This window comes from Telopea speciosissima, chromosome 9 (assembly GCF_018873765.1).
Source record: "Telopea speciosissima isolate NSW1024214 ecotype Mountain lineage chromosome 9, Tspe_v1, whole genome shotgun sequence".
Lineage (NCBI taxonomy): Eukaryota > Viridiplantae > Streptophyta > Magnoliopsida > Proteales > Proteaceae > Telopea > Telopea speciosissima.
In genome coordinates, this window is record NC_057924.1 from 44421542 (window position 1) to 44493630 (window position 72089).

The following is a 72089-nucleotide window of genomic DNA, read 5'->3' on the forward strand; positions in this document are numbered from 1 at the left end:
GGAGAGAGAGAAAGAATGTGTCTTCTCAAATGGTTATGATTTATTAGGGGATGGGGGTCATACAATTAAATGAAATAGAGTCGTCACCTAAGATTAGGGCCTAGGACCCATTGGTGTAGCCCTGTGAAGGGCTACGGGACTTCGTTTGGTCTAGTCAAAGATTCGGGGTAAGTGGTCAGGTTACGAGAGTGGGAAGGTGTTAGGCACCCACCTCGCCCGACAAAACCGGTCTTCCTACTAGATGTTGGTTTTTGAATATTCTTCCTTCATAAATGTTCTATTCTCACATGTACAGCTAAAATGATGCACAAACTGCTTAATTAAATTAACTACTGTACACTACATAGTCATAATTTAAAAGTCTACATTGTTACAGAATTAAAATACGATAAAAGAGTTAAATACCTGTATGCGTTTAAATCAATTCAGTTATACAGGACGAAATGCGTCCCCCAAATCAGGTGGAGGCAAAAGACTGAATTTGTCCCTCGTCAGACAGAGTAACGGCGTTAGAAAGTAGTTACCTGGTTATCAGGCAAAATAACGGCGTCGAAAAAATATTTGGGGAGTACTTACCCAGATGTCGGGCAGCATAACGGCGTACGAGTGTCGGGTGCTGAGACCTCGGATAGAACGACGGCATCGAAGAGCTTCAGAAGCTAGGCTTCTTCAAATATTGGGCAGAGTAATGGCGCACGGGCGTCGGATACCAGGACCTTGGACAGAATAACGGCGTCAGAAAGCGCTTCAAAAATAGGGGATTAGGAAATTGAACAGGGTGACTAGCTCATGGGAGGCTTCGGGATTTTGGATAGAACCAGGTTAGGGAAGGCGGGTCCAGAGGACCCGGACTCCAGACTGAGGGACTAGGCTCGAAGGCTCCAAATCGGACAGGGGCAGGGCCCCGAAACTAGGAAAAAAGAAAAAAACTGAAAAAATGTAGCTCTAGGGTCCCCCCTCTCCTCCACTTGAGACTTTGTTGAAATGAGAGGTGGGGGGCTATTTATAGGCAAAAATCCATTTGACGGCACTGCGGCGGTTCTGGGGGCGCCGCCGGACAAAAAAAACTCATTTTAGGTACCTTGGCAGCACCGCGGCCCGAGGCACGGCACTACCGCGTGGCATCGCAGAGGAGGAGATTTCCCTGGCTGCGGCGCTACCGTGCGCCGCCGTGGCTGAGCGCTGCACTGCCAGGTGGCACCGCAGCTGGGCGCGATGCTGTTGGGCTGTGCCGCGACCGAGCGTGGTGCTGCCAGGCGGTGCCGTGGCTGAGTGTAGTGCTGTCAGGCGGTGCCACGACCACGCGCAAAGCCACTGGGTCAGGGCTTTAAGCGTGGACGTCGTGGGGGGTCATTCCGGGAATGCGAGGGGTCCATGGGTGGAAACAAAATGGAACAGGGGGGTGTCCGAGTTACCGCGAAGGAAAGGAGTATTTAAAGGGCATTGCCAGTCTTTCACGTCCGGTTGTTGTCATTGCTGAGGGGTGGCAAAATTCAACGTCTACAATTTGCCCCTCTTTGGCTGAGACCTATGCCAACAGCTGAAGGGCAAAGACAAAAGACCGCTTGATTTTGTCAGCAGGAGCATGCATCACCGCCATTTTGCTCATAGGTGGCAGAGTTGAACGATAAAACCACGGCTTGGTAAACCATTCAACAAATCTTCTGAGCAACTACTATAGTCACTTTGCTCATAGGTGACAGAGTTTTGAACAATAAAACCCAACTCGACAAATCGCTCGGTGAATGATAAAACTTATCTCGGCAAACTATTCAATGAAAATTCTTTTTATAATTCTGAACACCAAAACCTATCTCGGCAAATGGGTGATTAAAAGATCAAAAAGGGCAACAACTTTGAGCAATGCTCGATTTGAAAGGCATACTGACCGAATTTTTCCTTGGGGACGTACGATGAGATGGCATCGTAACCAAACAATGATTTTTCACTTAGGCCATAGGATATGAAACAGTAATTTGGGGTGGGACCGTCTTGCTTGAATTGGGTAACAGTACTGGAGTGTCGACCCTTGAAGAAGTTTTCTATAGTGAAAAGTGGGAACTTTCCACTTGTGGACTCATTAAAATGATCTTTTAAACCAAATGTATATATGCTTAGTTTGGATGATCATATCATAAGACATCATTGTCCATGAGCTCTAAAAATAAATTTCAAAAGTCCTTACAGTAAAATGATAGGAAGAAGACAAGAGAAGAGATAGGAAAGTGAAGTCAATTCATTAATTCACCTAAATTGCTGGTCTGGAATCCACCAGATTCTCCTGTTGAATCCATGGTAGTTCCTACTCAAAATCCACATCTTGATACACGGTTGTATATTCTGAAATCCGCACACATGAAATAGCTTCAAGATTCTATTCATTCATCAAATTGTGGGTGGGGCTGCAACACTTTCATACATTTAAAGAATAAGGGAATGATATCTTGGATTCAAAATAGGAAAAAATAAATAAAAACAGATTAGAAAACACCCTAAAATAAAATAAGGGGAAGTTGTCTTGCACTCTACATATATTTATCTTTGGACTCATATTTAGGTTTGAAGTAGATTGAAATTTATGAAGTTTTTACTTGTTCTCTTGTTAAACCAATCTTTGTCTTTAAGTTTTTTACTTTCTACTTCTTCCTTTGTATATGGGTTCATTGACTAACTTTGTTAATCCTTACCTTGTTTCGGATTTTAAATCCTTGAATAGTAGAGCAAAATGTCACCCAGCTTTGTCTATGGATATGCATGATTGGTAAACTGGGATTTTCCATTGCTTTATCCTCTTTTGACCATATCCAGATTTGGGCTGCTTCTGTTCTCGTTTGGGTTTAAATTTTCTTTACTGTTTTTTTATATATTCTTTTCTTTACTCTACTGAACCAGTGGTCAACATGTTTCCCCCCTGTCTGTAAGTTGTTTGCTCTCTCCCAAGGGTGTCAACGTTGAAGGTAATTCTTCCCTGGTTTTCTTCATTCCTACAGCATTATTGTTTTCTCATATTTTTCAAAAAAGTGGAAAACGAATAGTCTTTTGACAAGGCTTCTTTGTTTTTTGGCCATTTTTGTTCAAGCTTTGATGACTATAAAAGTGTTTGAGTTAAAATAATACCGCAAGCGTACGGGTCAATCGTAGCTACGGGTCGAACACGAGGAGATATACGCCACTTTATTTAACTAACTTAAAAGTAATGCAAAGTGAACCAAATTAAAGTGTTAAATTAAACTAATTAAATTAATGAAAATTAATGCATCCTAACACATAAGCATCTAACAAAATTAAGGGATTAAATTGACGTCCTAACACATGAGCATCTAACCTATCAAACTAACGCAAATTGAAAGGAATAAAAATACAGCCACACATAATAACCACATAAAAAGGAATCAGGGAATAAAAGTGCATCCACAAACCACAACCCTATAAAAAAAAAAATAAAAGAAATAGAGGGAGAAGAAGAAGAAGATACAGAGAGAATGAGATTAAGGGTTTAGAGAATGAGATACCTTGAAGTGCTTGAATACTTAAATAAACTCACCATGGCTTCCTCTTCTAAATCTCCATGTCTTGTCATTAACATAGGAACTTAGACTAGGAAACTTTAAACTAAAACTATTACAACCATTAAATTAGACTTATGAAATCAAAATTAAGAACTTGAAATCAAAACTAAGAACTTAAGCCAAAAATAGGAAAAGAAGAGAAAATTTCACTAAGTGAATGAAGTAAAAATTACACTAAAAAACTGAATTAAAATTGAACTAAAAACTGAACTAAAAAACTAACTTCTTACAACCCAAAGGGCAAGGGGTATTTATAGGGGGAAGAGAGGAGAAGAGAGAAGAGGGAAGTGTAGGAGAAATATTCCCTAAGAAAAGAGAATATTCTTTTCTCCTTCCTCTTTTACAGTGGCTTGAATCCTAAGAAAAAAGAAAAAAATAGAAAGAAGAAGAAGAGAAGATTGTTTACATAGACCTGCTATTTTTAGAAAAGTAAATTTCTAATTCTAACTTGTGCTTCCTTTTCTTTGTAGATATCTTCTCTAAGCAATAAAATCAAAGCATCTTTGATTTTTCAACCTTCCATAGATGAGAAAATATCTTTCAAAATAAATCTATCCCAAGTAGAATTCCAGAAATGCCTTTGAGAAGTTGGAGGAGAGAGAGAGTAAGGGTGATGACTAGGATTCCTTCAAGAATAAATAAAATACCCATTCTATCCTTCAGAAAACGTGGAGCATGGGGTGTTTATATAGGATTCACCATTGTGTTCCTTGCGAAAAATCACCCAAAATATACCCAAATTTCGTCCAATTTGGAGTTTGGGAGCCCAAGATATCTCAAGTTGAAGTTGGACTGTCCAGAGCCCTCCAAATGGAATCTTTCGGGTACAGGAAATATAACTTCTAATAATTTCGTTAAGACCCCTGAGATTGAACTTTCGCTTCACTTTGTCCCCGGCCGAGTGTCAATAATTACAAATAAACCCTTATAGACCATTTTCGTGCTTCGTTACGGAAACGGCCGTAACTTCTTCGTTTCAACTCGGAATCAAGTGCCGTTTGAACCGTTACGAAGCTGACTCGATGGGCTACGCATCCAAGCCATTAACACCTTTAAACAGCTTAAAAATATTTTCTTAGCATCATCTCCTCCATTTTCACAAGAATTCACCTAAAACCTGAAAAGCACAAGAAAGCACCGAGTAACTCTGTCCAATGTGGTAAAATGTATGCTTTATGCCTTAAGATTTCACACATAAATGTGCTCATCAGATTCCCCCACACTTGAACGTTACTTGTCCTCAAGTAAAGCAAAAGAAAAACTAACCTAGAATGCAGAAAATCCTAACTCACTTTCGTAGGAATCACGGTTGCACTTAGCATGTGCAACAAGCCTTTGAACCCCTAGGTTACCCCTAGTGGACGAGTTGTGTCTCGTGGGTGTTTGCAGTGAATATACACCCAAAATTCAATTGTAAATGAATGCTGCAAATTTTAATTATAGCATAAGTAGGACAGTGCACATAATCCCAAAAAGTGTTCAACTAAAGATCAAGGAGCCAAAGGTTCCCCCACACTTGAATTTTATCACCCCACATCAATTCAAGTAACAAGCATGCATCAAGTTCAAGGGATCTCCTCATATTTTCTAAACACTACTCACCTTCAAGTAAACCCCCCCATAGCATCGATGGAACCAAAGACTTAGGCATTGAGTATTGTTGACCATACTTTCTTTTTCAGGCATTAAGGCAAAAGCTTTTTTTTCTTTCTCAACAACAAACTCTTTTTCTACTCCACTACTATTCCCTGAATGACATGGTGGAGCATACACCAGACACCCAAATACTTGGTAGCTTCGCTTTTTGCATATATCCATAAGACATTGAGACATTGATGCAAGAGTTTTTTTTTTTTTTTTTGAGTTTCCTTCCAAGGAATTTTGATCAAGTCACCCTGCTTCATGAGGCACAGTGCCCTGTCTAGTCCCAAGGAATTTCACCTTCCTTTCTTTCTTTTTTTTTTTTTTCTTTCATTCACTTTCATGCCTTGCCTTGTCACAAACAAATTGATCTCAACTACTAGCCAAAAGATCAAAGGGTCCATAAAATACATAGAGAAATCTAACCATCAAATGAAATAATGCTCATATTTTCCAATTCAATCACTCTCACCGGATACAAACCAACCACCGTCCTTGAAAAGGGATTTTTTATTATTTCGCATGCTAGGACATCAAATTCCCTTTCTCTCTCGTTTTGCAATCAAAGAGACATATGCATAAAATCAAACTATTGCCACAATCACAATTCACCAATTAAGCCCAACATCCCCCCCACACTTAATTCATGCAGTGTCCTCAATGCATGCATAAAAGAAAAAAAATAAGGACATGGGAGGAGATGAAGGGGCTTACTAGATATAATCAACAAAGAGGATCATGAAGAGTTATGAGCTCTACAAAAAGTGCTAGGAGCAGCAATAGAAATCTCAATCCATGGCCAGTAAATGGAGAAATAGCTTCAGAACCAGAAAACACTTGACCATGAATTTTAGTAAAGCGAGAAATAATACGGAAGTTAAGCACAACTGAGAAATATCCAATAGAAAAATCTGTCATCATAGGACAGTGAAAAATGAAGGCAATAAAACTCAGGCCATAAATCCTTCCCTTCTCTCCCATTTGCAATGTAGAACACCTATCATTCTTTGAAAAACCAACCAAAAATGGATCACAATAAGCATAAAAAGGATTATGAATAACCTCATCTAAATAATCATAAAAAATTGGAGGTTTACTCAAATCAATCCTAGCAATACAACTATCCGCTCTTTGCATAACTTGGTTTGCCAAATAAGGATCATGGAAATATGCTTGAAAGGCATTATGACTAACATTGTCCTCCTCAATAAAATCATCAAACCTAGGAGGTTTGGACAAATCAACATGTGAGACAATGGAATCCTCAAAATGACAATTATCTAAGTTTTCCAAAGAGAGAGGGGGATATCGAATTTCCTGGGTTTCTATGTTATCATAAAAATCTGATTCTAAATCAATAAAAACACTAGGCTCACTAAAATCAGAAATTTCAGGAAAAAGTTGGACTTCCCCAAGTAGCTCATCAAATCTCGCTTCACTAATATCCTGAGGAGATTCAATCTCAACAAATAAATCATCATGAAAAGCAGCTTGTTGGGAATGACTCTCATTAACCTCAAATTGGGATGTTGGACTTTCAATATCATTAAACTGGGGATGGGGCGGTTCAGGTTGACTAGGTAATGTACCCGTTTCCTCCTCTTGCACCATGGTTATCAGTTGAGAGAGTTGCTTCTCCATGGTATTTTGGCTTGTTGTGAGAAGGTCTATGTATTTCTCAAGCTCATTCAGTCTGGCCTCCTCACCCATGTTTTGAAACTCAAGGGGTTGGTGATATGGTTCAAGGAGAGGTGGCCCATTGAGATTTAATGGAGGGTTGGGCATTGGAGGACCAAACTGACCATGATATTGGAAATTGGGTGGTCCAACTTGGTTATTCCATAAAGATTAGGGCATCCTTCCATAACATGGATAGTCTGGGGATGTGACCAATCAAAATTTTCCGAAAGCCCATAGTTGGGTTGGGGAGCAAAATTGTACTGGGGTGGTGCAAATTTGTTCTCTATCTCACTACTTTTGGCTTCCCTAACCTGTTTAAACATTTCCTCCAAAATCATGGTTGCCTTAGCATAGGTCCATCTTTCCCCCAAAGTCTTATAAAGAAGTGTATCTCCCATTATTCTAAATTAACCACCTATCCCAAATTGAGGTCTCCCATAAAAAAAAGTTTAAAGAAAAATAAAAGACTAGAAAAAAAAATACTAAAAATAAGAGGGAACCCAAGGTAGATAGTGCATCTATCTCTCAGAAATCGAAACAATGGTTCCAAAGCTGTAAGGTTGCCATATAGGTTGACAGCAAGGGAACCCTTATAGTCTTCACGAGCCACCTACGAGCGACTCTAAATGGATTCTGATGTAGGGTGGAGGACTACTATACGTTTATGTTTCCAACGCTCTCACTATGTCGCTTTCCTGTTATCAAGAGTGGTCACCTCCAAAGATATGTCACATGCCAATCCAAACCACTCAACAAATCAAGGGGCACCAAGATTGACTGGGTTTGGGCATATGAAGGACTTTAGATTGGGCGCACACTATTTGAAACAGAAGAGAAACAAGAAGAGATTTTCAAAATTTTTTTTTTTTTTTTTTAAAAGAAAGAGGAGAAAGAGAAGAAACTAAAGCACTTCGAATTACTTAAAAATCAAAAAAATAAAGTGGTCAATAATCTCCCCGGCAACGGCGCCAAAAACTTGTTTGAGTTAAAATAATACCGCAAGCGTACGGGTCAATCGTAGCTACGGGTCGAACACGAGGAGATATACGCCACTTTATTTAACTAACTTAAAAGTAATGCAAAGTGAACCAAATTAAAGTGTTAAATTAAACTAATTAAATTAATAAAAATTAATGCATCCTAACTCATAAGCATCTAACAAAATTAAGGGATTCAATTGGCGTCCTAACACATGAGCATCTAACCTATCAGACTAACGCAAATTGAAAGGAATAAAAATACAGCCACACATAATAACCACATAAAAATGAATAAGGGAATAAAAGTGCATCCACAAACCACAACCCTATAAAAAAAAATAAAAGAAATAGAGGGAGAAGAAGAAGAAGATAGAGAGAGATAGAGGAGAGGGAGAATGAGATTAAGGGTTTAGAGAATGAGATACCTTGATGTGCTTGAATACTTAAATAAACTCACCATGGCTTCCTCTTCTAAATCTCCATGTCTTGTCATCAACATAGGAACTTAGACTAGGAAGCTTTAAACTAAAACTATTACAACCATTAAACTAGACTTATGAAATCAAAATTAAGAACTTGAAATCAAAACTAAGAACTTAAGCCAAAAATAGGAAAAGAAGAGAAAATTTCACTAAGTGAATGAAGTAAAAATTACACTAAAAAATTGAATTAAAATTGAACTAAAAACTGAACTTCTTACTAACCCAAAGGGCAAGGGGTATTTATAGGGGAAGAGAGGAGAAGAGAGAAGAGGGAAGTGTAGGAGAAATATTCCCAAGAAAAGAGAATATTCTTTTCTCCTTCCTCTTTTACAGTGGCTTGAATCCTAAGAAAAAAGAAAAAAATAGAAAGAAGAAGAAGAGAAGATTGTTTACATAGACCTGCTATTTTTAGAAAAGTAAATTTCTAATTCTAACTTGTGCTTCCTTTTCTTTGTAGATATCTTCTCCAAGCAATAAAATCAAAGCATCTTTGATTTTTCAACCTTCCATAGATGAAAAAATATCTTTCAAAATAAATCTATCCCAAGTAGAATTCCAGAAATGCCCTTGAGAAGTTGGAGGAGAGAGAGAGTAAGGGTGATGACTAGGATTCCTTCAAGAATAAATAAAATACCCATTCTATCCTTCAGAAAACGTGGAGCATGGGGTGCTTATATAGGCCTCACCATTGTGTTCCTTGCGAAAAATCACCCAAAATATACCCAAATTTCGTCCAATTTGGAGTTTGGGAGCCCAAGATATCTCAAGTTGAAGTTGGACTGTCCAGAGCCCTCCAAATGGAATCTTTCGGGTACAGGAAATATAACTTCTAATAATTGCGTTAAGACCCCTGGAATTGAACTTTCGCTTCACTTTGTCCCCGGCCGAGTGTCAATAATTACAAATAAACCCCTATAGACCATTTTCGTGCTTCGTTACGGAAACGGTCGTAACTTCTTCGTTTCAACTCGGAATCAAGTGCCGTTTGAACCATTGCGAAGCTGACTCGATGGGCTACGTATCCAAGCCATTAACACTTTTAAACAGCTTAAAAACATTTTCTTAGCATCATCTCCTCCATTTTCACAAGAATTCACCTAAAACCTGAAAAATACAAGAAAGCACCGAGTAACTCTGTCCAATGTGGTAAAATGTATGCTTTATGCCCTAAGATTTCACACATAAATGTGCTCATCAAAAAGCTTCCTTGGAAGATCCTCATGGTGTTCTAGATGATTGGGATGGAGATTTTGTTGACCCATGTAGTTGGACTATGGTCACATGTTCTTCTGGAAGTCTGGTCATTGCACTATAAGTACTATTATAGAAAACCAGTTGGGCTACATTTGTGAGTTTTAGAAGTAATAGGAGAATCAGGAAGAGTCTTTGCATGAGAATAAGGCTCGAAGAAAGACTGCTTTGGAACAATGCCGATGCCACGTAGCTTTAGCTCGAATGGTGCACAAGGTATGGAACTTTAAATTGCCAACATCTTGAAAATTTCCTTATTTATTCCCACCATTTCTATTTAAACTTAAATGTTGCTCATCAATACTTTTTCTTAGGTGTTTGAGAGCTACCAAGTCGAAACTTCCCATTCTCATGTTAGTTGTAAGCATTTCACGAGAATGGGAAGTTCCTATTGGAATTTATCAATCTCATGTTGGCTGTAAACATTTCACAGGAAGTTGTTGAATCAAAGCAGGATTTTGAGAGAATTACCATCCTTATATGCGCCAACTTGACAATACCTCGGAGGTACAGTCTTCCCATTTCTTGTGTCCCTTTTGGCATCAAGTAATTACACTCAGAAATTAGTAGCCCTGTTTTTCTATTAGAATTATAACCTGATGAATTTGATGGCTTTCAGGCAGCTCTACAAGCTCCAAGAGTTCTGAATCTCAACAGCAACAAGTATTTCTTTGGACCATATGATGAGGACCCTCTTCTCTGATTCTTCTAAGCTAATAATTTCAGTTTCTACTAAAAAGCTAGATACCTTCATTTAAGAATTGTTATCAATTGTTTTTTTATTATAGGGACGATTTGTTTCTGGAGCCAATTAGATCTAGTAGCTTAATGAATTTGAACCAAATGAGTTGTAAATATGGGTACTGACACATTTAGGATGTTTGTGTAATAGTATTCTATTCTTGAAAAAAACATTGTATTTGTCATTTTTTGAAATGTAAGTTGTACATTCTTGAGTGTATGTGATGATGTTTTTCTCCTATTTTGAATTGTAGATGTATTTATAGGAATTTATTTTATAAATGAAAATAATTTTTTTTTAAATGTTATATTTATTTACAACGGAATTTTATTTCCGTCGTATAAACACAATTGTAAGCAATGAATGGGTTATATACACTTTATTTTAAGCGATGGTATTTATTAAGCATCATATATAATATATATTTTATGCGACATTTTTTTTATTCCGTTACATAGACGTTATTTTAAGCGACAAAATTTTATTGCCGTTGTAAAAAGTACAGAACTAATGTTGGACATTTTTCTGTCGTATATAGTTACGATGGAAGTCTACTCGACGAACGTGCGATGAAAAATGACCATCGCAAATGTACTATTTACTATGGAAATTATTTTTTATGATGGAAAATTTTCGTCGCAAAAGGCCAGATTTGTTGTAGTGAGGAAGGTCTAAATCAGATGGAGGGGAAGGAATGCCAATCGATTGAGGAGGATGAATCTCAGGGTGTGGATCTGGATCCGAAGAGGACTCTTGGCAGGTCTTCTTTCCTTTACTCTGCCAGCTTTCACCTTTTTGTACTTAAGGTGGTAATCCTTCTCCTTCTCATTACCAGAACCACTTTCAACCAATTTAGTATTCCCACCTGATTGATCATCAGTATTAGCCACATCCACAGTCTTGTGTTTCCCAATGTCAAGCATAAAAGGAGAGATAGAGAGAGGAGGATGAAGGAAATGAAACAGCCTGTTCACTTCCACAATTCTCCCCCTGAAGAGGATGTTGAGAAGGAGTAAAGAAGAGATAGATTCAAGAAAAGTGATATCTTTGGAGAGAAGGCATTGACGAGAAGAATGATGATAACACTTGTATCCTTTGGAAGTAGAAGAATACCCAAGAAAGAGACACTTGAGAGCTTTGGGATCAAGTTTAGTGCGATGAGGTTTGTTGACATGCACATAACAAACATAGCCAACAACTTTGGGAGGAAGAAAGAAAGCAAAAACCGGTGGAGATAAGGTTTCTAAGGGAGATTTGGAGTCAAGGAGTTTGGTAGGCATGCGATTTATGAGAAAAGAAGCAGTGAGAAGAGCTTCAGACCAGAAGGTCTTAGGAACATGCATGCCAAAGAGAAGACTCCAAGTGACCTCCAATAAATGGCGATTTTTCCTCTTAGCTACCCCATTTTGTTGGGGGTGTGTCAACACACGCTAGCTAATGGATAATGCCATTGTCAGTAAAAAAGGTTTGGAGGCCACCAAACATATACTCCCCCCCTTTATCAGAGTGAACAATTTTGATTTAAATATCAAACTGAGTAAGAATAATCTGATAAAAATTCTTAAATGCATCACAAACATCATTTTTATGCTTCAGAAGAACAGTCCAATTAGCACTAGAAAAATCATCAATAAATGAAATAAAGTAACGATAACCAAATAAAGAGGTAGTAGGGGAAGGTCCCCAAACATTAGTATGCACAATATGAAAACGAGAAGCAAATGAACGACATTGTTTGGCAAACATGCATGGTTCACATTGAAAAATATGAAAAGAAGCAATAAAAGAAAATAAGTGAGGTAATTATTTCCTCACTACAACAAAAGATGGGTGGCCAAGAAGACAATGCCATAACATAACAGACTCCACAGAACTACTATCATTACGTCCACACACATAGGACTGAGTTGTGGGCAAAAAAGGTTCAAACAGATACAGGCCTTGCTCCACATGACCACTGCTAATAATCCTCTTCATCACCAAATCCTGAAATAGACAATGAGAAGGAAAAAAAGTGACACAACAGTTCAGAGATTTAGTCAAATGACTCAGAGATAAAAGATTAAGAGTAAGGTTAGGGACATGAAGAATAGAGGTAAGAGAAATGGATGATGTAACAGAGATGTTGCCCTTATCAGAGATGGAGGAAAGGGAGCCATCAGCTACCCTAACCTTATCCTTACCTAAGAAAATGGTATAGAAATCATAATAATGGGATGTACCAGTCATGTAATCAGTGGCACCAAAGTCAATGACCCATGACTGGGCTGCTGTAGAAGCTAAGGTGGAGACCTACAAAGCAGAGGGATGAAGAGGAGTTAGCCACTGTGGGTGCAGGAGATGTGCTGCTGTGACATGACCCTGCGAAACACTGCATCTGCCAAAGTGGAGTCATCCTGTGTAGCATCTGCCTCAGTCATAATAGAGTGTGCTCCTTGGGCCCCCCCTCTATGGCCACCACGAGCACCACCTCGTGTACCAGGAGTACGACCATGAAGAGTCCAACACCTATCCTTGGTGTGCCTAGATCTCCCACAATGATCACATTGAACCTGTCTTTGCCACCTCCACTAGCACCACCTGTCTCTATTGCTATGTCTTCCCCATGAGTAGGCCCCCTGGCCTCTTCCACCTCCACGGGTGTCCCAAAAAGAGAAAGAATTGAGAGTTGACCTCTCAAGAGATGATGTTGGTGTTGGTTCCATAGCAACACGCTGAGTCTCCTCACTCTATAAGTAGCTACAAACCTCATCAAGAAATGGAAAAGGGGACCGGCCCAAAATCTGGAGCCTGATTGGTTCATAATCAGGATTCAGACCTCCAAGTAAAGTGAAGACACACTCCTTTTCAAGAATGTGATGTACCTTTGCTTCATCCTCTGGGTTAGTCAATTGAAGATCCCTGTAGTGGGCATACTCCTCCAAAAGACTAATGTAAGCATTATAGTATTTAGAAATGCTTCTATCACCTTGCCTCATTGAATTAATTTTTTGGTGAAGTTGATAAACCTTGGTAGAGTCACCTACCCTGTCAAAGGTCTGGGAGATACTGTCCCAAATTGCCTTGGTTGTTTCCTTTCGCATAAATCTTCTCCTGATCTCAGGCTTCACGGAGAAGATGAGCCATGTCATGACCGTAGAGTTCTCTGTCTCCCATTTTTCATAGGTAGGAGAACCATGCTCGGGGGCTTTAATAGTACCTGTAACATACCCAAGCTTCCCTTTGCTCCTAAGGGAAAGCTTCACTGAGTGTGACCAGCCCAAGTAATTAGTGTTATCAAGCTTCATAATCGAAATCTATGGATGTGTGTTCTCATAGACCAACTGAGGAGCCATTGGAGTGAGCTGTGAGTTAGCCGAGCCAAGTGTAGAAGTATCCGATGCTCTGGCACTTAATTATAAACAAGAGTACCAATAACAAATGGGGAGTGCACACTCAACCCAAACAAGGATCCCGACACAAAAAAGGATTCCAACAAGGAAGAAAACAAGTAAAAACTGGATAAACCTTCACACTAACCCCTTCCAAGAAGCAAAATCAGCATGAACAAGCTCCAAGACCTCAAATAGAGGTATCCATAATCACTCCTTAACCAAGAAAAAAGGGCCATTGTACTCTAAAGACAAGAACAAGAGAGTTGCAGCACTATCGGGTTTACCTGGGCAGAACAGAATCCCATGAAACTGAGCTATGCTCAAAAGAACTTAGCAACCAGCAAGAGGGAACACAAGAGGCATGAAGGGGATCTAAATACGATCCTAGTGAGCTGCTCCATACATGCTGAGATGTAGACAAAACAAGGTTTGCAACTGAGAACTGGCAGAAACCCTAGCTGAGTCTTGGTTGTCTTCAAACTCCATGGAAATTTCAATGCAGCTCAAATAACTTCCTCCATCATTGAAATAGGTTGTGTAGAACCTTTCTCAGACCTTTTCAGCAAGCTTTCTTTACATGGGGTCCTCTTCCTTGGAATCCCTTGAGTTTTCGGATTCCAAAGAAATTAATGCGACTCTCAAACCAGTAGCTCTAATACCAAGTTGAATTTTAGGTTAGAAGAGTAAGTTGGAAGAGGAAAACAAGATGGGGGAGACAGTAGAAGAGAGGAGAGGCAAGAGACAAGGAGAAAGAAGGGAGAATATTTCAGTTGTAATGTCTTGTGTTGGAGATTATTCTCTCCACGCCTATATTACTCCAATAACAACTCTAAACTTATTACATCCAACCTCCTTAGGGAGGTAAAAGGTAAAAAGAAGAAAAAAAATTACATAATAAGGGAACTAGATAAGGTCCAGTTCCTAAAGTACTAGAACATAGATTCTAATAACTCTAACAGTAAAAAGGTCCAATCTGATAAATGATCTTTTTATAAGATGTTTATCACATAATTACAGAACCATATTATAAACAATTTCGAATTGTAATTAAGAAGCAAATCTAGTGTTTTATTTCTCTAATACGATTCGAGACAAAATGAGGAATGCCACTCAATATAGGGAGCATATTCCTTTGCCCCTCATCTAACATGCAATATTTATTTCGAGAAGATTTTTGGTGAATTGGATTTTCTTTGTTTTCTGATCTTGTTTTAGCCAGCCACATGATATATCTACTAATATCTACATATTTAGGTCTTCTTTATCTATCAAGTTGGTATGGGCCCATATCTATCCAAATAACAAAATGAGGAATGCCACTCAATATAGGGAGCATATTCCTTTGCTCCTCATCTAACATACGATATTTATTTCGAGAAGATTTATGGTGAATTGGATTTTCTTTGTTTTCTCATCTTGTTTTAGCCAGCCACATGATATATCCACCTGTATCTACATTTTTAGGTCTTCTTTATCTATCAAGTTGGTATGGGCCCATATCTATCCAAATAAGTTCTAAATTGTTTACCTTATTCCTTCTATAATTGTAATAATAATTACGTAAGGTTTTATGGACGGGCTCACCCATATGGAATACATATTCAAAATAAGTTTTAGTTTTTCAAGTTGGTATGGGCCCATATCTATCCAAATAAGTTCTAAATTGTTTACCTTATTCCTTCTATAATTGTAATAATAATTACAAAAGGTTTTATGGACGGGCTCACCCATATGGAATACATATTCAAAATAAGTTTTAATTTTTTTTTTTTTACTTTATTCATTCTTTGATTGCAATGATTGATATCAAAGAAGACTTTTACCAAATCTCATCAAAAAAAAAAAAAAAAAAGATATCAAATAAGACAAAAGATTTTAGGACCCACCCATATGGAAAAATTGGACACGCACATCTATTTTTACTATCAACAAACTCCTTTATAGTTAAAATTTAGGGAAAAGTATCTCTAAGTCTAAGACGTTTCTTACGCCTTTTCACATAGGCTAAAAGGTCGTAGAACGTACGCACAAATATTTTGACGTTACGTTCTTCAACTGAAAACCGTTGATTTAATTCCATCCAATCTCAGTCATTGAACTACTAACCTAAGACTGGCTGCAACCATTCTCTCCCCTCTGCGTCTCTCCATCCCCCAATCCACCCTCTTCCTCTCCCCTCCACCACGAACGAACAACACCCTTCCCCTACCTTCTCTCTCCCTCTCCTCGCCTCATCAATCGAGTTTATTCCCTATTTCTATCGGTTTTGATTGAATCTACTTTATTAATTTTTTTTTTTGCTTCCTCTGGATGCGAGTTTCTTCGCTGTTATGAGATTTTGGTTTTCTCTTATTCTGTTCGTTTTTAGAGTGTGAAGGGATATGATTTCTGAGTGAGAGCTCTGTGCTCTTTGATCTATGTTTGGGTCTTAAGGAGATGATTACAGATGGAATAGATCGTATTCGAAAATTATGGCTAGCTACTAAGCCTATTTTAGGAGATTCTTACTCGATCCGAGGTGCGGTCTCTGTGATTATTGTAGTTCAATCACATTTGCAATAGTTTCTGAAAGAACATTAACACTGAACCCAAATACCCTTTCTTTACCCCAACATCTTTCCGCCAAGTAGAGGATTTTTCTGCATAGTTGCGTGAGTTGGTGAAGACTTCTACATGATTTGTGACTTCTGGATTTTCCAGCGAAGAGGCGAGCTTCATCGGTGACTCCATTGACGATGAAAACGATGAGATAGAAAATTTACTGCAAGACTCCATTCAATCTTGGCATTGATGAGGAGTCTATTCTGGAGGTGCAAATGCAGGAGTGGGTCAGATTCATGGATGATCAAAATGAATCAACGTTACCAGCATGCACTTGCAAAAGGGAGTCCATGGAATGGCTTAGGCACTGATCGTGAGGCACTGATGATGAACCTCAACTTGTCCAAGACCCAAGTAATGGTTGGAGCTTGCAACCAAAAAACATCCCTCGTCGCATCCAACAGCCACATTAAAACTTACTTTAATGGAGCTATGAGGCGTGGGGGGTGACAGAGCGGGGGGAATCGAGATGGATTGGAGAGAAAGAGGGCTGGGAAAGATTGAATCATAGCAGCGGCAAAAGTGGCCATGAACCCTTCATCGTAAAAACCAGGAACCGATGACAAAAGAAAATCAATTGATGGCTCAGATTAATTTTATGCCAAATGTACGGTTAATATAATAAAGACGAGAAAATAAGTTCGGAAGACTTCCGTCCTGGACGCTACCACCCACCCTTTCACATATTCATTTTTTATTGCTTCTCTCTCTTTCTCTCTCTCTCTTTAAAAATAATAAAAATTCTGAAAAAAAATCTTTACTTTGTGATGTTTTCTATACTTTTTCACACGGCACCATGAGATGATGCTTCTACCCCTTAAGTAAATACCCAACATGCTCAACCATTCTCCTAAAATTTATATATCAATCTAAATATTCTCCATGGACAAACCGACATCCTCAATGGATTGTTCGTGTTTTGTTTCAAAACATCTAGATTCGTTGAATGTGATTATACTTAAAACTCAGTGCAATCATTAAACTTAAAAGTCTCACTATTACAAAATGTGTGATAAAGACATGGCAATAAATGTATAATTCATGGACAAAGTTGGCTATTAGACTACTTACGATATGTCTCATCAGAGTAATATCAAATAAGACAAAAGGTTTTAGGACCCACCCATATGGAATAAACGGGCATGCACATCTATTTTTACTATCAACAAACTCCTTTATAATGTTTACCCAAAAAAAAAATTCCATTATAATTAAATTTTAGGGAAAAATATCTCCGAGTCTGATGTTTCCTAGGTTTCTCACATATTCATTTTTTATTATTTCTCTCTCTCTTAAAAAATGAATAAAAATTATGAAAAAAGATCTTTACTTGATGGTGTTTCCTATGCCATCTCACAAGAACCGTTAGAAGACAACTCTACCCCTTGGGTAAAATACCCAGACATGCTCAATCATTCCCCTAAAATTTATAAAGCAATCTAAATATTCTCCATGAACAAACCGACGTCATCATTGGATTGTTCGTGCTTTGTTTCAAAACATTTAGAGTCATTGAATGTGATTATACTTGGGGGGAAATTTCTTAGATCTACTAGATTAAAAAAAAAAAAGATTTACAAAACTAGAAAGTAAAACTTATATTTTACATTTGCAAGTTATACTGGATTTACCTAATCCCTATATGAGTATAAAAAGGTAAATGAAAAACCTAAAATACCCACAAGTCCCAACATCCTTCTCTCTCTCCTGTCTTCTTCTTCTTCCTCCTTTGACGGCAATCACTCCCTCGTCCCTGCAAACCTGCCCCGCACCTCTACCTCCACCTCCACCAGACCCACCCCCCCTCCCTCCCTCTCCCAATCTCTTCGACTCTTCTTCTACCCACTCCCTTCCCCGCAAATCTTCCCCACCCCTTTCCATCCCTACAAATCTGCTCCACTGGTAGAACTACTTCCTATTGGTGTGTTTTGTTTGTATCTTGGCTGTATGGCTCTTTGGTGTCTTCGTGTAATTGCAAGGAATGCTGACCATTGTTATAAAACACAATAGCATAGATGATATCAGGCTCTATGGATCTCATTCATCCCAAACCAATTTTGCTATTATGCGTCTATTAGAACAAATTAAGCATTTCAATTAAGACAATTTAATTTTCAGCATCACTATATATCCAGATAAAAAACAAAGAATTACAGAACATCAAAGAGGTTTGAAGAGGGCACACTTATTCACAGATTTCAAAGTCAGTTTGAATTTTGAGAATCGATTTTCTTCATTTTAAGTTTAAGAAAAATAGGTAAAACGAAACACGGAGAAATGTTCTATGAATCATTCACGCATGGCTGTCCAAACCACATGGGAAGGACACCGCCTGTCAACACCACCAACACCAGTTATTTGCAGAAGAAAAGGGCTGAGGCGGCCTAGGGGAAGCACCTTTCAACTTTTTTTTTTGTTGGTATGTAAATAAAGCCGTAGGTTTGGTTGTGGCTCTCCCCATGGGTGTCAATTAGACGTGTAGTAATGGGGTGGTGTGGGACTGAGGGGTGGGATTGCCAAGGAGGGGGAGGAGGGAGGAGGGAAGAGGGAGTGGTTACTCGTCCAAGGAAGAAGAAAAGAGAAAATAAAAGGATGTGGGGGGTATTCTAGGTTTTTCCTTTATGTTTTTTTACTCATATGAGGATAGGTATATCTTTTCAACAGTATAACTTGCAAATGTAAAACATAACTTTTACTTTTCAGTTTTGTAAATCTTTTTTTAGTCCCGTAGATCTACGAAATTCCCCCTTATACTTAAATCTCAGTGCAAATCATTAAAACTTAAAAAGCCTCACCATAACAAAATGTGTGATAAAGACATGGCAATAAATGTATCAATTCATGGACAAAGTTGACAGGTAGACCACTTAAGATATGTCTCACCAGAGTTACATCAACCTCTCATGTTTTCCCATATGTTTTTCTTCACAATGTTTGGTAGGATCATCTCTCTTTCATGTTTTTTTTGAAGGTAGCAAAAGAAGATTTTATGGTAACCTTTCTACATCATATTCAATAGTTTAATGAACCAACAAAGTTGACCATTAAGTGTTTACACACCATGTGATTTGGTGACTATAATGCATCGATTATTTTTTCAACGGTCAAGATGGATAATGCTTCATCATTGATCCTTCTTAAGTATCTATAGATGAACCAGTTCCCATTCAAGAGATTCATTATTGGGAAAAAGAATGTTGTTTGGTTGTGTGCCCCTGCATTTAAACATAGGAGTGCTCAAACTTATTACCCCATTGTCTATAAAAAAAAAATTCCATCCATGTTGATGCCTCTATGCATGCTCTCTTTAGCCCCCATTCTAGTGTATGCCACATGGCCAGGAAATAATCTCTTGCCCTTCATTATTTTATCCATCTTTTACCACTTCCTCCGTAAATTTTGTTAGGGACTAGAATGGAAGAGATGATTGCGATTAATTTCAAGATCATATTGGAAGATCTTGTTTGGGACATATGCATAGTTTAGCCCCCACACTGGTGTAGACCACGTGACCCAGCAGCGATCTCTTGCCCTTCATTTTTTTATCCATCTTTTACCACCTCATCTATATAGATTTTGTTGCGTCAAGAAATCGTCGAGAGGTCCTGCGAGTGCCGTCACCTGCAAGTGGACCAAGGGGTCAACAGAGAGAACCGGTGTGGTTCTAGCCTAGGGCTCTCCGATGCCAAAGTTAGATCTCCTGGTGCAAATAGATGAATAGTGATTATTCAGTATGAGTTTAGATGTCCCCTGATGGGGTTGTGTACCTTGCCTTTTATAGTAGTGTATGACGGTGTGGAGAGTCCCAGTTTGATGGCGATTGTGCCGTTGAGTGGATAGAGGCCCTGGGTAACGGGGCTCTATCCTGATTGATCATCTCCCCGCGGGAAGGAGTGTCCTAGTGGTATCAAGATCCTTGGTGGATAGATACCCGCGTGTGGTGATAACGTCATTGGTGCTTGAATCCGTCTGGGTGATGTGACTTCTAAGCGGTGGCCTAGAGTCCTGGTGGTGACATGAGTCTGTAGCGATATGATCGGGTCATAGGTGAGTAGCCCCGATGTTCGTGCCCCTCACGTCTGTGCCCACGATGCCGTGCCTGGGTGCAGGCCGCTCCTGGGTGTGGCCACGCCTTGGTGAGGCCGCGCCTGGGTGGGGCCGCGCCTGGGTGAGAGGCCGCCTGGGTGTGGCCGCGCCTAGGTGAGGCTGCGCCTGGGTGAGGTCGCGCCTGGGTGCTGGGACCCCGGTTCGTTCCCCTTGGTTCTGGAGTGGGTCGCCCTGTGACACATGGCGGCCGCTGATTGGCCTGGTGAATATTGGATGTATCAGATTTTGTTGGACACTAGAAGTCTAGAATGGAAAGAGGTGACTGCGAAAATTTCAAGAGCATATTGGAAGATCTTGTTTTTTTTTTTTTTGGTTAAAGAAGATCTTGTTTGGGGACATATGTATATATAGTTTAGTTTGGGTCCACTTTCAATAATTTTTGATCTTTTTGATTTTGTTAAATTGAACCAAACCAAACCCTTTTCTTAAGTACAGCAGTACATGTGGATATACTTTTCCTGTACCTGAAAATAATAATAATAATAAACGAAGGTAAACTTTGAACATTTGACCACAAGTTTTCCTGAAATCACTAAAATGCCCCCAATATAAGCAGAAAACTTTCCACTTAGAAACACCCTTGTCAGCCTTCCCCCAAGATCTGCTCTACTTCATCCACAGAAGAGAGAAGTGAAATTAATTTCCAAAACACTCCTTTTTCGAGCCAAAAACCTTTCTCGAGTCTCACCCTTCGCAGTCACAAACACAGAGAAAGAGAGGGAGAGAGAGAGCGAGCGGTGTATCTGTTCAGATGCTTTGGTGGGAGATGTTGTTTGCAATGGAGAGAGGTCGTTGCTTTCCAAAGTTGTTAACATCTGTCCATATCGCTCTTGGCTGTGTCGATGTTGCTATCGCTGCTCTTGCATTCTCTCAGGTTTGTTTTTTGAATTTCGAACTTCTCCTTTGGTTTCTATTTCGCTGGGATCGTATTTTGTTCTCGTTGGCCAATGTGATTATCACCTTCATTTTCTGGATTAAGTTTTGTTTCTTTTATGTCTGATCAACTGAAGAATCAGAATATCTATATGAGAATTCGGTATGTGAAATGAGTTCTTGAGGCTTTGAATCCGACAATGGTGTGCATTTTTGGTCTAGGGAAGATTTTTGCGTTTCAAGATGGAGTTTTAATTATGGTCTGTGGTTACGGAGAAATATGTGGTTTGATGATTGATGAGGATGCTTGGGGAACTCTTAGGGTAGGCTAATTGGTTAAACTTGTGGTTGTTTCGTTTCTACACGGCGTGAGAGAGATGTTTTGTTAGCATTAATAAGTCTGATGTCTTGGTTGAAAACGTAGTATATGATTCCCTTCGTTTTGAGTTCTTCTTGTTTCTGTTTATGCGTATTTTTTTTTTGCTTTCTCATTTGGGGGTGGGGGGTGGAGAGAAGGATCCACGTGTTGAGTTGCAGGTTTGTAGACTTTGGTTGGGAGTGCACCTCAACAACCTCGTTCACTCTATCACTGAGATTTTTTATGGATTAATTTATCTGTTGGGAAATGTTATCACAAAGCTAGGAAGTCAGACAACCATCCATTAATATATGTAATACTGTGATTGAACTTTTTACTGTACCAATTGGGTTACTTTTCGAAACTACCAGCTTCATGGTTAAAATATCATTATGTTGGCAGTGCACGGAAGATTTAGTTTAGTTATTACTGACTAAATTAGATGTCTTAAAGACCAGAAAAAATGTCCAGGTTATACTTGCTTTTCATTGGATTTAAAAGCCTAAGTATTTTCAGTTATCTATGGATGTCTTCTGGTGTTTTGTTCTTCAATTATCTTTTTCCCTTTTCATTTGTTTATTTTTGGATTGCTTAGTTATTTTGACATTGATTGCATGCCTGCAGTAATATTTTTATATTGGAGTCTGAGCTGCTGCTTCTTCCACTTCTATTGCTTCTGCAGTGATTTGTTGAACTTGTGTTCATTTTCTTTTAATTTCAAACTTAAAATGAATTTGTGAAAGCTAATGCATGATACTTATGTTGAGATATATTGATCATGAAACATGAATGTTACATGTTACCAAACAATAATGATGTTAACTTTGTTGAACAGTTGATCAGGATCCACATTCGGAATCATCAAGTAGGCTGGACACGCCAAAAAGTAAATGATATGTTTCTTGTACTTTCCTCACTTGACTTTTTAGTCACTTTATTTGTATTTTGCAGAGTAAAACTGATATCTGTTTTGCCATATATTGTTCACTACTATGTAATTTTCTTTTTAAGATAAGAAACAACAAATTCAAGGATATAATGAGCACTATGACCTGACAAACATGAAAATAAACTTGCAATCAATAAATTAAATACAAAATAAAAGAGACAAACTCTGGCAGAGGTATAGAGGAATTCCCTGAACTCCGATGAAGCCTAGAAGCTCTGTGCATGGACAAAGAAACACCAAGTCATTTGCAGATCTCCGCATCCTGTTTAACAAGCCGTTCACCTGGGACGCAAGGGATCTGCTATCCCTAATGACATGGGTAAAGTGGTAAACATCCAAGGCTTCTTTGTAGAAGACCCAGTACATGTAATGACAGTTGTCGAATTTCCTTCTTCTATTATGTTGTTGATTCCCTTTCTCACTACAAACTCCAACCCCATTCGAGCAGTTCATTACTATTAAAATCAACGTTTGCAATTATAACTAGTGGCTAAAATGTCATGGTAGTGCCAGAAGGACTGCCGCATCAGGCATGGGACTTATTATGACTAGTCTTATATGCCATGGAAAATTTGCGAGGCGTAGGTATTTGATTGGGATGACAGGAAGACTATTTTTGAGATTTGCACTCCCTCTCTTACATACGTGAGGCTGAATACGGAACCCCAAAAAAGAAAGATTGGATGGAACTGAGGGACTGGTATTAGTGATACTGTTTATGTTTTAATTATTTCCTAATGGTTTAATTTTCCCGGGGTCAGTTTATGCATGGTGCACAATGTTTTGGTTATGAAATGTCTGTTGATGTTGATTTGGTTTAATTTTACCAGGATCTTGAAGAAATAAACGAAGGGGGGACACCCAGTGTAGGAACCCTTTCCCACATGCCTGCTATAACTGCCCCATGGCAGCTAGGTGCCCAAACTTAGTGGACATGTCTTCTCCCATCAACCAGTCATTTGTTAAGTTGCAGACTCAGTTGAAGATCTAATGCCTCCATGTGTCATTAATTGTTTGAATAGCAGGGACTTCTGCAAAACAGGGGGAAAAGCTCCATATATAGTGGGCCATATTGTTAAGAGGAGTTTCCAAAATGGAAATGTGGCATATCCAAGGAATTGTATATCCATCATATGGTTAAAATTCCAAATCATCTTGTCCATGTTGGCAGAAAATATAGGGTGTGTCAGGAAGGGTTCCTCCAATGGATGTGTAGGAACCTTTTCCATAAACTGGTTGATTTTTTTTCTCCCTAGAAAGTGGGGTAAAAAAAGACACCACACAGCAGGAAAAAGATGGATCACACCCTAGAGTAGCACTGAACCTGGACCGTGGTTACTGGTGCTGGATAGCCCCCCCCCCCCCCAAATAAAAAAAAAAAGAAAAGAAAAGAAGAAAAAAACTAACCTAGTTTCTTGAAAGAATCTGAAAGATTGAACTAAAACTGCTCCAGCCAGTAAATTTTCTCTGGACTTGCAGATGTGGAGGCCCACACTGATTCAGTCCAACCAAGACATAGCCAAGGAAATTCTGGCCGAACTATTTTAACAAATATATGGCTTCTGTTTGTACTTTTAAGAATCAGGCCAGTGAGTTGTGATTTGGGTGGTGAACGGAAATTGACAAAGGTTTTAATGAATTTGTATCTAATGTCTGGTGGATTAAACTAATTGGATATTAGAGTTCAAACTGAAGGTGAACTATAAGGTTTTAGGTATTAAAAGTGAAATTATAGCTTGTACTAAAATTAGGTCAGGAACTGGGGTTCCGGAAAGAGAAATTAGGGTAGGGTTTGAATTGGTTCAATTGGTGAAGGTTTATGGTACAGGAGACCCTAAACTAATTGTGAAGCTGCAAGGGATTTTTATTTCTGTTGAAGTTATTTTATGATTCAGATAAGGTTTCCCCATTTGGGCAGCAACAATAGACTGGTAAAGATGGGCTGTCAGGTGTATATTAGGTTAGTTTGTTAGGAATTTTTTGGAAGCTATGGTGGAGGGTGGAGCAACCAATTGGAGGTTGAATAGCAAGTAAATGGAGAATTTGCAGAAACTAAAAGAGGTACACCACTACCACATCCCCCCCCCCATCCCACCCCCCCCCCCCCCCCCCCGCCAAAAAAAAAAAGAAAAAAAAAGAAAAAAAGAAAAAAAGGAGGAGACCAGTAGGACAAATTCTACTTACTAGTTTGCTCTAGAAATCCATGAAGAATTTGATGAGACATGATAGAGCATGGCATCCCAAGCATGAAATAAAGAAAAGTTCACTTAGAGAGTAGGATTAGAGGAGACTCCAAAACTAAACTGACCAAAAGTTAGGCAGCCAAACACTGTAAAATAAGACAAACCAACAGTTATCAGACGTGGATATTAGGGCAGAATTATCAATATAACCCTTATACTGGAGGGAAGTTGAATATAGCAGAAACCAATAGCATATGGGCCATAATGATGCCATCATCCCATATTTGGAATTGCTTCATGTCCTAGGTGGGTCGAACAAGACATATCTTTGCTGGTCTTGTCCATCATGCCCAATTCACTTAATATCCATTTGAGTGACTTCAGAAAATAGTGTTACAGAGCAACAATAATACGGAAGAAAGAAGAGGAAGAAGAATCTGAACTCCTAGGAAAGGATTCCGTTCAACTGATACAAGGGCTGATCGGTAATTGATTAAATGCTAATATGAGACAAACTGATGCTAATATAAATACGGGACAGAGAATTAGGAAGTACTGAGAGCAGAAGCAAACACTATGTAATTGAATTGAGAATAAGAGTGCAAAACCTCAGAATCAATTAGAAGGGATTATGAAGATCGCTGAAACTAAAAGAGTCCCATATGTTGACTAAAGTTTTAGTATTGGCAGAACTGGACATAGGAGAATAGCTGATTGTAGAAGAGAAGAATTGAAGAACACAGGGAATCCACCTAAATAGAAAGGAATTTCTCCTCCAAACCATGAATCCACAGAGCTGTGCTATAGCTGTTGCTTGGCTGAACAAACTCAACTCAACTCAGCCTTATCCCAACTAAATGGGGTCGGCTCCACATCTAGAATTTTCATAAATTTACATATACAACATATATTACTATTAAGAGTGAATTTCTTATTATTTAGATATTTAGATTAAAAAAAATTAAGGATAAGAAGCTTGAAAAAGAAGGATTGGGTTGCGCCATATATATGAAAGAGTACACAATAATAATGTATTTGGAGACTCAAATTCCATGTCAGGGTCTAATAATGAACTGATTAGTTGAAATTTTTGTGAAAGATTCCTGTGAAAGGTTTCATTAACACCTAATCCATGTCGAGTAGATCTTGTTGTTGTGAGAATTCTTAATTTATAAATTTAGGGTGGGACTACTTAGAAATTAAATAAAAATTCTAACTGGAAGTCCCAATAGAAGTAGGCATAGTTGTCAAGGCGGCAAGGCGACCCAAGGCGGGGGAGGGGTGCCTAAGCGCTTAGGTGACAAGGCGCCCAAGTGTTATTTTTTATTTCCCCTCTTTTCTAACATTATTTAGTATGTTATACTATATAGCTTATATCTCCACATCAAGTCATCAAAAATCAATATTAAGTCACATAAATTCATCAAAAATCAATATTAAGAGCTGAAGAAGCAAGCTATTGGAAGTTTGAAACAATCAAAACATACAGTTGGTTTATACTGTTCTTGGTATTGGTCATTGTCATGGTATACCTAGTCTCACATTTGGTTTATATTGTTCTTAGAAAATATGATCTTATCTATAAGTAATTAAAATGCTCTCGATTTAGAGAAATGTTCTTGTACTCTGAGAAGTTTGACTAGTCAAATGATTTTATTTTTACCTTTGCTTAACTTTGATTTATATTGAAGGAGTTATGTTCCGGTCAAACCTTATTTGGTATGTGCGAATGTTGTCAAAACCGCTCTGAATGAATATATTTTTTTAGATATCAAAAGAAATGAATATTTTTACTGCTATTTTGCTTTTTAGCAATGTTTTACCATATTAAGATTTGAGAAAATCCCCAACATTAGAAAGTTGAAAATTTCACCTACCGCTGAAATTCCAATTTTTGTTCTTGAACTTGGGGGTTGACTTTTATCCTTTCGGAATTTTATTTTTTAAATATTTTTATTGAATTCAAATAGGAAGGTATTTGTTAATTTATGAATATGGAAAATGTTCTCTGTGTGGGGGGGGGGGGGGGAGAGGGGGCACCGAGCTATGCCCAGACACAGCGGGAGACGAAATGATCACCCTGCCCCCATGAAAAGCAGAAATTCTGCTCCCTGAGTTGCCAGCTCGTGCGCTATCGTTGGCTGCCGCGCGCACGTGGCCCCTGCGCTCCCCCACAGAGAACATTTTCCCTTATGAATAATATCTTGAGTAAATCAAAGCATTTACCTATATGATATTTGCATGAATAAGGGCCAAGGCATTCAATATCACTAAGGTAGACAACCGCCTAGACCTCAAAAATCTGCCTGGACGCCTAGGTGGCACCTTGACAACTATGGAAGTAGGAATCCTACAGGTAAATAACAAAAAAAAAAATAACAATTAAACAATAACTGAACTCTTAACTTGACAAACAATAAGAGAGGGTAGCGACAATAAGTGTCCCATGTGTGGGACCTAATAATCCTAAAGGCAGGGGATACCTGCCCATGAATGGACAGGGGCTATTGTGCCCTTTCTTGGGTCTTTCTTAGGCCCATGACCTACGTTACTAAGCTCTAAAATAGAAGCAATTACTGAACTAGCCATACTTCAAGGCTGCAAGTCCACTTAAATGAAAATTAGGAATTGAGGAGTAGGACTGAAACTTCGTAAGTAAAACTTAATTTAGTAAGAGATATGAAACCCTAAAAATAGTATCATAATGGACTTGAATTCTGTCAGTTTTTTGCCATTATATTTGGAATTAAACATTTCAGGGTTATTAGATAGACACTTGAATGATCTTATGATCTAACCATACCAAAATTAAGTTGGACAAGTTTTCACCTAAAGACAATTGCTCAAAACTTGGGAGGTGTTTCAGAAAAGCACCTGGATATGCTACCTTACAATGTGTTTGGTACCTATGCACCTTCTTGATTGACATTGTATTTCTGTGTAGTTTAAGTTATTTTGTCTGGTGAAAGGCAACAGAGTAATAATTGTACTGTATGATTTAAAATTGTTATTTAGATTTCTGCTTCCAATATGTTTTTCTTAGTCATTCTATGGATGTTTCTTATGTACCAGAGTGTGTCTATTTGTCATCATCCTCATCATTTGAACCTTTTTTTTTCCCCGAAAAAAAGAGAGTAGCTTTTACGAAGTATTTGGGGTCAACTATAGGGATTTTGTTCATCTGTTCTGTCTACTGATGACGATCTTATTCATATTGCATGGAAATCTAATCTAAGCATTTTGGTTCTGTTCTGCTTTCTTTCTCTTATTGTTATTCTAGGTTAATCCGTCTGTCTCTCACTTCTCTTATCCCTTCAACCACCTGTCTTCTCTCTCTCTCTCTTTTTGTAATATATTTTTCGAGAGTCTAGGTCCTGTATTCCCTGCACAAACCAGGTGATATGTTTCAGATTATGTTTTGCATCACTTTACCACCTTTATACTGACATTTTTTATGTTTGAGGTTTTGCACTTGCTCCTTTTTTTTGTGTGTGTGTGTGTGGGGGAGGGGGGGGGAGGGTAGAAACTGTCTTTTATGTATATGATCCATTTTCATGATCTAGAATTTATATTTTTAAATATGTTACTGTGGTTTTTGATGCAAGCAAGCAAATGTTTATTACAGGTATTCCATCTCATGATTGGCATTTCCAACCTAGGTAAGGTATTGTATGTTGAACTATGGAGATGGCATGTAAGATATTTAATCTATGTGTCTCTCTCTCTCTCTCTTTAAAAAAATTAACTGGCATTAAGTTTGATTCTTTTGGAATCCTCAATCACCCTGATTCAGATTTTGTCGAGTTTCTGATAGAGTAATAGTTCGTTATTAAATTTAATTTTTTTTGCTAAAATGATTCAAAAGATGCACGTTTGGAGCATTTTTGTATCCTCATATTTCTTAAAGATGATAATAATGTTGAACTTCATTGGTTAAGGGTAGCGTATAAGGATTATCGTCTTATATAATTTTGATATAAATTTCCTCCATTCTTTCTCCATATGAATGGAAACTGACAACGTTCAATATGTCTCTTTCTCCGTATGAATGGAAGCTAACAACATCCAATATGTCTTTCCATGAGAAAGTTGATTTGTTTATCTTATTTTGTTACTGGAATTGTTTTATAAAATGGAATTTGACACTCCTACCCCTCCCCCCCCCCCTCAGAAAAAAAAAAAAAGGGAGAAACATTGCACACGGCATGCTGCCCATGTAGGAGAACAATGGGGGTAACCCTATATTGAGGCTTAGGAGCTTCCGAATGAATAATGGAGGGTTTATGGAGAGTTATGGCTGTGTTGTGATCATAGTTGTCATGGCGTTCTGGCGCTGGAGAGGGCTGCATGGCGACCCTCTTTGATTTCTTCTTCCTGTCTCTCTTTCCCTCTTCGATTTCTTCTTCCTGTCTTTGATTTCTTCTTCCCTCTTCGTTTTCTTCTTTCCCTCTTCAATTTCTTTCGATTTCTTCTTTCCCTCTTCGATTTCTTTCGATTTCTTCTTTCCCTCTTCGATTTCTTCTTCGATTTCTGAATTTTCTTCTTAAAACTTGAGAAACAATAGAGAAAAAATAAAACATGGCTTGAGTATACATCTATTAACACATTAAAAATAGAGAAAATAAAAAATAAAACATGGTCGACATGCTCGGCATGGCATTGCCATGGCGGGCGACATGTCGATATATCGACGTGACACCCCTCCACCGACTTGGATCGCCGTGACGCCGTGACAACTATGGTTGTGATTGTATACATGGTGTTGAACATGGTTAAGGAAAATTGCAGCAAATAAATGAAGTACAATAAATTAATTGAGAAAAGATGAAGAGGAGAATAGAGTCTACCAGCATCATGTGTGGTTATTGCTCATAGTTCAAGATATCGATTTCAACCTGGGTCGAAACCGAAATATTTTGAATTTCAGTTGAAATTTTGACCGAAATCTGGTACATTTTGGATGGCCGCTTAGTAGTCAAATGGCCATATTTTGGCCTGAAACTTCAGGGAAACTCTAATTAAGCATCTCTAAACATATTTGAACCTTTTAAAAAAGCACAGCAAAAATGGTAGTTTGGCTTCGGACCTTAGGTTGGTACAGTACGTTGTATGTTTCGATATTCATTCTCTTATGTAACCTATTCTAGATATAATTTGATACTAGAAACATAACATTCAATCAAAGCAATTGAAATATGTAATACGAGTGAAGAAAATCCATTTAGTTGTACACCAATGTCAAAAAGTGTCATCATAAGAAATTAATAGGGATTGCCTATTCAAGCAGGTTTACATGTGTTTGAAGCATTAGATTGGAAAAAAGAACACCCAAATTGGTAGTTTGGCTTTGGACCATATGATATATGGCGGCCATGTCATCCTCTGCCTGAAGAATCTCTTAAAACCCATCACAACAGCTAATACAAGACCAGACCTGTAGCGGTATACCAGACCTAATCTCGCAGTAGGATCTCAAGAACATAGTCAAATTCCTCAGTCAACAAGTGAACAGAAAAGTTAAGCTTCTCAGATGAAGGTCAAACTGTAGGATTCAATCACTCGCAATGAGTATAGGCACCTAATGCAGGAGCAATTCCTTGGACTGGCCCAAACCCGTTGGGTAGCCCGAATGAAAATGAACTGGGTCCAATTGGATTTTTGTGTTCAGTGGGATATTTAGGCTCTGTATGGTAACGCTTTTGTTTGTTTTACTGTTTTTGGATCCGCCACACTTTTATGTGTTGCTGTGTTTTTTGAGCGTTTCTGGGTCCTGAAATGCTGTATGGTAACCCCGAAAAAAAAAACATTTCTGAAGTTTAGAAGAAACAGAAGTCTGTATGGGTCGCACTTAACATAATCGTTTCTATTGTTTATCAAAAATTACGTAATTGCCACCCACACCATGGCTTTTATACTTGTGGTTTTTTAAGAAAAAAAGAAAAAAGAAAACAGGCTTCTTTCTCGCAGCTAGCGAATATGATTGCCTCACATCTCGACTGACAATCACCCATCCCTGAGTTAATTGACCCCCTGCAATGCAACCATGAGATCAGTATTCTGCTCAGCTTACCACAATGAAGAACACAAAATGAACACTTGGATTCATTGGCCTCCAAATCCCAAGCCTCACCCAGTCAAGTATTTTGCTCACCTAAGCAGACATTGTATGATGCTCATGATTGTCTTAATTGACTATGCTATGGACAGTTGAATAAAAAGGTCTTGGTGGATTCGAACCACCATCCCCTTGGAACATGCTTGAGACATGCTCGTGTTCCAAGTGCTCTACCAATTTGAGCTAAAGACCCAACAAGTAAAGTTTTAAATTTACAAGTAACCTTGAGATCATGCCACAAACCATACTTTAATGATATACCTAATGGAGACCTTGCCACAACCCTTCCTAATGTTCTCACATGTATTGAACAAAACAGGAGATCATGTAACAAAACAAGAAAAAAATAAAATTGAAGAGGAAGATCAAAATCAATTGTTTCTTCATTAGATAACAAGTTAAAAGGCACCCACACTGAGAAAGATATCAATAACTATTAAAAAAGAAACCAAAACCAGAAATGACATCAGTGAGATAATTTTCTCCATAGAATAATTAGAATTATTTTCACCTTCCTATAATGATTTGAAAATGGTTTGCAACTAACTCTATGATTGCTAAAAAGAGAAAGAACTGTATTGGGTTACCTCAAAAATAATTGTATGTTCTCTTCACATATCTGATCAACTAATGTGGTTGCTGAATTATCTAAAGATGCAACTCCATTAGCGGAGTCCTGCATGATAAAAAATGAACTATGTGAAACTATGAATTATTTGGTAAAAGACCACAGCTAAATAACAGTTTATCCGCTTAAATAGATGCATGTAGCAGGCTTCCACTGACAACCACATGGAGATACTAACATATACCACAAATTTAAATCGACATTAATATAATGTTTACAACCCAAGACATACGTGTGCATACAAGTAGAAACAAAAAACCATAACCCAAGGCCAGTTTGCATAGGAGTCCATTTCCAACTATTAGCTCAGAAAAAAACCATATTATCTTGCATCAGACCAGCCTAAACAGGCACTGTTTCGGAGATGTTCTTCTTGAAGATTAGCAGATATACTAGGAACATAGATTTGAAATAAACTTACAGGTCCAAGACCAATAACAGGTTGAACAGTAGGCATTCCTTCCTGAACATCAGAAGTGAGACAAAAACCAGGTGGTGCATTGTTCAATTCTTGCCTCAAGGTAGCAGCAAGCCCAATGACAGGTGGATCCTTATGCATTTCCTTTTGAGCATTAGCTGAACAACCAATGACATGATGATCAGTAGGAAATTCGTTCTCATTTTGTGAACTTACCGTTTTCCTAACTACTAAAACAAACAAACAAATCAAATCTACCTATTCATCTACAAAGAATAGGTAAAGGAAGATAAACGCCTTGGAATAAGAAAAAGGATTCTTATTTCAAAATCATAGTTGTTACGGTGGTTAGGCGACCAAAGGCGGTGGCGAGGCCCAAAATTCAAGCCGACACCAACCAGGCGGACAAGGCGTCCAAGGTGACCGCCTAGGCGACCAAGGCGCCCGCCGGACAAACCATACGGTTTTTAGTGTGTTTCTGTTCCAAAAAAGTGAAAAAACACTAAAAATGCTTAAAAAGAACGTTACCATCTAGAGCCTTAGTTTATTTATGTATTAAGGTTTTTTATTAGTTGGTGTTGAAGTATTAGAATCAGGGGTATTTTGGTATTTCTCTCTATTTAGTGTCAGTTCTGGAGTTCTATGCAGTGTTGTTTAAGTTGTAGGGGCATTATTATCCTACTCGCAATATTATTTTTATTATAAATATAAGAGGGACAGACCTGCGGTAGAACATTCTGTTCTAGCCGCAAGTTCTCTCCCACCTTTGAACCTTGTGTGCTTCTTCTCCTCTCTTTTTCATTCCCTTATTATTCTGGTCTGATTATAGGATCCTGATGTTCTAAGATGGTATCAGAGCACCTATAATCAGATCAGAGTCTCTTCCACAATGCCCTTGCTGATCTCTCTTCCACGATTTTCCTTTGTGGTGTGCAGCCACCCATTGCTATGGTTACTATTGGTTAAAACCACTCCTTTCCATAGAGTGTTTTAGTTCTGCCTACACTACTGATGGCTGCTGATTTGAAGATTACATCTACAACTAAGGTCTGCAAAAATCAACTCCAAGGCAAAACCCTGTCAATGTTGATCTCCTTTGTATGGCTGTTGTTGAAGTACTGTTCATGTGAACAGTGATTTGGTTTTTGTGTTTAGGATTATAAACTCCTAGTTCTAATTTGAGTTATGAGTCCTTGTTGCTAGTCCTAGTTTTACTTTGAATTATTAGTCTTAGTTTTATTGTTATTTTCCTATTGTAACTAGGAATCCTATCATGATTAGGAATTCCTAATCTGAATAGGAGTTTCCCTTTCCATTGTAATTTCAGATTATAAATACAAGCCTTATGAGGGAGACAATCATATCTTACAGTTCTCTTCTCTTCTCGGTTCTGGTATTCTTCAAATGTGTTTTGCTACATGGTATCAGAGCACAACCATTAAGTTGTCTATGATCTTGACACTGGTTTGAGAGTCTTCTAAATAATCAATTTTCTTAAAAGGGTGCAACACCCTATGCTGCATATTCTGAGAATTACACCCCAGATGAAGTTTTCAAGAGAAAACTAGGGTTCTACTGCTACTTCATACCTGAAGCAAAGGATCGGCTGGAGTTTTTAGTTTATATTACCTACTCGAAGATATCTTCTACCTTCTTCTGAGTTCTTCTCCTACTTTCGATTGTGCTGCTGCTTACAAATCACTTCTGGAGTTTTGCTACTGCTTGCAATCCAAAATGAAGCCCTTTTTTGTGTGCTGTTCTGTTTCATAGTGAAGCCTTTTATTTACTCCAATCGGTCCATCACATCTATTTTCAGGTACAGAATTTTACAGACTTATTAGTTATTACATCCTATCTCTGCCGACAGGATTTTCTCTACTACTCCTAGGTTTTCAAATCCTACTGTTGCTGATTGACTACTGCTATTATTGGGTTTCTTTCAACCCTTATTCTGCTGGTTCTTATTTCTGCTGCAATTCCCTACTGCCACCTTGGGTTTATATACCCTATTTCTGCCGATTGGTTACTGCTACTGCTTTTGGATTATCAAACCCTAATCTGGTTCTAAGTGAGACCCACTTGTTACTGCTACTACTACTGCCGATTGGTTGCTGCTACTGTTACTACTTGGACTTGATAAATTACATCTATGGCTGATCCTAAACCACCAACGGATAATGTTCAAGGACATATTACCACTATCAAACTCTCAGGAGTTTCAAATAATTTATTATAGGCCCAAGCAGTTCAAGCTTACATACATGCCAAGGACAAACTGAAATACATTACAGATGATCCACCTGATCGTGATCCTAAAGATCCTACCACATTCACAGTTCATGAGGAGTGGATGCGCGAAAACTCTATTGTCAAGATATGGCTATGGAACAATGTTGAGCCTGCTATTGCCTCGAATGTTATGTTTCACTCCCTTGCTAAGGATGTCTGGAATGACTTACGTGAAAGCTTCTCTCAAGAAAGGAACATCTCTCGTATGTATGATCTCTATGAGAAATTATTTAACTTTCAACAAGGAGATGAAACCTTGAATGAGTATTGTGCCAGTTATAAGGGCATGGTTGAAGAATTACAAATACATCAGCCTTTGACCACTAATCTTGATCAGTTAAAGCAACAAAGAGCTGAGTTCCATGTTGCGAAGTTTCTTTTTGGACTACACCTTGACTACCAGTTTGTGAATAGTCAACTACTCACTGGAGAGAAGGTTCCTTCTCTTAATGAAGTTTTTTCTCGTATTAACCGTCTGGCTAATCCGTTCAAACCTGACAGTACTCCCAAGGACAACTTTGTTGGCAATCGTGGATGGGGCTGTGGTCGTGGATCTAATGGACAAGGTATATGTACTCAATATGTTGACAAATCTGCCCGCCAATGCACTTTTTGTGGAAAACCTAATCATATTGTTGACACTTGTTGGGCAAAGCACGGAAAACCTGATTGGGCGAATGAACTAGCCAATATTGCCACCACTGACACTACTACTGAGAAACCTAACAATGACATGAACTAGAGTTCATCAACTTCATCTTCTGTGTCTCATGAGGATCACAACCAACTAGTCAAACGCCTCCAACAACTTGAAGCTACATTTGCCTCTTCCTCTACCGCCACTTTAGCCTATAAAGGTAATGCTGTATTTTTCCCTTCTACTTCTTGGCTTATTGATTCAGGTGCTTCATGTCACATGACTGGTAAGTCAAGCGTATTTTCTTCCATAAATTTCGTTCAAACCTCCTCCAATATTATTCTTGCTGATGGATCCTCTACTAAGATAACTGGTGATGCAATTGTTTCTCCAACATCATCCATGACTTTCTCTCATGTTCTTCATGTTCCTAAATTACCCTTAAACCTTGTTTCTGTTAGTTAGCTTACTAAATCCCTTAACTGTTCTGTAACCTTTTATCCTTCTTATTGTGTTTTTGAGGACCTTCAGACAAGGAAGAAGATTGGTGGAGGGCTTGAGCACGATGGACTATATTACTTGGATGGCACCGGACCTTCCACTGCTGCTACATCTACTACCATACCATCTCCCATGCAATGGCATCTACGCCTTGGTCACCCGTCCTTACCTAAACTTCAATTAATGGTCCCTAGTTGCAAGTCCAAATCTCACTTTGAATGTGAGGCTTGTGAACTAGGCAAACATCATCGCTCATCTTTTCTTGCTCGTACTTTACCTAGAAGTTCTTCATTGTTCTCTTTAGTTCATTCTGATATTTGGGGTCCGTGTCGTGTTCGTAATAGGTTAGGATTTTCTTACTTTGTTAGTTTTGTGAACGAGTGTTCTCGCTCCACTTGGATTTATTTGTTAAAGGACCAGATTCAATTTCTTATTGTATTTAAAATTTTTAATCACGAAATAAAAACTCAATTTACCAAATCCATTCAAAATTTTCGTTCAGATAATGTTTTGGAGTACTCCCAATCTGCTATTTCTGATTTTTGCCTCACTCATGGTATTATTCACCAAACTAGCTGCTCGTACACTCCCCAACAAAATGGGGTGGCCGAACGCAAAAATCGGCACTTACTCGAAGTTGCCCGTTGTATTATGATTCACATGAATGCCCCCAAACATTTTTGGTGTGCTGCCGTTCTTACGGCTTGTTATCTTATTAATCTTATGCCTTCTTCCGTTTTACAAAATAAAATTCCCTTTTCTATTTTTCATCCTGATTTTCCTTTGTTTTCCACTCCACCGCGTGTTTTTGGTTGTGTGTGTTTCGTTCACATTCTCCAACCCACCATTGATAAACTCTCTCCACGGTCTGTTAAATGCCTTTTTCTTGGTTATTCTCGTACTCATAAAGGGTATAAATGTTTTGATCCCATTTCCAACAAACAATTTATTAGTGCAGATGTCACATTTTTTGAACATACTCCCTATTTTAATTCTTCCATTGTACCATCTATAGTGAACAATGAAGATCCTTTAGGGTATAAATGTTTTGATCCCATTTCCAACAAACAATTTATTAGTGCAGATGTCACATTTTTTGAACATACTCCCTATTTTAATTCTTCCATTGTACCATCTATAGTGAACAATGAAGATCCTTTAGGTCTACCCATACCTGTTCCTATTTCTATTCCTTCACCAATTCAAGTCTATCATTGTTGTCGACGTCGTTCACCAACCTTACCTTCCACCACTGTACTTATACCGGCTCCCACGGTTCAGCCACCTATACCCACTCCTACCATAGTACTATATCTCGCGATATATCGGTATCTCGGGCCTACCGAGATATCCGAAATATCCGAGATATCGCGAAATATGACCGAAATATTGCATTTTTTCTGCAATATTTCGGGGGTCCATCTCGGGGGGTATTTGGCCATATCTAGGCCTGAAACTTCATGGACAGCCTTATTTAAGCTTAATAAACACATTTAAACCATAAAATTGTAAAAATGTGAATTCAAATTGGTGTTTTGGGCTTGCATCCTTGATTGCCATACGGTCGCCGACCCTAATGTATAAATAGTTAAATACACATAAATTAGGCAGTTAATATTTAATAATAGTATTTAACTTCATCACATATCAAGTTAAAGCCAATACACATTGATGAGTGCCATGATTCTCATAAATTCCATAATATTCAATAACTCGCTTAAAGCCTTAAAGGCAATACACTAAGTGTCTAAGTTAGTAAGTCACAAGACTCGCAACTCGCAAGTCACAACTCACAAGTTCATAGATCAATGAAATCACAACTTAAGTTACAAATTACAAGTGCTAAACTGCTAATAGTAGTTGCTTTGTGCCTCCCTGGATCAATCCCATTCGTGCCTCGCCTGAGTCGACGTCCATTGCTCTTTGTTTGAAGGACATATGTGGACCACGGTATAGAATCGGAGAAGAAACGAGTGTAGTCATCCACAAGTGTCACGTAAATGGAATCATCAACATACTGTAGGTAACCTATCCTAGGATATAAACTAGGGTTACCAATCGATCCAGTCCGTGAAGAAGATGATCCACTGTGATATGATGTTGGCGCCGGCGCAAGAGGCGATGGCATTGGCTGCATGTATGGCTGGTGAGGTTGGTAGCTAGGTCCGCTAGGGTATGCAAAGATGTTATCTACAAAAGATGATCCAGTATGTCCCTGGGACTGGGACTGGTAGTCATAGTCCCCTACCCCACTAAACTGCCCATATGATGATGATCCATATCCATATCCACCGTAAGGTTGTGATGCACCATAATCCGATGCCAATGGAGTGGGATGTGCGAAAATTAAAATAATTATTTAAGAGCAGAAAAATAAATCCGACACCGTGAAGTCGTAGATCGGCCATTGGTGTCTAACATATATTTAATTCATTACCATCTAAGTCATATTACCCCTAATTATTTCCTATTTTAATTGTAGGAAAATGAATTTTTAAAACCAGAAAATTAAAAAAAAAAATACATATGGAAAAAAATTTCGACACCGTGAGGCTATAGATCGGCCTCCGGTGTCTAACATATATTAATATCATCACCATCCAACAAAATTTGTACATAGTCTTTTCAAAAAAATAGTTTTAGAGGAATAGAATTTATCTTAAATAGTGGAAAAAGGCTTGGATGATGAGCTTAGATGACCCTCCGATGAGTTTACCGGCGAAAATCCGACAACAATGTGCTTGAACAATGGCTAGAGTGTTGGATGAGAGCTTGGAAGAGTGGAAGAATAGGCAAAAGACTGAAATTCCTTAGCAAATGCAGCTCTCGGTCGAAATATGGACCGAAATCTGCGAAATATTGTATTAAAGCCCCCCTTCACGTGACACTTTAAGCCAAAATACCATATTTCGTCGATATCTCACGAGATATCGTCGATATCTCACGATATCTCACGAGATATCGACGAAATATGGTATTTTTTCATTTCGACCTGATTTCGCATCTCGGTAAGCTCGAGATATACGAAATTAAGCGATATTTCGGCGAAATATCGCGAGATTTTGAACCATGACTCCTACTACATTACCCACAGATCTTGTTCCTACATCTAGTCCTACCTAGTGATATAGCGGATGCCACACAGCTACCTAGTGATACAGCAGATGCCACTCAGCCCAATACTCAATCTGCCTCCGATGCTGAAGGCTCCATCGACTTACCCATTGCTTTTCGCAAAGGTACTCGTTCTTGCACTAAAAAACCGGTTTGTCCTATTGAGCATTATGTAACCAGTTCTCATCTTCCTTCTCACTATCACCCACTTGCTTTCGCATTATCTACTAACTTTATTCCTCATACCCACCACGAGACATTCTCTCATCCTGGTTGGAAGTCTGGCATGGACATCGAGATGGATGCCTTATTATCTCGCAATACTTGGACTCTGGTTTCACTATCTGTTGGGAAAGATCTTGTTAAGTGTCGGTGGGTTTATATAATCAAATACAATCCGGATGGTTCTGTTGAATGACTGAGGCCCGCCTAGTTGCTAAAGGCTATATTCAAACCTATGTTGTGGATTATTTTGAGACTTTTTCTCCAGTTGCTCATCTGAACTCTGTTCGGATCCTTATTTCTTTGGCTGTTAATTTTGATTGGCCCCTATATCAAATAGATATAAAAAATGCATTTCTCAATGGTGATCTTCAAAAAGAGGTTTATATGGAGCAACCTAGAGACTTGGACTCACTCAAACCTGCTCTGATACCATGTTAACAAGAGAGAATTAGAGCTCAATGCTTGGATGTGTTAATGAACACCCAAGCCCCTTTATTTATAATAAAAGAAGGGAGAGAGAAAATACATAATTACCCCCACATAGCCGACTCTATTTAATTAGAGTCGGTTATAGTGGAAAATAAACAAGAAAGACTAAAATACCCCCATGGTTCACTTATCACAATATTTAACACATCATATGGATAAATTCAATGTTGAGATGGATGAGTGCCAATTCTAAGGAATGATCATATTAGAGCTGATTTGGGAGTAGTTCTGATACATGATAAGCTACAAGAAAGTCCTTTAAAGTGGTATGGTCATGTTCAACAGAGGCCTTTGGATGCTCCAGCATGGAAGAGTGATTTGATTTAGATTGAAGGAAGTAAAAGAGCCAGAGGCAGATCTAAAATGACCCTAGGAGAAGTGGTGAGAAAAGACATGCACGGCTTAGGCCTTGTATCAAGAATGACCTCGTAGAGCTGATTGGAGGGCAAGGATCCATGTAGCCAACCCCATTTTGTTGGGATGAGGCTGAGTTGTTTTTATATGGAGCTGAATGTTGGGATGACAAAGAAACAAAACACAAACAAAATGTGTAGCTGAGATAAGGATGTTGAGATGGATTAGAGGCAAAGCCCAAAATTAGATAAAATAAAACAAGAAATAAAAAAAAGAGTAAATTACTTGGACACCCCCTGTACTTTGGCCATTTTGCTTTTTCTCCGCAACTTTTCAAACAATTACTTGAACACCCCCTACAGTTTACCATTTCTTTCAACCTGTCCGTTAGTTAAGTGATGATGTCATCGGTTAAATTTTCTGTAATACCTAAACTACCCTTAAAGGCACTGAAGTGACCCTTTTACCCCCTCCTTCTTCTTCTTCTTCTTCTTCCTCCTGCAACCACACTTCTTGCTGCAAGTCTGCAACCCACCCCTACCCCCTGAACTTCACGCCACCCCGCCGTCCTCCTCTCCACCCCACCGCCCCATCTCACCCCGTCTTCCAGTAAAGGACTCTCTCGCTCTCTTTATGACGACCCTGCAATCTCACCCCGTCTTCTCGGTAAAATGGACTCTGCAATCTTACCCCATCCTCGGTAAAATGGATAGAATTGAGATGCAGTCCCCTTTCTCCCCTACACCTTTTTCTCTGGCGACTTGCAACTCAATCCTTTCTTTCTCTGCAATTCGAAAAAATTCCAGAAATCTTCTTTCATTACAGAAACTACTGTCCATCTTTTCATGGGGATCCTTGGACGTAATTAACACTCAGTTAGTGGTTTGAATCTACTCTTATTTTGCTGTTTTTATTGTCTTAATTCCCATGGCTAACCATTCCTATTCTGTCAAACTTATTCTTAAGTACAGCACCCTGCGATTCCAGCAAGGTCCCTATTCTGGTTTCAAACTTCAGTCTCAGTTTCCAGTTCATTCAACCATCGCATGGACCACATCTTTTGGGGGTTTATTCCCCCTTATTTAACCTCCATTCATCCTGAATTTGGGAACCTTTTGAAGTTATCACAGTTTTCCTCTACTTTCTATTTTGCTGTTTCCTTCCAATTCCAACGAATTTCCCAGAAAGCAAAAAAAAATTAGGACAGAAACACTACAGCAAAACACCAACCCAAAACCCTAAATAATTTAGTCAAAATTAAATAATATACTAAAAAACCATAAAGTTGCAGGCTTTGAACTCACGATTAGTGGTATTTGCTAATCAGACACAACGAAACCTTCACGCCTGACCTGCCCTGAAGATTATCAAAGCAGAATTGGAATCCATTGCTTACCATTTTTTTTTCTGTAACTTTATTCGACCCATTCCTCCCTCTAGGGTTCCACCGATTGAAAAAAAAAAAAAAAAAGAGTAGAAGAAGAAGAGCAAAGAGGGTGAGAAATCGAGAATCCAAAAAAAAAAACACCTGGTTTGTCTTGCGGTGGTTTGAATCCCATCACGTCATGCGTTGATGGTGACGGTGGTGAGGTTCCATCCTCCCTCTGCAGCTGAAGTGTAGTTAGAGGAAGAAGAAGAGGAGCAGAGAGAGGGTAGATTGGTAACTTTGCTGTTTTCAATTGAATAGATGATAAGGGTAAAATGGACATTTCCATTTAAACACTAACAGAAGACTAACACTGTCAGGTTTCGGGGGGTGTCAAGTAATTGTTTGAAACGTTGGTGATCGTAAGCAAAATGGCCAAAGTACAGGGGGTGTCCAAGTAATTTTCTCTAAAAAAAATGAGGAGATTCAGTTGTGGCTGTGATAAGAGAGTCGAAGGAGAATCGCTTGAGGTGGTTTGGGCATGTGCATCAAAAACGATTGAGACAATGATAAGAAGTATTATGGTGCATATTAGAGGTGCTAAAAGAACAATGTATAGGCCAAAAACAACTTGGGTAGAAGTGTTAACAAAAGATATGAATGGCATTTGATTTATAACATGGCTTTAATAGAATTGAAAGGCACAAATAGGATTTATGTAGACGACCCCATTTAGTTGGGATAAGGCTTTGTTGAGTTGAGTCGAGCATTATAACTGTCATTAAAAATTTGCTGAGTTGATATGGAGATTTGTTTGAATAGGTGTTGGTTTCACCACTGGGAAACTTATCATCAGTGAAGTGGTTGACCAACGATAATTAAATAAAGAAAAGAAAGTCATGTGTTCCAGATACCATGAGGAAATAAGGGCAAAGAGGAAAAGTGTAAATAACCCAAGAAACAATGGATAAGCTTGATCTGCAGTAAACCCCCTCTTTTTCGGCAAATGCAGGAAATACAAAAACAAAGCAGAACAATATGAGCATTAAACTCACACTAAAATGGTAAGTACAACTTTGTGTGCTCATCATTATTATTAATTTGGATTGGTGCAAGAATTTGTTTCTTTTTTTTTTTTCCCAATAGGCAAGCGGAAAATTCCATCAATGTAACCAAATTGTTACAAGATCATGAACTTTTTCTGTTACACTTGCATTTTTTTAAGGGTGGCCAGGGTTGGGGGGGGGGGGGGGTTTGGGAAGTAACTAAAACCTTGACAGTGTGCTAGAAGAACTTCATGGTGTAAAATGAAACAAGAAAAACAAAATCGAATGAACAATCAAATAAGAAATAAATACAAACACAAATTTTTTCGTACCTGGTCAATATTGTGCCCAGAGGTGTGAACAGCTTTCAGAACATCATTTATCATGTTTAGGTTACCTGATTTGGCAAAAGCAACTGCAAATTTCTTTAAACTGTGCCGAGATATCACCTCCGCATTGTCCTGACCACATGATAAGAGTGAAAAAAGTAATAAATCTATCACAGGAGAATGTACTAACAACTTACAGAAAAGAGTTCCCTTAAACAAACTAGCGACTTTTTAACTTCTTTCCCCACCCCCTCTCAAATTAAGTATGATTTGGCGTACCTTAGCTACTACATAGGCTTCTTTAAGAAGTCCCCCTGCCACCAAGATATTAAGAATCTTCCCATGAAGGGCCTTACACATTGTTCTCTTGCTATATCTCAACATATTGTAAACAGAATAAGCTTCAGATGATGCTCCAAATTTACCCAGTTGTAAAATCAAGTACGAACAGAGTTCCTGTTCATAATAAAATTTCAGAGAGCTTTGAAGTAGGTCCTTCTAATTTTATCTAATAAATGTCATCATTAACTTTGTCTCTTTATTTATTTATAAATCATATTAAGAAGGCTAAAGTTTCATGTGCGGGCATGCATGTGCACGGCCTGCATTAAATACAATGAGATGGGCATAAATTCCCATCTGAAATAACCAAAACACCCTCCCTATAAAACATAGTTGATGGGAGGAATCGCCCGTGCATGAATCCCTTCCCCTATTAAGAATATGGATTATAAATTACAAAAGTCATGCATATAATCACTGGAAAAATGGGTAATTACCACTCAGGTGTTTTCAAGGGAAGTAGTGGAAATACAAGGTAGTGGAAGTACGAGCTCAGAAGATTTTAAACACAAACTCAACCCACTGATGCACCCCAAATGCCAATATCAGAATTAATATTTTAACAAGTCTCAAAGGCCGTACCCAGTGCACAAGGCTCCCGCGTTTAGCAGGGTCTAGGGAGGTCAAATCATAGTTGTCACGTCGTCACAGCGATCCAAGTCGGTGGAGGGGTGTCATGTCGATATATCGACATGTCGCCCGCCATGGCAACGCCATGGCGATCATATCGACCATGTTTTATTTTTTATTTTCTCTATTTTTAATGTCATTTAGTATGCTATAATATATACCCTATAACATAAAAAATTAACATGAAAGTGTACTACTAATCTACTATGGTTTAATTCATGAAAGTGTAATATCCATTAGTGTATATGAAATCATGGATTATCAAATAATTGATAGCAATAGTCTTGCTGATAATAAAGTTGAAAAATCATGAGAGTTGAGATATGATTCATATGAAAGTGACTACAAAAGTAACAAAACAAAAAAACAATTACAAAAACGTAATTTATATTGAGTGAATAAAGCTAATAAACAACCCATCTAAATAAAATAAAATAAAAATTTGCTGATGTGAATATGTGATTGTGTATTAGTCAATAGTGTATTAGTGTTTTCTGTTTGATGTTTTTTAATTTTTTTTTATGTTAAGGAAAAAGCAGTAAAATAAAAAATGGTTAAAAAAAATTATTGTTAAAAAATTAAGTTTTATAATTTGAAACAACCATGTCACCCGATATGGGCATATGTCGTGGTATGGCGTCCATGGCAGCGCCATGGCAACGACATGGAGGCCATATCGGTCGATATTCTTACATCATCCATATCGGTGGTCGATATGCCCACTTCTCCAGTGATATGACCGCCATGGCGTCGATATGGCGACGCCATGACAACTATGCGTCAAATGTACGCAGCCTTACTTACCCCTGTTTCCAGAGAGGCTGTTTCCAGGAACAGGAAATCAGTCTCAATGACTCAAATTACAAGATAAAGAGTAAAGAAACAATTCCTCACCGAGTGAGCCCTCTAAAATTCTTCCTTGTACTCATCTGAGCAAATGTGTGTGTGTACATGCGTATTCCTTCTCACTCCCTCATGTGAGTGTGTATTTGTTTTGGTGTTCAAGATATGCCCACATATTCATGGGATATGCATTTCCGAAATGAAAACAAAAGAAAAAATGAACAAAGCAACATACCCCACATAATCCTAAGTATTTTAATAAATTACAGTGATAGGAAAGGTAATTTCACTAGGAATGTTCAAACCTAACAAGGATACTTATATGATCATAGATGTCAAGTCGTCACCTAGGTACCACGTTAGTGGTTCCCCTAGGCATGCTAATGCCTTTCTTTGGTACAAAGGCACCCACCTTGGTCAACAAGGCATTGCCTTGTCCACCTTAGCCAGGATTGTGACTTAGGTGGACACCTTTGTGTATTGTGAATTTTTTTTTATTGTTTGTGATATATAAAACTGATGGCTGATGCTTTTTCCAACTTTTTGATTGGTTTGTATGCACAGCCCAGGTACCACTGTAATGCATGCATGGAAAAAAAAAAAAAAAAAAGGAAAAAAGGGGAGGACCCAACCCTTTCCTCTGAAATCCCATAGTAACTATGAACTTTCCGCTGAAAATCCATATTATCTATGAACTTTACTCTAAAACAGTAAAGCCTAAATAGTATGTGCCTCGGTTGAAAAGGCCCCTAGGTGCCTGGCCACCACCTTAGGTCGACTGGTAGCCATTAAAACTATGGATATAATTCTCATACCGGTGTGGGTTTCTGAATCAATGCCTGTCATGGAGATACATAACTATATAGAGAAAAAAGGTGTTGGTTTCACTTTATGAAAAATACAAGGGTGCCTGACATGGTACAGTTGAAAAAGAAATGAACTCTCCTTGTTATGTATGTTCAAACTAACTTTGATGCTCCCTCTGTTCTGTAAGATAGTTCTTCCCATTTTGGCTGGCCCAAATTCTTTGTCCATCTCACAAATTAAGAAATGATTTTGATAAGTTACTATTTTACTCCCATAGAGTGAGGGCCTTGGAGCAATGGTAAGGTTGCTCCATTGTGACCAAGTGGCCATGGGTTCGAGTCTGGAAACAGCCTCTCTGCAAAAGCAGGGGTAACTGGTAAGGCTGCATACATTATGACCCTCCCCAGATCCCGCAGTGGCGGAAACCTCGTGCACTGGGTAAGCCCTTTTTTTACTATTTAATTCCCATGTATTGATAACCAGATTCATTTATTAAACACCTTGAAGAGGGTTTAAACAAGTACGGAAGGGCTATATTTAGAAATGAGGGGTTTTAATGTTTAATCACTTCTCAAAACTTCGGGCTTCTTCAAAGGGACAGCCATTGTAGGATTGAGAGAGTATAATATTATTGAGATGGAAAAGGGAATTTTTATCAGCACTTCTGGAACCATGTTTATAGGCCTTGACCTATGTGGTGACTCTCCAATGTAACCTATTGTATTTCTGTGGTCCTTGAAGAGGACTACAAGTATCCTGTTAGATGGCTCCAAATACACAGTTTTATTTTTTTTGACAAGTAACAAAGATTTTATTAAGAAAAATATAGAAGAGGTTCAAAACCAGCAACTTACAACACCCACAACTGGGAACCACAATGTCCACAACCATTTTACAAGTAGACAAAAAGAGGAAAACGAGAAAAAGACAGAACAATGCTAATCAGGCAATGGAAAATACTGTTCATAAGTCCAACTCAACCGTCTCACACCTTGCTTGGCCAACATGTAGCCATTAGCTGTTCTTGGCTTCCAGCGAAACAAAAGTTTCACCAGGAAAGCAAGAAGTTTAATGTGTACTATGAAATGGGCAAATTTCTAAGGTCCTTTATTTGAGGTCAGACATGTGATGATAGTTGCCAGCTCTCCGACTGCCATGGTTATCAAATTATTCAAATCCCTAATAGCGTAGCTCAAACCCATTCGGGTTGATAGCTTTTCAGCTCTTAACGAATTTCCATTGCCAATAGAACCCGAATGAACACCTGCGAAACAGCTCCACTACTAGATCTGAATATGCTGCCAACTCCAGATGGACTGGGTCCCCCTAAGGAAGATCCATCAAAACTCCATTTCACTACACCCTCCCTTGGTGGAGTCCGTCACTCAACTATTCAGTTTGTGAACATAAATAACTGGTGTTTCGATTTTTGAGATACAACAAACAAAATTTCTCATCTTTTCCTCAAAAAAAAATACTGGCAGAACATTTAACGATTGGTTCAGTAAATGCCCAAAGAACTACCATCCCCTGATCCTCTCAATGACCCGCAGTTCTGTTAAGAATGTATCCAAGAAACACACAAAGTGTTCCTGTCCTCCCACCAAGACCACGACGCTGCTAATAGGGTGGCCATTCGGAGTAACTTTACTCTTGCCCCAAGAGGAGGTACACGGCAAAACAACACCCCCCCCCCCCAAAACGATGTCTTTGGGAAATATCAAATCCAAATTAACTGTCAGGATTTGGCCCTGTTACAACTGCTTATTCCAAAAGCTCAGGCTATTAAGTAAGGGCTGCAACAATCTATATCAACAAACTCCCCCCCTGGTAAGTGCAGGCCTGCACACAAACATACATGGCTCTGCATGTGGCACCAAGGGGGCACAACAACAGATGACCAAACCCCTCACGCTTACCAGGGATCGAACATATTATGTTACAACCGCTCATCCCAAAAAGTTGAGATATTAAGGGGAACAACAAATATATCAACACCCCCGCCCTCGAAGCCCCCCTCCCCCCACCATACACACAGCTTTACACGTTGTGGTGGGCGCCATCACATGGCACCAAGGGTACAAGGCATAGGGGCACAACACAACATACAAAACAAACCCCTCACACTTACCAGGGATCAAAACCCGACTTACTGGTTTTAATACCATGCTACAACCGCTTATCCCAAAATCTCAAGCTATTAAGTAAGGGCTATAACAATATATACTAATTACCAACAGAGAACAACAGGTCCAAACTTTTTTGGTGAAGGAACAAGTTATCAACTTTTCAACATACTACCCATTCTCCTTGCACATGACACAGACAAGGATTAGCATAGTTGTCAAGGCGCAGCCTTGGCATCCAGGCGCCTTGAAAACTAGTGTCACCTTAGTGGGTGTTTTGGCCGCCTAGGTTGCTTTGTTGGTGTCGCCTTGTGTCCATGCCCCCTCCTCCAACGTCTTGAGTTTGCCTAGACGCCGTGATAACTATGAGGATTAGAGCCCTAATCACCTCATCTGATACGTATCCACATTCATAACCTCTTTGTGGGCTATCTCCCACCCTAGGTCCTTGCATTTAGTGGGAAGATAAGGCTTCAAAAGAACCTTATAGGGAGAAGGGACATGAGACTGCTCTTGGTCCTCACAGTAGAACAATGAAATAAAAAGAGTTGAAAGTGGAACTGCCATTAGGACTTACAGTCCACACACTCGTCCTGTTTATCCTGAACCAGAAGCGCATTTTGTAAGCTTCCCCACAGGTCTGAACATTCTGAATTTCTGCCTCCCTAAATCCCCTCCTAAAACCTAAATTCCAATTCAGTCCACCCTCCAACAGGAGCACGTTAATTGACAATTCTATTGGACTCTAGACATTGAGTGCAACCAAGGGTATAGATCTCTCAGAGGTTCCTCTCTCCACCACAAGTGTTCCCAAAACCTTCCTCTATCCATAGTTCAAGAACTCGCCGAGATCTCGGTAATAACAAGATTGAAGGCGAAATGGAGAAATACAGTGCCTCGGACAAGATCTCAGTGTTCTTGGTCAACTCGGTGGGAAACCATGGTATACAAACACTTATTTATGCCAGAAAGCAGGACAGGCACTTATATCATTTTAGTAAATATTATTTATGAATAATATCGTAAGTAAATGAAATAACAAATATAAATAAAAAATATAAAAGCATTTACTTAAACGATATTAGGCATAAATAAGTGCCTGTCCTGGTTTCTGACATAAATGTTTGTCCTGGTTTCCCACTAAGTCAAACTCCTATTTGGACTTCGATTTTTCAAAATCTAATAGTGTCATTGTGTTTAAATGGCCCAAAATAGGTTGCATACCAACTTTCATGACCAAACAAGGTCAAAAACCCACCAAAACCATCAACTGAGTTCAAAAAAAAAAAAAAAAAAATGCACCAACATGCCGAGATCTCGGTCCAACTCTGTTTTTTGGCTGGGAGAAACCAGTACTGAAACCGAGTTCTCAAACCTTGCCTCTATCACTGCAACCCACAGCTATATTCACTACTTATTCACTATTGTTCCTTCTCATTGTAATTGATATTAAAATCCATGTACTCTATAATATATACTGTTGATGAAAAACATCCCTCAATTATATGTCAGTCATTTTGATATATGGGTTATTTTGATATATGGCAAAGACAAAATTGCAGGACAGATAGTTTTGCTTCCTTTGGAAAATTTTCTCTTCCCACAATCCTAGAAAAATACATTCTACCATTCTTTTGAATCCTTTTACCGACAACAAATAATATATTTTCTACTGTTAGTCTGTATTGATAAATAAATAAATAAAATAAAAGGGCAAAGCTTACCTCATCTGGTTGATTACCCTTATTGTGCATATCCTCCATCATCCGATATGCCAGGTGATATAACTTCTCCTTACAGAAGTATTTAATTAGGATATAGAAGGTATTCCAATCAGGAGATATTGTCAATTCATCCATTTTCCTCAACATATCCATGACACTTTCCATTTCCCCTGTTCTGCAATAGGCACGAAGCAAAGTATTTAACATAACCAAGTCATATTTGTTATATCTGGCTTCATACTCTCTTGCCAGCTGTTTAGCCTCTTCCAAAAGTTTACTACGACAAAATGCTGAAATCATGATACTATATGAATAGCCATCTGCAGATATGAGAAATAAATAAAATACTGTTAACAAAGAGACGTGTCAGCTGGACTCCTACTTGATAAAAATGGAAACTGAGATCACCCAAAATTCTGAACAAATTATCAGTTACGATAAAAATAAAAGTGCCTAAGGAGAAATAATAACACGAGACTACCATCTATGATGACATGTAACTATGTAAGTAGGTGACATGTATGAAAAGCAATGACCAACAATCTGAAACAAAATGATTTGAAGACAATTCAGTCTATGTAATCTAGGACACTATTCCATGTATGCAACCAGAAGAAAACAAATTAACTCAATTCACAAAGTCTATACCCCAACTATGGTTGGATACACGGATTTGTCCTGCCATTCCACCTGTTCTTCCATTGAACTCTACCAACGGCCATAGAAACTGATCCAAGTGGACTTCATCAAACATATAATCACAAAATGATCAACATTCACCACCAGTAGGTAACAAACCCGGACTTCTCAATGATAATGGCACTAAATCCAGGATGCAAAATTGTAAATCTTGAGTCAAACAATTTTTTTACAGTACTGGTGAAGTATGTCATGCCAGAATAATAAATGAAGTTCATGGCCTAATAGTAAGCTGTACATATGCGTTGTAGTGCACCAGTGATCAATTGGAATAGCGATTGAGATACAAAAAATAGAAACCCAAAAAAATTACCAAAAATGTCAGTAAGTTATTGGCCTTAGTCAAAAGATATTCAGTTGACCTCTACGTCTTTTTTTAAGAAGAGATAAGCCTAACAAAGGCTTACCAGATTTCACATCTTTCGCCTTCATTGCATCAAAAATTGATTTAGCTTCATGTATATGCCCTGCCTTTCCAAGCCCATCCATTAACAAACAGTATGGCATCTACACAATTAATTTGTATTGATTAAATAGAGGATCAACAAAGATTGCATGACAAGCTAAAAGAAAAATAAGAGTATAAGACAGTCCAGCAAATTAAGCAACCCCCCTCCCCAAACAAAAAAAAAAGAGAAATAAACCTGCATGTGTGTTGAATTTTTATCTAGCTGTAACTCATAATTTCAATGGGTTCGTAAAATTAATTTTTGAGCACTGCGTGATCCTGAAGATGAAATTTTGGCACTTGGCTTCACCCTCTATCACCTCACCTGCATGCATATTATCTTGTAAAACCTCTGATTCAAGAAACACACTACCTAATTGAAATCTTGGAAGCTGGAAAGGACTAGAAAGCTCTAAATAGACTTTTTGCAGGAAAATAGGTGGGAAGAAAAATGGTACAACTTGCAAAATGGGAAGGTATATAGAATACTGATGTGAGATTAAATTTTAGACTTCTAGGGGCCATGAATAAGGCCTTACTATCATCGCCATCCAGGTTTAAGAAAAGAGATCAAGGGATAAACAGAGAGACCTTATAATGTAGTCCTAGGTAGGAGTAGTCCCACTAGGAACCAGGGTAATAGGATCACTAAACAAGGCTGGCCGATTGGGACAGCTTAGGCTAATTAGGGCAGAATTAGGGTTAGGGTTTGGATGAGTTACGAAATTCTGCAATTTAGGGCAGAATTGGATTTAGGGTTTTGATGGACAGATTGGGCTGCAACTGAGATCGAGTGGAGGGATAAGGCTGGACAGATTTTAGAGTGAGGCTAGGGTTATGGGAATCGATTAGGGTTAAGTGGAGGATTAAGAAGAGGAATGAAATTGCAGAATTACTAAACTACTTACTTGAATTAACACTGATCTCCAACAGTAGCAGATTGAAGAAAAGCTAAGAGAGGACCTCCCGATCTACAAGATGCAAGGAGTCGATTGGAGATCCACCAATCCCTTCACCTTGATATTACTCACAAGGCACACTCACGATGGAGCAAAAGCAGCAACAAATGCAGCAAACATAAAGCTGAGTTTTTATTAATCAAATTCGTATGTAATGCTGGCCTCCCTTACAAACTTATATAGAAGACTCAAAAATAGACTTAGACACTAAAAAGGAATGGCCTAACCCTATCCCTAACCTATTAGGTAACTTAGACTGACTAAGAAACTAGAATACTAAAGGAAATAGACTCAAAACATGGCTGGACTTATAGAGTCCTAATCCAGCCCAACTTACATCACATGACCACTTAAGTTGTCACATGACCACTTAACCAAGTCACATGATCACTTAAATTGAACCAATTGGATGCAACCAATTTGAACCGGTTCAATTAAAAAACATAAAAATAAGCTAAGTATTGGGCTAATCCCGTATGCAACCTATATACCCATATTTTAGGCCCATAAAAGTAGCCTATTACAATAAAAACCCATGGGTTCAAAGGCCCAACATGTATGTAACCCAACCCTAGACTTATTCCCAATGAAACAAGCCCTATTTGGTGATGAATCTGCATCACCTTAGGAGTTCTAGACCCAATGAAAATCAAAGGTGAGAACAGAGAGGGAAAGAATCCATTTTAGGAGGTGAATGGCTTCAAGTAAGGAGGTAATGTAACAGATGATAAAAATGATGGTTAACGTCCATCAGGACTGAAACATTCAATCATTGATTCAGAAAGATACATTCATTCACGACCTGAATTTTGGAAGCCATTGTTGCTATAGAGGGTCAGGGAATGCCCCAACTCATTGCCACCTAAATGAGATTGATATCTAACCTATAGTTGTTATGGCGCCAAGGCAATAGCAAGCTACCATGGTGATTAGGTGGATACCAAGTTAGGACCAATGTACCAACGTGAGTTCCATGTTTTATATCCCATGCCATATTTTCCATGTGTGTGTGGATACACTGTTGCATTATAAAGGTCAAAATATAAAACATAAGGGGGTAAAAATTATTTTATAGAAACTTATAAGGATAGAAACGAGAAACGCTTAAAAGTTATACATATGAAGGGCCTAAGACTGAACGTTTAGGTCTGGCACCTTGTGATGAGGACATCACTCAAGGATTTATGCAGCCACATGTCACTTCATTATGGATAAATGACCAGCATTATGTGTAGTTCCTTTTATTATTTTGTTGTATTTTTATTTGGGGCCAGAATTGTTGTATGCTAATGTTGTAAGGGAGTTATTGCTGCAAAAGTAGTTATTAGGTTCTTTTTTTTTTTCCTTTTTTAGGGTTTAAAAAAACTGCATTTGGAAATGGAAGATAAGCAAGGAAGGATTGAAAGCATGAGTGATTCTATGCAATTCAAGATGGTGTGAAGCCAAGATGATCTTCTTCTTTCTTCTCTCCCTTCTTCTTCTTCGTCTATCCAATCCTCTCTTTCAAACTCAATACCTACAGCAAACTACCCCTATTTAATTATCATATTTCTCCCAACCCCATTTTCATTTTTTAAGTCCCTTCCATTATATCTTTCAACTACAGCGAACCCCAATAAATCATACTTGTTTGGCTGGAATAGGACTGATTGTGATGAAAGATGTGGTTTCCCAAACCTATCCTACACCAAATTTGGTATCAGAGCATGGTTAGTACAGCTTGTACATGGATCATCGAGGACGAGCTTCAGCGCCTTAAAACTGATTTATTAGAGAGATACCAGAGCCTATTTTCACAAGAGGTGATTTCTTCCCACCCGGGGAGAATTGATGAGGACATCACTCAAGGATTTATGTAGCCACATGTCACTTCATTATGGATAAATGACCAGCATTATGTGTAGTTCTTTTTATTATTTTGTTGTATTTTTGTTTGGGATAATTGCTGAGTACTAATGTTGCAAGGGAGTTATTAGGGAGTAATTGCTAGAGAAGTAGTTATTCGGGAGTAGTTATTGCTGGAAAAGCAGTTATTAGGTTCTTTTTTTCTTTTTGGGTTTTTTTTTTTTTTTTTGATGTAGAAAAAGACTGTATTTAGAGATGCATGCAAGAAAGGAAGGAATGAAAGTATGAGTGATTCTATGCAATTCAAGATGGTGTGAAGCCAAGATGATCTTCTTCTTTCTTCTCTACCTTCTTCTTCTTCTTCTTCTATCCAGTCCTCTTCTTGGATTATGTACACCAGAATACCGTGGGGGTATTCTGGTCCTTTGGGTGTTTTAATTATGGTTTAATTATGTACTGCCGACTCTCTTTGTAAGAGTCAGCTAGAGTATGGGCAATTCTGTCCTTTGGTAATTTTTCCTTCATTATAAATAGAGAGCTTGTTTGATCTATTCAGATCATTCAAGCATTGCATTCTAATTGTTCTGCTAACATGGTATCAGGGCCAATTCATCTGATCTAGGTTACAAAACAACCTCCCCCCCATTGTTTCTCTCTCTTCCTCTTCTTCTCTCTTTCTCTCAGCCTCTTCTTCTTCTTTTCTGCCTTTTTACCTTGCTTAAAGGGCAGCACTAATGAGGTGATCGAATGATCTAGTGCTGCCCTCCATCATACCTCATCAACCAATGATATAAAGAAGTGTTTTTTGCGATAGCTGCTGCCCTTTTTTGCTTCTGCGGTTTGTGGAGTTTCTCTCCTTGAAGATCAAGTCTCATTATTGCTGGAGATTGGTTGTTCATATTGGAGATCCATTCTAGCAGTCCTGGACAGCATCTATCACCAGTCTACATCAACAATTGAAGCCCCCTTCCCTATATTGATCTCACTTTCAGGGTTTTCCAAAACCCTGACACTCATCGATTTTAGGGTTACGGCTGTCACATCTTGCTGATTTTTTAAGGAGAGTTCTATCCATACCAGAGGAGCACTTGATCCTGATATCAGCCTCATCCTTGGAGTTTTTACAAAAAATTCAGGTTTTCTTTTTTTGGATCGATTTCTCCTGCATATCGATCTCCTTTTTCTAGTTCTTCTTGGGCTGGCTGCATTGATATCCTGTTGGTTCTATTGAGTTATTTATCTATTCCTTTCTGGTTCTATTGATTGGTTTATGCAAGTATGTCAGACCTTACTACTGCTACTTCTGGAATTGATGGACAGACAAGGACTGAGTATCTGCCTTTCGCTGCACCTAGTAAACTCAATGGAACAAACTATTTAATATGGTCCAGATCCACTTATTTAAACATTGCTGGTCGAGGACTTACTGGCCATATTAGTGGCAGTGACACAATGCCAACCGACACTGGTCCTCTTCAGGATCGATGGTTTCCAACGATGGTATGGTGATGTCCTATTTACGGCATTCTATGCAACCTGATCTCTGTAGCAATTATTTATTATTGGATACAGCCCATCAAATTTGGAGTGCTGCCAAGGAAACTTATGAGTAGGTAGGGAATGATGCTCAGGTGTATGAATTTGCAAGAAGGTTGTTAGCTATATGGCCAGAATACCGTGGGGGTATTCTGGTCCTCTTTCTTTTGTTATTTTATTTATTTCGTACATGTGGTTTAGTCCCACATTGCTAATGTACAATTGTTTCATCCTTCATTATGATTATAAATAAAGATGTGCTTGGGATGACTAAATCATCCAAGCATCGAGTTCTAAATCTGGTCCTCTTAACATGGTATCAGAGCTGGATTAGAACTCAGATTGCAATTCACGATCTCCTTCCTTCTCTAATTCTCGATCTTTCACCCTTTCTCTTCTCTTTTCTTCTTTTCTTCTCTTCTTCCCTTTGTTTCGTTTTGTTCTTCTCTGTCCCATAGGGCAGCACTGATGAGGTGATCAATTGATCCAGCTGCTGCCCTCCTTTACCTCATCCCATGATATGAAGATTTGATCGATTGGGTGCTGCTCTCTATTTGCTGCGAATATTGAAGACTTCAGCCTTTGTTGGACAGAAACCCTCTATACAACAAGGGATTTGTTCACTATATTGGAGCTCCAGACTTACAACAATTTACTATTCCAGCACCTGCAGCCTCTCAAGGTCGATATTTTTTCAAGATTTCAGGGTTTTTCAAAACCCTGGCAATAGTCGCCATTGGGGTTTTATTTATCAGTTGATTCTGAATTTTTGAGGAGTGATTCTCCTCTGGCCTAGACTGATTTGACTGCAATTTCAGCCTCAATCCACTCACTGGTTGGGCATCTTCTCCTCTTATCGATTTCAGCACTTTCAGGGTTTTGTTCAAAACCCTGCAAAAATCAATCTCAAGGTTTCCTTTGTCTGGTATTGCTGATTTTTGGAGATATTTATTCCTTCATTATTAGAAGGCTTTCATCATTGTTGCAGCCCTTATCGTGGAGATTTTCTTGGGTTTCTCTTCACAACAGCCCTTATCTGCGGTTTGGAATTCTTCACAGTCGTCATGGATGACTCTGTGGATTCGACTGCTACTTCTGTGGGTGATGGAAACAGCAAACCAAATTACCTTACTTTTTCCCCTAATCCAATCAAGTTGGATGGCACAAATTACCTGCTTTGGTCTAGGTCTGCCTCCTTTGCCATTGCAGGCCGTGGCCTTACTGGTCATATTAGGGGAACCACTGCCTACTGAGGTTGGAGCTGCTCAGGACAAGTGGCTTGCCAACAATGGAGTTCTTATGTCCTATCTGATCGGTTCTATGACTACAGAGCTACAGCACAATTTTCTTCTCCTTGACACAGCCGCGGAAATTTGGGTTGCTTGCAAGGAGACTTATGGACAGCTTGGCAATGATGCCCAGGTCTATGAAATCAGGAAGAAGGTCCTTCACACTACTCAGGGAGAGTTGACAGTCTCCAAATATTATGCTACCTTGCGCAGCCTTTGGCAACAACTGGACAATTTCTCTGACTTTCACCCAAGTACAGCTACTGATGTTGCCTCCTATAAGAAGCATGTGGACAAGATTAGGGTCTACGACTTTCTGGTTGGCTTAAATGTGGAGTATGATTAGATTCGTGTTCAAGTGTTCGGCCATAAGCCTTTTCCCACACTTGAACAATCTTATGCCTTGGTATCCTCTGAAGAGAACCGTCGGGCTGCCATGTTGCATCCTCCTGTTACTGACAGATCGGCACTCCAGGCTGCTGCCCCTGCCACTCCTGCACCTAGTGGCACTGCTTCTCTTGGTGATTCTACTACTGGGTCTGTTGTTTGTGAGTACTGTCACAAACCTTACCACACCAAGGAGAAGTGCTGGAAACTTCATGGGAAACCGGCTGACTTTGAAGCTAAAAGGGCTGCCAAGACCAAGACAAAGACTAAGACCAAGGCCCATCAGACTGAGACTGTTACTGCAGCCCCTGCTACTGACCCTGGTCTATCCCAGGATGATCTACAGGCACTCCTTCGTATGCTGAGGTCTTCCTCTACTGCCTCTACTACATCAGCTACTGCAAATTCTTCTGCTACTTCAGGTTCCCACTTTGCCCGGTCAGGTATTCCATTTGGGGGTCATTGTGCTTCTGTAGCTTCACATCCTTGGATCATAGATTCTGGGGCTACAGATCATATGACCGGTTCCTCTGGTTTGTTTCATAGATATTCTCTCACTTCTGGGAAAGACAAGGTCAAGGTAGCTGATGGTTCCCTTTCTTCTATATCTGGAAAAGGAATCATCAACTGCACTTCCTCTCTTCCATTAACTTCGGTTTTGCATATTCCTAATTTTATTACTAACCTTCTTTCCATTAGTAGTATTACTCGTGATCTTAACTGCAAAGTCACTTTCTTTCCCTCTCATTGTGTGTTTCAGGATCTGGACTCTGGGAGGACGATTGGATTGGGTAAAGTGCACGGTGGGCTGTACCTGCTTGATGATGGTCGCTTCTCTCCACCACCATTGCCTTCTCCACTACACCAGAACTCCATGGTCTCTTCTGAACTCTACCAGTGGCACTCTAGGTTAGGTCACCCCCCTTTAGGAATTTTAGCACATTTATTTCCTAATTTGGTCACCCTTCGTACTAAGGATGACTTTTTTTGTGAGGCGTATGTTCTGGCCAAACAGACACGTTCAAATTATCCTATTTTAAATAAATGGAATTCTTCTTGCCTTCAATTAGTGTACTCTGATGTTTGGGGCCCTAATCGTAATCCCTCTATTTCTGGTCATCGGTGGTTTGTCTCTTTCATTGATTGTCATTCTAGGAACACATGGGTGTATCTTTTGCACACAAAAAATCAGTTTTTTTCATGTTTTCAGCACTTTCATAAAATGGTCCAAACTCAGTTCTAGGCTACTCTCAAAATATTGAGAAGTGATAATGGGACAGAGTATAAAGAATCACAATTTCAAAAATATTTGGCTGACCATGGAATCATTCATCAAACTAGTAGTGTTGATACCCCTGCCCAGAATGGTGTGGCAGAAAGGAAAAACCGCCACTTGTTAGAAATGGCCAAAGCTTTGATGTTTGCGAAAAATGTCCCGTCTCAATATTGGGGGGATGCGGTTCTTACGGCGGCCTATCTCATCAATAGGCTGCCCTCTAGGGTACTAAACTCCCGTAGCCCCTCTGATATTTTGATTGGTAATTCCTCCTTTATTGTGCCTCCCAAGGTGTATGGTTGTGTGTGTTATGCTAGAGATACCAAATCTCCAGGCAAACTTGAACCTCGGGGGCTCCGTTGTATTTTCTTGGGTTATTCTCCAACCCAGAAAGGCTATAAATGCTACCATCCCCCTTCTTGCCGTACCGTGGTTAGTATGGATGTTATTTTCCATGAGCCAATTTCTTATTATTCTTCGCCACCTCTTCAGGGGGAGAGCGCTGGTGAAGATGTGGCTTTTGAAATTCCTTTACCTGAGGTGCCTCTGCCTGCTGCCCAACCATCTTTACCACCCTCGGCTGCTGTCCAGCCCCCTTTACCACCCACGGCTGCTGCCCATCCTACTTTGGAGACTACCCAACAACCTCTGGCTGTTCCTCCCTCACCTAATGGGAATCCTTTACAGGGGGAGACTATAGAAAATAGTATTATTAATATTCCTATTCAGGGGGAGGTGACTCTAGTCCAGAGAACTATTGGTGAATTTCATAAGAGAATTGACAACTCCAACATGATCACCTATACAAGGGGCAGATCCACCAGAGGGCAGTTCCATCCCACTGTAGCACCAGTACCCATCCAATTGCCGGCTCCAGACACAGATCCTACATCTCCTGGTAATCCATCTCCTTCCGACCTACCTATTGCACTTCGCAAAGGTACTAGGACTTGCACTTTACATCCCATATCTCATTTTGTATCTTATAACTCTCTTTCTCCCTCTTTTCGTGCATTTGTATCTTCTCTTTCCTCTATCTCGATTCCTAGAAATTGGCAGGAAGCATCTATAGATGGAAAGTGGAAGGCAGCAATGTTGGAAGAAATGAGAGCACTACACAAAAATAATACGTGGGATCTTGTGGCTCTTCCTCCAGGGAAAAAACCAGTGGGATGTAGATGGGTCTTCGTGGTTAAACAAAAAGTTGATGGCTCGGTGGATAGGTATAAGGCACGTCTGGTTGCAAAGGGGTTCACTCAGACTTATGGAGTTGACTATCAGGAGACCTTTGCACCGATGGCAAAGCTCAACACCGTCGGGTGTTATTATCTTGTCCGCAAATCTTGGGTGGGATCTTCAGCAGTTAGATGTCAAAAATGCCTTCCTCCATGGAGAGCTTGAGGAGGAGGTGTATATCCCTTAATTCCACCAGGTTTTTCTGATGACAGGACTAAGGGCAGGGTTTGTAAATTAAAGCGTGCCCTCTATGGTTTGAAGCAGTCACCGAGGGCCTGGTTTGGCAGATTTCATAAGGCTATGATTTCAGCAGGTTACAAGCAGAGCAATGTTGATCACACTTTGTTTATCAGACGGCTTGGTAACAAGGTTACTCTTCTCATAGTCTATGTGGATGATATTGTGGTCACGGGTAATGATGATGCTGCAATCAGGGATTTAAAAATTCTTCTTGGCCATGAGTTTGAGGTCAAAGATCTTGGTCCCCTAAAATATTTTCTAGGGACAGAAGTTGCTCGATCTTCAAAGGGCATCTTTCTTTCTCAAAGAAAATATGTCCTTGATCTATTGACTGAGACAAGGCTACTTCGCTTTCATCCTTCAGATACTCCTTTGGAAGCTACTACAAAACTTAGGGAGAAAGAGGGTGAGCCTGTTGACAAGGGTGCTTATCAGCGGTTAATGGGCAAACTAATCTACCTTTCTCATACACGCCCTGACATTGCAGTTGCTATAAGTTTGGTGAGTCAGTTCATGCATGATCCCAATTCCTCTTATATGGATGCAGTCCGTCGTATTTTGAGGTATTTGAAGTCTGCTCCGGGAAAGGAAATCCTTCTATCTCCCAATGGTCATTTGAAGATTGAAGCCTATACTGATGCCGATTGGGCTGGTTCTCCTGACAGGAAATCTATCTCTGGCTACTGTTCCTTTATGGGTGGGAACCTTGTCACATGGCGTAGCAAAAAGCAAAATGTTGTGGCAAGGTCTAGTGCTGAAGCCGAGTTCCGCGTAATGGCACATGGAATTTGTGAACTTCTGTGGCTTAGAGGATTATTGCAGGATATTGGTGTTGTTGTCCATCTTCCTATGATGCTTTATTGTCACAATAAAGCCGCCATTAGCATTGCTCATAACCCTGTCCAGCATGATCGTACTAAACACGTGGAGGTTGACCGTCATTTCATCAAGGAGAAGCTTGAAGCCGGCCTCATTTGTGTTCCCTTTGTGAAGTCCACTGATCAACTGGCTGATGTGTTCACTAAGGGGCTGAGTAGCAAGCTGTTTCATCCTATCTTAGTCAAGTTGGGCATGCATGATATATATGCACCAACTTGAGGGGGAGTGTTAGCTATATGGCCAGTATACCGTGGGGGTATTCTGGTCCTCTTTCTTTTGTTAATTTATTTATTTCGTACATGTGGTTTAGTCCCACATTACTAATGTACAATTGTTTCATCCTTCATTATGATTATAAATAAAGATGTGCTTGGGATGACTAAATCATCCAAGCATCGAGTTCTAAATCTGGTCCTCTTAACAAAGGTTCATGACACCACACAGAAGGAATTATCTGTTTCTAAACACTATGCTGCCCTTAAGAGTTTATGGCAGCAATTGGATCACTACTCAGACTTTCAGCCTTCCACTGCAGTTGATATTGCTGCCTATCGCAAACACATAGACAAGATTCGTGTTTATGACTTCTTGGCAGGTCTAAATGTTGAATATGACCCTATCTGTGTGCAAGTTCTTAGCCGATCCCCTTTCCCTACATTGGAGCAGTCTTATGCTTTGGTTCACACTGAGGAGACCCGTCCGGCTGCTATGTTGCACACTCCCACTGTTGATGGATCTGCTTTGCAAGCTGCTGGTTCTAGCCCTACTCCCATACCCGATGGCAATGCCTCCTCCAAGGACCTTGTAAAATGTGAACACTGCAACAAACCCTATCACACTAAGGCTACTTGCTGGAAATTATATGGGAAACCTGCTGATTTTGAGGCTAAGCGTGGTCGTGGAAAAACTAAAAACAAGGCTCATCACACTGAAAGTGTAGCTACAGTTCCCACTACTGACAATGGTCTCTCCTAGGAAAAATTACAGGCTTTCAGGCGTATGTTACAGGCTTCCGCTGCCTCTACTACATCACTTCCTGCCAACTCTTTCACTCCATCAAGTTCCAACTTTGCTTACTCAAGTATTTCGTTTGGTGGTCATTGTGCTTCAGTTGTCTCCACTCTATGGATTATAGACTTCGGTGCCACTGATCATATGATAGGTTCCTCTAGTCTTTTTCATAAATATTATCCCACTCCTTGCAAGGATAAAGTTCGGGTAGCTGATGGTTCCCTTTCATCTATTTCTGGGAAGGGATCTATTAGTTGCTCTCCTTCCTTCTCATTATCTTCTGTCTTGCATATTCTTAATTTTACTATTAATCTCCTTTCCATTAGTAGTCTTACTAAAGATCTAAATTGCAAAGTAACTTTTTTTTGTACCCATTGTCTTTTTCAGGACCAAGTAACGGGTAAGGCAATTGCATGTGATAAAGTGCATGGTGGATTGTACCTGCTTGATGATGGTGGTCCCCCTCACAATACTTTACCTTCTCAATTATATTAGAGTTCCTTGTTCTCCTTTGAACTGCATCAATGGCATTTCCGATTAGTTCACCCCCCTTTAGGCACTTTGTCTACTTTATTTCCAGCATTAGTTAAAAATTGTAATAAAGAGGAATTTTTTTGTGAGGCTTGTGTTCTGGCCAAACAGACACATCAACTTATTCTCTTTCCAATAAAAGTTCTTCCTTATTTCATTTAGTTCATACTGATGTGTGGGGTCCTAGTCGTAAAGCTTCTTTCTCAAGTCAACGTTAGTTTGTATCCTTTATTAATTGTCACTCTAGGAACACCTGGGTTTACCTGATGCACTCTAAAAGTGAGGTTTTTTCTTGTTTTCAGCATTTTCACAAGCTGGTTCAAACCCAGTTCAATGCTACTCTCAAAGTCTTGAGGAGTGATAATGGCAAGGAATATATGGAAGGTCAGTTCCAAGCCTACCTTGCTTCCCATGGGATCATATACCAGACCAGTTGTGTTGATACCCCAGCCCAAAAAGGTGTAGCTGAAAGAAAGAATCGTCACCTTCTAGAGGTGGCGCGAGCTCTACTGTTTGCACGCAACGTTCTCCCCCAATATTGGGGGATGCTGTCCTTACTGATGCTTACCTTATTAATAGGATGCCTACGCGTGTCCTTGACTTTCGTTCTCCTTGTGAGCTGTTACATGGCTCCTCCTCCTTTATTGTTCCCCCTAAAGTGTTTGGCAGTGTTTATTATGCCCGGGATACTGGATCCCCTGGTAAGCTTGAGCTTCATGGGCTCCGTTGTATTTTTTTGGGTTACTCTGCCACCCAAAAGGGGTACAAGTGTGTTGGAATATGTACTTCAGAATACCGTGGGGGTATTCTGGTCCTTTTGGGGTAGTTTTTATGCTATTAAGTGTAAGTCGGCTATGTGGGTTTTAGTCCCACATTGCCTATTTTAGTCTCTTGTAACTTTCCCCTCTATTTATAGCTTACCTATCAATTAATACAAGCAATTATTCTCTCGTTCTCTCTTTTCTAGCCCACGATTCTGCCAACATGGTATCAAAGCTAGTCTGATCTAGGTTAGAAAAAGTGAAGAAAACCCTAATCCATCTCTTCAATCAACTTCTCCCTCCTTCTCCCTTTCTCGGCTTTTCCTTCTTCTGTTTTTCTTCTTCTCAACCTTGTAAAGGGGCAGCACTAATGAGGTAAATACAACATACCAATGATTTAGTTGCTGCCCCCCTCCCTTTCTACCTTTTTTTTTAACTAAAACAATTCTATTCGAAATCTGCTGGAGCCATACCTACGATATTGGAGCTGTCCAGAATTTTTGGAGATCTGATTTCTACCTAATGAAGATTGATCCTCCATTGTTTGAACCTTCTATGCAGCCTTTTCCAGCACTCTTCTACCCTATTCCATAGTCTTTCTTCCCCTTCTTTCTTTCTCCCCACCTTTTATTAACTTTTCTAGCCTCCATACCCAAATCGATCTCAACTTGTCAGGGTTTTGAAAGAAACCCTGACTCCAATCGATTTTGGGGTTTCCCTTTTCAGATGCAGCTGATTTTTAAGGAGTGATTCCCTACTACTACAAGCCTTAATCGACCTAAGTTTGGACAATTTCTGATGGTTGGATTTGTTTTTACAGCAAAACCTTCTCAACTTGCTATTTTTGGGTACCTGTTAAAACCCTGACTCAAATCGACATTAGGGTTACAGGTTTCAGTTTTTACTGATTTTTGGAGGGATGATTACTCCAACTACAAGGGCCACTCGACCTCAGTCTTAGCCTCTTTCCAAGTGTTTGAAGACCCCTAACCCTAATCGATCCTCCTTTTCAGGGTTTTACAAAACCTTGACACATATCGATTTTAGGGTTAGGGTTGATTACTGCTGTTGGAGTTTTTGGAGGAGTTTCTACCATCAAGAGGGACATTCTACTTCAACTATTCATGGCGTGAAGAAGCTATATTACACAAGTTAGCTGCTGTCCTATTTTTTCTGCAATTTTTGGTGTTTCTCCTACTTGAAGATCAAGTCTCAATCACCAAGGAGATTGGTTTTTCGAACTGGAGATCCATTCCCGCAGTTGTGGTCAGCATCTATTACCAGAAGACATCACCTTTGACAAGTCATCATCACTTTTGTTGAAGACCCCTTCCCTACAATCGAACTTCACTTTCAGGGTTTTTTTTACAAAACCCTGACTATAATCGATCTAAGGGTTAGGGCAGTCCACTCTTGCTGATTTTTTTAGGAGAGTTTTATAACCATCAGAGGAGTATTCAACCCATATTTCAGCAACATTCATCAGTTCTTTTTGGCAAAAATTCAGGTTCATTCTTATGGCTCAGTTTCTTCAATTATCAACCTATTTTTTTACTTGTTCCTATGTGGCCGGCTACTTCAACTACCTATGGATCTGTCGGGTTCTTTATCTTATATTTGCTGGTTCTATTGAGCTTTACTACATATATTGCTGGTTTTATTGATTGGCTTCTGTAAGCATGACTGGTTGACATGTTACTGCTGCCTTTATGTGGACTACTGCTGCCCTATTATTGAGACTGAGTATCCTACTATTGGTGATCGAATTTCTTTCATTATTGAAGACTCGTATCTACTAGCCTGGAGATCAGCTTATTTGGGATTACAACAGTGTGTTCCAAGGTTATTGGTTGCAACTACGAACCTATTCAGTTATGTGAAGCTTTTCTGATTCATATCCGGCTCCCTTTGAGAGCTTGATCCTAGCATTGTTCACAAATTCAGATCTGATCCAAGTCTTTTGTTGAACTTCTTACGTCCATTGCTGTCCAAATATCTTCGTCAGTTCTATGTAGCATGTGGGAGTTTATAGTTTGGAATTTTGCACACTAGTACTTCCTTATGTGAAGATCGATCAAGTTTTTGCAGAATGGTACCTTCTCCTTCTACAAATTAGACCTGTTTTTTTAATTCAGATCTGATCATTGGAGATTGGGGTTGAAACTAAACTGAAGCTAAAAATAATCTGCAGCCAAAGAACTAGACGAAGAAAGCAAAGAAGAAAGAAGAAGAAGAACCGAGAGAAGGAGAAGGAGGAGGAAAAACCGAGAGAAAAGAAGGCTTCTCACGATTTAGTTAAATTAACTAAATCGTGAGAGACAGATTTATTTATAACATAAGTGAATTACAATATGAAGTACCCAAAATACCCTTAAGACATAAAGCTAATTTAGAACTAACTAGAAAGCACAATAAGAGACATAAACAACCCCAAACACCTAAACACGATAAACTCCTAAACACGATAATCTTAACACTCCCCCTCAAGCTGGAGCATAGACATCACCAAGATCCAGCTTGGAACAGCCATTTGCAAACTGTGGTCGAAACAAAGCTTTGGTAAACATATCGTCGAGCTGAAACTGGGATCGAACAAAAGGGGTAGTAATCAACTTCTTCAGAACTGCATCACGAACAAAATGACAGTCAACTTCAATGTGCTTAGTTCGTTCATGAAACACAGGGTTGTTGGCAATGTAGATAGCAGCCTGGTTATCACAGTACATCTCCATGGGCTGATTACTGGAATAACCAAGCTCATGAGCAAAGGAATGAACCCACATCAATTCAGCAACTGTAGTGAGCCATAGCTCTGTACTCAGCCTCCTGACCGAACGAGCAAATGAGTTTGTTTCTTGCTCTTTCAAGTAACCAAGTTACCACCAAAGAAAGTACAATAACCTGTAGTAGACCTACGATCACCATCAGAACCAGCCCAATCGGCATCAGAAAATCCAACAATGCTAGTGTGTCCATGACGGCGATAGATAAGCCCCTTGCCAAGAGCACCCTTAAGATAATGTAAAATACGACAAGCAGCCTCCCAATGAACTTGCTTAGGCGTCTGTATGAACTGACTGATAACACCCACAACAAAAGAAATATCAGGACGAGTAACTGTAAGATAGATAAGTCTACTGACCAGGCGTCGATACTGGTGTGGATCACCAAAGTCTGTGTCATCAGAAGTACCAAACTTGACATGAGGATCCATAGGAGTATCAATAGGTTTACAACCCATCATACCTGTCTCATCAAGTAAATCAAGAACATACTTCCATTGGGACAAGCTTAGACCACGAGAACTGCGAACAACCTCGATGCCAAGAAAGTACCTGAGGTTACCCAAATCCTTAATCTGAAAATTGTCAAGTAGATATGTCTTCACCTGTGCAATCCCAGAAGCATCATTACTAGTAATAATAATATCATCAACATATACGGCTAAGATGACCACATTAGACCCCTGTCATCTAACAAAGATAGAGTGATCAGAGTAGCACTGAGAAAATCCACAACCAGCAACAACACTGCTAAATTTATCAAACCAGGCACGGTGGGACTGTTTCAGTCCATAAATTGCCTTGTGAAGGCGACAAACTCGGACACTATCCTCCCCCTAAGCAACATAACCAGGAGGTTGCTCCATATACACCTCCTCCTGCAGGTCACCATATAAGAAAGCATTCTTCACATCCATCTAGAAAAGAGGCCAGTCAAGGTTAACGGCCAAAGAAAGCAAGATACGAACGGAATTCAGCCTCGCAACAGGAGAGAAGGTTTCAAAATAATCGACCCCATAGGTCTGGGTAAACCCTTTGGCAACCAAACGGGCCTTGTGCCGCTCCACAGTACCATCGGGATTGTACTTCACCATGTACACCCAACGACACTTAAGAAGATCCTTACCAGGTGGGAGATCAACCAAAGACCAAGTCTTACGAGAGATGAGAGCCTCCATCTCCACATCCATAGCATTTTTCCACTCAGGGTAAGACATAGCAATGGTATAAGAAGTAGGAATAAAAGTAGAATGTAATGCAGTAGCAAAAGCACGATAATGAAGAGGAAGATGAGAAACAGACACATAGTTGGCCAGAGGATAAAGAGGACGGTTAGTGCAAGCACGAGTACCTTTTCTCTTAGCAATAGGGAGATCATCAAGGTTAACAGTGGGATCTGCAGGCAAAGAATCAGCTGGTGGTGGTAGAGGTGTGGCCGTAATAGATTGAAATGGGGGCAGCGGCTGCTGTTGGTGACCACGCACATAAACCTGTACAGGCGGGGCAGCTATCGGCAAGGGAAGAGGGGCAGGGGCAGCAACCCGATCAACGGCATCAAGAGGAACATCAACGGAGGGACCAGCAAAATACGGGGAACTCTCGAAAAAGGTAACATCAGCAGAAATAAACTGTTGGCGAGTAACAGGGTCAAAGCAGCGATACCCCTTCTGGGTACGAGAATATCCAAGAAATAAACACTTAACAGCCCGAGGAGATAACTTATCAAGTCCTGGGCGAAGCACATGAACAAAACACTGACAACCAAAAACACGAGGAAGAGAGAAAACAGCCCGATCAGGAAAAACTAGTTTGAAAGGAATTTGATTATTGAGGACAGACGAAGGCATACGATTAATAAGGAAACATGCTGTCAGCACCGCATCTGCCCAATAGAGTTTGGGAACATGCATATGAAACATCAAAGAACGAGTAACATCAAACAAATAGCGATTTTTGCGCTCTGCCACACCATTTTGTTGGGGTGTGTAAGAGCAACTAGTTTGGTGAAGAATACCACTGTCAGAACAAAAATGAGAGACCTCACGCTGAATTAATTCAAGTGCATTGTCAGTATGCAAAGTCTTTAAAGAAACACCAAAATGAACTCGAATTTCATTATAAAACTATTTGAAGACAGAGACAAATTCGGATCGATCCTTCAAGAGGTACAGCCATTCATACGAGAATGATCATCAATAAAACTAACAAAATATGAAAACCCTAACCGACTTTTGACCCTACAAGGACCCCAAATATCCGAATGAACTAACTGAAATAAAGAAGTACTCCTAGACTCTGGACTCTAAGGAAAAACAGTACGATGATGCTTGCCAAGCTCACAAGCTTCACACTCGATACGGGAGACAGACTTGCAACTGGGAACAAGGTGCTGCAGCTTAGATAGAGAAAGATGTCCTAGCTAATAGTGCCAATGTAAAGGAGATACGCCAGGAGAAGTAGCAACCGCTGCAGTGGATGTAGTTCCCAGATCAAAGTAATAGAGGCCTCCCTTCTCATACCCGCCACCAATCTTCGTCTTTGTTGCAAGATCCTGAAAGACACAATAAGAAGGGTGAAAGGTTATGGAACAATTCAAATTTTTAGTTAATTGACTAACAGACAAGAGGTTAAGAGGAAGCTTGGGAACATGAAGAATATTAGCTAAAGATATGTTAGAAGACAGAGCAACTTTCCCATGACCAGTGACTGGCATAGAGGATCCATTTGCAATAGAAATCCAAGATGACATAGAAGTCTGTGTGGAAGATGAAAACAAAGTAGGCTTACCAGTCATGTGAGAGGATGCTCCTGAGTCCATGACCCACAGAGAGGATGAGGATGCGAAACAAGCAGTAGTACCTGAGTGGGCAAGGACAACTGTAGATGTAGAAGAAGAAGCCTCAAGTTGCTGGACTCGTTGTAAGAGTTGAGAGACTAAATCATTAGAAGTGATTTAGAAGAGGTACCACCATTAGTAGAGGATCTCGGGGCAGGGTTGGAAGAGTGCACAGAATCAGTCCCTACATCAGATATGGTAGAGTTTGCAAATTGCTCATGGGCCCACTGTGGTTTGCCATGTTTGAGCCAACACTTATCAACAGTATGATTAGACCGATTACAATGAGTGCACCATCGAGAACTAGTATCAATAGAACCAGAACCAGCAGTGTTAGATGTAACCCCACGACCTCCAGAACCAGTGGCACGACCGCGCCCAAAAGTAGAACCACGACCGCGAGTAGACGTACCACCACCACCACGGCCACGCCCTCCAGTAGAAGTGAAAAGGGCAGAATTATCTTTGTTGGTAGGAGCTGAATCAGACTTCACCACAAAAGGGGATACAACTCTCTAGATCCGACAATATGCTTCATTCACAGAGGGGATCTTCTCTCCAGTCAACAATTGACTTTTGACGGATTGAAGATCAGAATCTAGCCCAGAGAGAAATTTAGCAACCAAAAATTCAGATCGTTGGGACTTAATTACAGCAGCATCAGTAGAGATAGGCTGGTATACATTGAGTTCTTCCCACATCCCCTTCAATGAACTATAATACTCACCAAGGGATTTTCCATCTTGTTTAAAAGAAAAGAATTTCTCATAGACATCATAAATTCGGGACAGATTTGTATCTTGAGAGTAGCTCTCTTTAAGTTCGTTCCAAACACCCTTGGCAGTTTTATGAAACTTAACATTGGAAGCAATGGAGGGTTCCATGCTATTCCAAAGCCAGCAAAGAAGGGTTGCATTCTCAGCCTTCCAATCATCATATTTGTCATCAGTGGAATCCACGGGTTCCATCGTAAGATATTTCATCTTTCGGCAAGCAGTGACATAGACCTGAAAGGCTTGAGACCAAAGTAGATAATTAGAAGCACCATTCAACTTCACACTGGTAATCTGAATATTAAAGTTGTCGGTAGAAGACTTAGCATCAGCCATTAGGGAAATAAAAAGGTGCAAACTCCAATGTCGATAACAGCCCAAAAGAAAGAAATCTCTAATCAGGGTAAATCCGACAGCCTTGAAGAATAGGGCATAACAGCCCAATACAATAACCAGCAATAGTGATGCAAAATCACTAGAAGTCCAGCCACAAGAATGAAGAACAGACCCCAGAAGAAAAAACAAATCGATTTCCACAGGGATTTGGAATATCGATTGTCAGGGTTTTAGGGGCAAGCAAATAACCAATCTTCAAGGACTTCGAACAGCAGCAGGAACATACACAGTCAGTTGCAGCATAGCAGGAGACTCTAGTCCTTCATGAATATATGACTAGAGTTCAGATCAACATAGGCAACATAGGTCTGTAAACCACGATAAACAAAGGGGTGAAAAAGAACCTTCAAAACAGCAGCAGCAAGATGAATCTCGTGGATCAGAATTTATTGCTCTGATACCATGAAACTAAATTGAAGCTAAAAATAATCTGCAGCCAGAGAACTAGAAGAAGAAAGCAAAGAAGAAAGAAGAAGAACCGAGAGAAGGAGAAGGAGGAAAAACCGAGAGAAAAGAAGGCTTCTCACGATTTAGTTGAATTAACTAAATCGTGAGAGACAGATTTATTTATAACATAACTTAAGTGAATTACAATATGAAGTACCCAAAATACCCTTAAGACATAAAGCTAATTTAGAACTAACTAGAAAGCACAATAAGAGACATAAACAACCCCAAACACCTAAACACGATAAACTCCTAAACACGATAATCTTAACAGGTGTTTTGGACTTAGTTTGATCAATTGAAAGAAGGTTGTAAATTACTGTGTTGCTTTGTCCATGGTTCATTATCCCACTGCTTCTTTTCACTTCACCACCTCCCAAACCATACTTTTGGCATATACTCATAACCACCTTGGAAGTTTATGGTATTCTCGAAATTGCCATTTCTTCTCTTTCCATTACCCTTGGCACCCTTTGGAAAATTCTGGAATATTATGTTTTTGCCCTATCTCTTAAATCATCTCTGTTATGTCCACGTGTACTACACGTGAGGGGGGAATTATGTATAGTATACTGCAGCCATTGCAGAAAGCAGAACTTGCAAGAACACTTGGTGCAAAACATAGAAGATCAGAGTTTTCACCATTGCCAATGGGTATCTATTTTGTTATTGGGATGAGTTTGCCGTAAGAGGGAGATTGGTATTAAAGTATTGAAGATGTTTGGTTATTGCCTGCCTATATGAGGTTCTACAGTTGGGTTGGTTTTTTTTCCGCTGCTTGATCTTTTCTTCTGCATATTTATCTGCTTGCTACCCTAGTTACTTATCTTCAAGATTATCATTCAGAGATTCATCACTAGACAGCAATAGAAGATTGGGAAAGCTGCCTTTTTTGGAAGACATTCCAGTCCCGGTTTGCTTATCAAGTCTGCCCAAGTTTTGAAGATCAATTTTTTTTCAAGTTCTTGAAGGTTTATTTGGGAGCTGCATTCGTCTTGAAGCTGGATTCTGCTACAACTTATTTTTTCCATTTTGTTCAAGTTGGGCATTAGTACCTTGTATGCGCCAACTTGAGGGGGAGTGTTAGCATGTTAGCATTATTGCATTATTATGGAGTTCTTTTTTCGTTAATTCAAGCTGGATCTTCTTTCTTTAATTATTTGTATAATCCAGCTTGAGGGGGAGTGTTGGAATATATACTCCAGAATACCATGGGGGTATTCTGGTCCTTTTGGGGTAGTTTTTATGCTATTAAGTGTAAGTCGGCTATGTGGGTTTTAGTCCTACATTGACTATTTTAGTCTCTTGTAACTTTCCCCTCTATTATAAATAAAGGGGCTTACCTATCAATTAATACAAACAATTATTCTCTCATTCTCCCTTTTCTAGCCCACGATTCTGCCAACAAAGTGTTATCATCCTCCTACCTGGTGTACTATGGTCAGTATGGATGTTGTCTTCTATAAACATCTTTCCTATTATCCATCCCCACATCTTTAGGGGGAGAACATTAGTGAAGATGTGCTGCCGGTAGAAGCTCCCCTTTAATATATTCATGATGAGTCTGCTCCTGTTCTCCCACTATGGATCCCATACAGGGGGAGACCACAGAGATAAATAATAGTGACATTCAAATTCAAGGGGAGCAAACTCCAGTTCAGAAAATCATTAGTGCATTTCAGAGGAGGATTGATGATTCAACTATGAAGGTCTATACAAAGAACCGGACCAGAAATAAGCAGCTTCAATCAACTCTAGCACCAGTGCCCATCCAGTTGCCAATCCCGGATCCAGAGCCTACTCCTCCATCTGGTGAGGTCCCTTCTCTTGAGTTACCTAATGCACTTTGCAAAGGTACTAGGGTCTCTACTCAACATCCCATATCTCATGTTGTTTCGTATAACTCTCTTTCTCCATCTTTTCGTGCTTTTGTTTCTTCTCTTTCTTCTGTTCGTATTCCTCTAAATTGGCAGGAAGCTCTTACAGATGGAAAGTAGAAAGCAGCAATGGTGGAAGAAATGATAGCCTTGCATAAAAATGATACATGGGAGCATGTGATTCTTCCTCTAGGGAAAAGACCAGTTGGATGTAAGCAGGTACTTGTGGTGAAACAAAAGGTAGATGAATTTGTGGATAGATATAAGGCACGACTTGTGGCAAAGGGGTTCACTCAGACATACGGGATTGACTACTAGGAGACCTTTGCACCTATTACAAAGCTGAACATTGTCAAAGTATTGTTGTCATGTGCCATAAACTTGGGATGGGATCTCCAACAGTTGGATATGAAGAATACCTCTTTCTCAATGGAGAACTGGATGAGAGGGTATATATGGATATTCCACCAGAGTTCTCTTGTGACAAAACCCAAGACAAAGTGTGCAAGTTGAAGCGTGTACTTTATGGGCTGAAGCAGTCACCTCGAGCTTGGTTTGGGAGGCTTCACAAGGCTATAATTTCTGTAAGCTATAGACAGAGTAATGTTGATCATACTCTATGTATAAAAAGGGTTGATCAGAAGATCACCATTCTCATAGTCTATGTTGATGACATTGTTGTAACCGGAAATGATGGTGATGAGATCAGTAGTCTGAAGGCTTTTCTTGGGAAGGAGTTCGAAATCAAGGATCTGGATAAGTTGAGATACTTCCTTGGAATTGAGGTTACCAAGTCTTCAAAGGGCATTTTTCTCTCCCAACGGAAGCATATCCTAGATTTGTTGACCGAAACTGGTTTGTTAGGGTGTCATCCTTCCGATACCCCTATGGATGCTAATGCCAGACTTGAGGAAAAGGAGGGTGAACCTGTTGATAAGGGTCGGTACCAAAGGTTGGTGAGGAAGCTGATTTATCTCTCACATACTCAACCAGACAATGCCATTGCAGTGAGTCGTGTGAGTCAGTTCATACATGATCCCTACTCTTCTCATATGTTGGTTGTTCTTCGTATCCTTCACTACTTGAAGTCAGCCCCTGGAAAGGGCA

General features: G+C 39.4%; 3 protein-coding genes and 1 long non-coding RNA gene across 4 annotated transcripts; 2 read left to right on the top strand and 2 right to left on the bottom strand.

The window, feature by feature from the left end:
* Positions 1 to 12305: 12305 nt before the first annotated feature.
* Positions 12306 to 13632, bottom strand: LOC122638943. Its single transcript, XM_043831795.1, has 3 exons — positions 13093 to 13632; positions 12568 to 12637; positions 12306 to 12331 (listed from the first exon to the last, which is right to left on the bottom strand). Exons 1-3 carry the CDS (start codon positions 13630 to 13632, stop codon positions 12306 to 12308), a joined length of 636 nt encoding a protein of 211 aa, XP_043687730.1.
* A 7527-nt stretch (positions 13633 to 21159) lies between these two features.
* LOC122638553 lies at positions 21160 to 28488 on the top strand. The gene is made up of 3 exons (XR_006329478.1): positions 21160 to 21301; positions 22494 to 22544; positions 28416 to 28488. It is a non-coding gene; the product is annotated as an uncharacterized LOC122638553 (long non-coding RNA).
* Positions 28489 to 32962: 4474 nt separating this feature from the next.
* Positions 32963 to 34982, top strand: LOC122638944. Its single transcript, XM_043831796.1, has 2 exons — positions 32963 to 32998; positions 34188 to 34982. Exons 1-2 carry the CDS (start codon positions 32963 to 32965, stop codon positions 34980 to 34982), a joined length of 831 nt encoding a protein of 276 aa, XP_043687731.1.
* A 7268-nt stretch (positions 34983 to 42250) lies between these two features.
* LOC122638552 (pentatricopeptide repeat-containing protein At1g10910, chloroplastic-like) lies at positions 42251 to 50011 on the bottom strand. Its single transcript, XM_043831396.1, has 4 exons — positions 49880 to 50011; positions 48774 to 49093; positions 42581 to 42757; positions 42251 to 42433 (listed from the first exon to the last, which is right to left on the bottom strand). The coding sequence occupies exons 1-4, from the start codon at positions 49977 to 49979 to the stop codon at positions 42266 to 42268; spliced, it is 765 nt and encodes a 254-aa protein (XP_043687331.1). The 5' UTR covers positions 49980 to 50011; the 3' UTR covers positions 42251 to 42265.
* Positions 50012 to 72089: the final 22078 nt, after the last annotated feature.

Bases quoted from the DNA above. Each gene is read 5' to 3' on its own strand.
- LOC122638943 (XM_043831795.1), bottom strand. From the start codon at position 13,632: ATGAAGCTTGATAACACTAATTACTTGGGCTGGTCACACTCAGTGAAG. The intron at 12,638-13,092 runs GTTTGTAGCTAC...TCTGCTTTGTAG, and splicing joins CTTTTCCATTTCTTGATGAG to GTCTCCACCTTAGCTTCTAC. The intron at 12,332-12,567 runs GTACATCCCATT...TGTCTATTTCAG, and splicing joins TGCCACTGATTACATGACTG to GATTTGGTGATGAAGAGGAT.
- LOC122638944 (XM_043831796.1), top strand. From the start codon at position 32,963: ATGGCTGCTGATTTGAAGATTACATCTACAACTAAG. The intron at 32,999-34,187 runs GTCTGCAAAAAT...AATTTATTATAG, and splicing joins AGATTACATCTACAACTAAG to GCCCAAGCAGTTCAAGCTTA.
- LOC122638552 (XM_043831396.1), bottom strand. From the start codon at position 49,979: ATGCCATACTGTTTGTTAATGGATGGGCTTGGAAAGGCAGGGCATATA. The intron at 49,094-49,879 runs GTAAGCCTTTGT...TCATATCTGCAG, and splicing joins GGCGAAAGATGTGAAATCTG to ATGGCTATTCATATAGTATC. The intron at 42,758-48,773 runs GTAAGCTTTGCC...TATTATGAACAG, and splicing joins AGGGTAATCAACCAGATGAG to GAACTCTGTTCGTACTTGAT.